Source organism: Gossypium hirsutum, chromosome D04 (assembly GCF_007990345.1).
Source record: "Gossypium hirsutum isolate 1008001.06 chromosome D04, Gossypium_hirsutum_v2.1, whole genome shotgun sequence".
In the NCBI taxonomy this organism is placed as follows: Eukaryota; Viridiplantae; Streptophyta; class Magnoliopsida; order Malvales; family Malvaceae; genus Gossypium; species Gossypium hirsutum.
The window spans coordinates 46,792,108-46,853,055 of NC_053440.1; the positions used below are offsets into that span (position 1 = coordinate 46,792,108).

Sequence of the window (60,948 nt, forward strand, 5' to 3'; positions counted from 1 at the left end):
TTTGCGTTGTTTCCATTCTATAATGACCTCTATCTTTTTTGGATCTACCTGAATACCCTCTACGGATACCATATGTCCTAAAAAATGACCTACTTAAGCTAGAATTCACATTTACTCAATTTAGCATACAGTTTGTTTTCTCAGAGGATTCGTAGAACCTTTCTAAGGTGTTTATCGTGTTTAGTTTCAATTATTGAATAGACTAAGATGTCGTCAATGAATACAACGATGAATTGATCAAGGAAGGGTTGGAACTCTCAATTCATTAAGTCTTTGAAGGTCGTCAGAGCATTGGTTAAAATGAAAGGCATTATAAGGAATTCATAGTGGCCGTATTGAGTTCTAAATGCAATTTTGGGCACATCCGCCCCATTTACCTTTAGATGGTAATATCCTGACCTTAAATCTATTTTAAAAAACATTGTGGCACCTCAGAATTGATCAATTAGGTTTTCTATCCTAGGCAAGGGATATTTATTTTTTATAGTGAGTTTTGTTTAAATGTGAATAGTCTATACAAAACCTTAGGGAACTATTTTTTTTCACAAACATGACTAGAGTTCCCCACAGAGAAACACTGGGCCTAATAAACCTATGATCCAATAGCTCCTAAAGTTGGATTTTCAATTCTTGCAACTCTTTAGATGTCATACGATTGGGAGCAATGGACACTAGAGCAGTTCCTAGCAACAGTTTGGTTCTCAATTCTACCTCACGATCTAGAGGTAACATTGGTAACTTCTTAGGAAACACATTTAAGAACTCCATAACGGTTTGAATGTTATCTAAGGCAAAACTATTTGCATTCTCATCCATTACGTAAGCTAAATAAGTCTTGTACCCTTTTCGAACTAACTTCTTGGTGACCATAACAAAAATTATATTGGATAAATAATCCCATCACTTTTGAACCAGAACAATTTCACTACCCTTCATCGTTTTTAATGTTACTCTTTTAGACACACAGTCTAGGCGAACTTGGTGCTCTACTAACCAATTAATTCCTAAAATCAAATCATACTCCCCTAAAGGTAACTCCTTAAGATCCGCTAGAAACACTACCCCTTGAACCTCTAATGGACATCTCTTACAATAATCGATTGTCATAAAGTTCTTACTACAATAACATCAGTAGTGGTTTCCTCTACCCCAACACCCAATTTATCAGACATAATGCATGCAATATATGAATGGGTGGATCTTATGTCGATTAAGTGAAAATAAGGGACAGAATGAATGGTAAAAGTACCTGCAATGACATCGGACGCATCCTTATCCTTCGGTCTCTAACGGCATAAACAAAGGCAGATTGTCTAGTCTCATTTTGGTTTGCACCAGTTCCTACAATATTTGCTACCCTATTTTGCCCACGGCCCCTCAAGGTTAATTGGCCCGCTCTTTAATTTTGGGCCTAAGTATGGGTCAAACGTTCCTTTGGTTATTGGCTAAAGGCAGACCATTGATGAACAAGGAATGTACCAGGTGAGGTATATCCTATTCCCTTTCTATGATCGGTGTGGACTAGATGTATAGTCAATTTTACATATTGTTAGGGACTGTGGTTACTCGAATTTGGTTTGGAAAACTTTTGTACTAGGTAGCTGTAACACCCCTAACCCGTATCCGTCGTCAAATTAGGGTTACGAGGCACACAACACAGTTTAACATAGTATTTATCATAATTCATGTCTACTAATCATATCTCATATACAAACCATACTTCTTTTCCGTGCAAACCAATTTCATAATACAATTCATACACTGAAATTTAACCAAGTCATAACCATTCTACTATTCAAATTTCAAACCAACATACATCGAATCATATTACATTATAACAAAACACATCCACCAACTAAATCATTACTCAAACCGAATCTTATAACCAAACATTATTATACATATATACCTCGAAAAATACTTCCCAAAAGAGCTTATAACATGACCAAATATACATAATAATTAGTATCTCTAATAAGCCATTTCACATGGCAACTTATATACAATTCAAAATTAGCCATAGTCTATACATGTCATATATCATTATATCAAGCTTTCAAAATACCAAAATGGTGATTGATAGTGTGACGATATTCCTTGACGATCCCCGAGCTCGAGCTAGCTTTATATATCTATAAAACAATGGAAGGATGCACAAAGTAAGCTTTGGAAGCTTAGTAAGCCATAAATAAATAAATCATCTCAATGATATTTATAATTCAATTTAACTAGGTCGAATTTAAATAAATCTTAAACACATATACATTTAACTATCCCAAATAAATTCATATTATCACATTAAGTACTAAACTTATCTTATTATTTCATGAACCATTTAGCTCAAATTCACATTTGGAATTGTTAAGAACACACAGAAATCATATAAACTCGTACAATGCCATATCCCGGATATGGTCTTACATGTTAAAGCATATCGATGCCACTATCCCAAACGGAGTCTTATATGAATCATATACGATGCCAATGTCCTAGACATGGTCTTATACGTTTTCTCACTTCGATGTCAATGTCTCAAACATGGTCTTACACGAAATCACACATCGGAAGTCCTAATATCATGACATCAGTATCCTATACATATCCTAAGATTCATTTAGAGCTTTCAACTTCGTAATCAAATCAATTCATGCACGAAACCAGTCATCTAATGCTCAAATCAATTCGGCAATATATATGTATACATATACAAATCAATTCAACAATATATATGTATACATATACAAATCAATTCAGTAATCTATATATATATTTAAATCAATTCGGAAATATATAAAACATATACATTTGAATTCAAAAACATTTATTTACTTATGAACTTACCTCGTACAGAAACGAACGGATCAGATCAACTACTCGCCAACTTTCAATTTCCCCTGATCTAAATTTGATTTCTTTCTTTCTTGATCTATATGAATTCAAATTTAACTCATTTAATCACCTATTCATTAAATTTCATCCAAAAATACCTATTTGGACATTTTTCACTTTAGCCCCTAAATTTTCACATTTATTCAATTTAGTCTCTATTTTACAAATACACAAAATTCACACAATTCAATATAACCAATCTTACTCGAATCACTATAGTTCCCCTAGCAGCCCAAAACTTTCATTTATTTCAAATTTCAACCACTCAATTTGCATATTTCACAATTTAATCCTTATTTGACATTTTTGTCAAAAATTACTTTACAAAACATATTAATCTATCAACAATTATTCATTTTCCATCATCAAAATTCAAAAAAATCAAGCTATCATCAATGGAAACTTACAAATTCATCAACCAATTCAAAAATTAGGGCATGAGCTAGCTAGAACACGAAGCAACGATATTAAAAACGTAAAAATTATCAAAAACCGAGCTCAGACCGTGCCTTAATCAAGCTATGTGTGTGCTGAACCCTAAGTGTTCATCAATGGTGTCTTTCTTCTTCAATATTCGGCCATGGAAGAAAAGATGGACAAAATTCTAGCTTTGGTTTTATTTATTTTATTACTAATTTACTTATTTACTATTTTACCATTAAAAAACATTAGTAATTACACCAAATGCCACTCCACTATCATCCACTAACTCATAAATGGCCTATTTACCACTTAAGGACCTTTACTTTAATGTTCTATAGCTATTAGACACCTTTAGCATATAGAACACAACTTTTACGCTTTACGCGATTTAGTCCTTTTTACCGAATTAAGCATTCAAACAGCAAAATTTCTTTACGAAGCTTTCACACATATATAATCACATTCTGTAAATACCAAAAATAATATTAATATAATTTTCTAACCTCAAATTTGTGGTTCTGAAATCACTGTTCTGATTTAACTAAAATCGGGCTGTTACAGAAGCAAATAGAATGTCCTTTTTAGACTACCGCTTGAGCGATGGATTATTTGGAATATTGGAAATGAAGATAATATTGAGTCCCAATATGGTGAATGGCCTACTTTCTTTTCTACCACTACTTGGTTTCTTTGAAAGAGTTTGAATGACTTTATTTTCAATCAAGCGAGTAATAGCAGTTACGTGCTCGTAACTTCTGCTGGAGCTTGAACAAGGTCTATATCTATTAAAGGAGTGGTTGCAAATTAGGCTTGTAGCTCCATGATGAAGGGTTGTTTGAAATTTCCTAATCATGGATGGATAAAGGTGAATGTTGATGGTTCAGTGCCAACTTTTAAACCAAGAACGACCATAGGTGGACTAGTAAGAGGACCGAGTAGAAGTTGGATGGTGGTTTTTGAAATGGTGGTGGATTATCTAATATTTTTCAAATTGAAGCTCGAGCATTATTTGAAAATTTAAAGTTTTCTTAGGAAAATGGGTACCGTAATGTAGAGATTAAGAGTGATAATTCATTATTGATAGCCATTACACAAAATGAACTAGCAACAAAAAATAATTACAACGAAGTTAGGTTCATTCAAGACTGGTGCCTTATGGATTGGGAAGTGAAATTTCGACAGATACTGAGAGAGAGTAATAGGGTGGCAGATCGAATCGCGAAAGAGGCCCGAGATGAAATAGATCAATTGATTATTCATGAGGAACCACTAGGAGCGTGAGGGGTTTATTAGATGATGATATCCATTACGCTACATATCCATTGTTTGATGGCGATTAGTATTGTTATAATCCTAGCTTAAGGTTTTATTATTTTATTTACCAAAATTTTTTTTAATGATTTGGGAATTTAGATTCTTGTTTTACTCCATGTTTGGTTGGCCATTACACCCCTATTTCGTGGGCCCCACTTAATCCTGTGTTTGGTTCGGTGTAATGCCCTAATACAGGCCTATTACGTTACGGACGTATTCCTAAAATTCCCTGCTTCAGCGCCGATTTGTATTCCCTTCCAAAAGCAAGGATTAGCTATTCAGTCTCTGTTTTACCCTCCCAAGCCGAAATCGACCTCCACCCTCTCCCTCCCAACCTCAACAGAAGCTGCCAGTGAACCAAACCTCCACCCGCTTCCGTTTCACTTTCATCTTGGCATCTTTTTCCGACTCCACCGTCTCAGATCTCCGACCCAATTGAAGCGGCAATTGAAGCTGTAATTTCTTGTAGCTTCTATTTTCTCCTGTAAGGGAAGTGTGGTTGTAGTGGCTTCCCAAATATATAGGCCTGTAAGAAATCTCTATTTTTTTCCTCTCTGCATGCATTTTTAATGGGTGTTATTGTAATTTTTTTATAAATACAATTAGTTTTTGGTGCGATTGTTTCAGTTCATTAGTTTCTTAGTAAATCAACATTTCGTTTCTTGCTGGTTATGATTTTTTTCATTACCGAAGCTAGGATAGGGAAAATTTTGGGCTAGAAATGTATTTACTATTTTTATGCTTTATTTTGTTTGTATTTATGCTTTTTGGGAGAAACGGGGGCTTTCTTGTATAAATACTTTGTCCGGGCAAATAAGGTGCTTTTTTTAAACCCTCGTTTTGTGGTGTCAGGTTTTGTATTAACTAAATACTTTATACTTCTGCTCTTGAGGAACAGAAAGTGCAGCACTCTCCTAGACCATATTTGGACCATTATCAGGTTATTTGTTTGCATTTTATGATACTGTATTACTTATCAAAGTGTTTTGAATCATGTTTGTAAACTTATGTCTCTGCATTATCATTCTATCTTGTATTCGTAATTGTATTTCTCCTCGTTGTTTGCTTCCTGCAATATTACCTTCTTTATTCTTTTCTGGTGTTATTCTTTGTTCATGATTCACATATTACTAGCTAGTGTTTTCTTTTAAATGGAGAAGCAATTATTTTTCTTTAAGGATTAAATACTTTCTGAACTTCATTAGTTTGATATTTGAACATTCTATCATTTTTTAAAGCCCCCTGGATCTTAATTTAAATGTGACCGATATCATGTCATTCAATCCTTATTTGGTCCTTTTTTAAGAATAATATGTTAACTGAAATACAGAGAGGTGCACTTTACAGACAATAGCTGGACATGATTTTGCTTATTGGTTCAGTTGTTGTTTTGTGGACTTCTAGTTATAAAAGAAAAACTTTGATTTAGGATTAATGATGATCTTAAACATAATTTTCTTTGTGCATCTGATATTATTTAGGTTGATGCAAGTAGTGGAGTGGGTAATGGTATCGTGCAGGTTGGAAAATGTTCCACATAGGAATGTTTAGGAGCTAAACATTTCCAAAAGAAAGTGCTTTTGATGTATGGGTTTAGATAATATCTTGATGACTAAGTGGAGTATTAATTTTGATTTACTTGTGTGCAGATTGAAAGAGTCTCAGGGCCATTAATTATTGATTGGGTGATTGGTCAGCATACTCACATACTGGAATGGACAAGAAGAGCATTGGAACTTGAGGTTAGTTCCATAGTAGGATTATGTTAATTTATTCTTTTTCTGTATAGTAGGATGGTATCAATTCATACTGAGACTATATAGATTTGTACCTGTACATGGTTATGAATTTTTTGAGGCAAAAGTGAGAAAATAAAACATTTGATAGACTCATATTGACAACTGAAGTTGTTGACTTATTTTTTTTTGGTCTGTAGCTCTTATTTGTTGTGTCTTTGATGTTGTTTAATTTTCCTTTTTTTTTGTGTTCATATAGAGTCACACATATTTTCTTTCTTCTTGCCTCTGTTCTTTGCTTTCTCCCTCTAAAAGTATTGGTCACAAATCCCTTTGGTTCTATTTTCTTGAGCTATTTTTGTCAATGAGTGACAGAAGATGATGATTTTGACCTACCTTTCAAGCTAAGGTAGGTTGTTTGTATCCTTAATTGGATTTGATGCTGATATATGATAACATGTTTGAATATATGAAATATAAGTATCCTGTGTTTGTCTTACTAACAGACAGTTATCATGAGTTATTTCAAATTAAAATTGTCGGAACTCTGGAACAATGGTTAAACCACATCTTACTTTTTGTAAGGTGCAGGATTGGCAGCCGTTGTCATTTCATCAAAGGCAGGTAGCATCAATAGTTGAAGTTTTTAGGATATTAGAGGAGGTAAGCCATCTCTTGATTTAGGGCATGTAATTCTCTTATGTGTTTTGTATATGTGGAATTTCCATATCCATAGATTGCTCTTTGATGCAATAGATATCCTTGCCTTAGGAATCTCACCTTCACTAAGTTTCATAAGTGCTAAGTAAAAGCTGTAAATGCACCTTCAACCAGGAAAGATAGTAATAACTTTTTTCATGTATTTGAATTCTATTATTTTATATTTAAATTGTAATAATTGAATCTCATTTGCTTAGTTGTATTTGCGGTTTATGGTTAATTGTAATGACATGTACTATTAAATCCATAGTTATCTATTAAATCGATTCCCTCTGTTCTTTATGTGTCTTGTTGTCGTTTTGTCTATATTTGGGTCATAGATCTTAACTTGCTAACAATGCCTTTTTAATGTTGTTTACAGTGATTGATTTTGCTTTTACATCTACTCCTGTTTGTGCAAAGTATTGTGTGAAGTGTATATGTTGGTGCTTTTAATAAAATAAGTTGGTTCTTTCACATGCCATATTCAATATCTTGAATGGGAGTCTTCAAATGGTATAGGAGACTGCTTTGGGGAAATATATGAAGATTTAAGACAAAAATTCAATTGTGATGTCGTAGTTGATGCACGGCTTTCCTCTACATAACGGGCTTTCAAAGTTATACTATTTTATCTAGTTTTCATTTGGAGACCATGATATCTTTTTAAAATTATTTCAAAATATTTTTATACAATGTAATTTTAAAGATAACTTATTATTGTTATTTAAATACTCGCTCTATTATTATTATTATTTGAATAAACTTAACATTTTTGTCTGTTGATATACTATTTGCAGGCTCTAGTGCATTTTAAAGGGTAATTATATAATTATAGATAATCTGCTCCAAATAATTTATAAAGATATTTTTGGAATAATTGATATCCAAAAAGAGATTTAAAAAAAGAATGACATGGAAAAAGCAACCTTGTATACATTCTGTAATTTTATCTATGCAAAAGTTACAAGGTGTCATAATAAATGTGTAACCATATTAAATATCATCTCTTGTAAGTATACTTAATATTGTATTTAGTTAATTTCCAACAATTAAGAACCACATATATGTTAAGATAATTTGCTTATAAACTTTGAATGTATTTAGTAAAGCGTAAAAATAGAAAGATTGAGCGTAAAAATAGAAAAAAAAATCTCAAAAGAGAAAATACATTCATTTTTCATCCATAATTAATGGAAACACTCTTCATCCCATGCTTAAGTTGTATTGGAAGATGAAAGGCAGTGACTTTACCTTTGATTAGGTGGGGATGAGAGCGTTAGAGATTAGTTGCTTGGATATTAACTATGAATTCCAGATTATCCAACTCAAATGCTCATTTTCTTTAGTTTACCTTCTGATGTGCGGTTGGAATGGGTCAGAAGATTTCTTGCTGACCATTAAACTTCTTATTTCTGTTGATGATATTTTCGTAACTTTTTCTGTTTATAATATTTGGGATGGTATGTCATTACAATCTTCTAACTTTTTGATGCTCTAAAACTGTATAACATATGGATTATGACATAGAATTTCATGAATTTCATTTAACCTTTTGTTAATATATGAAAATTATGTTTATGCAAAATATAATTCTCAAGTTATTTATTACTGGGAATATTTTTTATTGTAGAATAATTAAATTATTTGTTCCACTAATGATATTTTAGCACATTAAAATATTTATTGCAGTTTAAAAATAATAAAGTAGATTATAAATTATATTTAATAATAATTATTTTAAATTATATTTTATAGTATTATATATTATGATTTTAGTAAATTCATATAAGAATATTTAATACTAAGAATTTTATCAAATTATATATTTTTATTAAATTATATTTAATAATAATTATTTTAAATTATTTTTTATAGTATTATATATTATGATTTTAGTAAATTCATATATTTTATTAAATTATATATTTTTATTAAATTATATTTAATAATAATTATGTTAAAATATGATTAAATTATTTATTATTTATATTAATAATCTTATTAAAATTTAATAACAATAACAATAATCATCTACTTAAAAAAAATTATGCTAAGGATATTCTAGTCATTTTAGTTTTTTTTCCTTATGCTATTACACCTCTATTCCATTCAACAAAACACAAGAATACTATTACGCCTCTATTCCATTCCATTCAACCAAACAAAAGAATTACCTATTACGCCTCTATTCCATTACGCACCTATTCCATTACACCTCTATTCCATTACAGCGAACCAAACGTGCCCTTAGCTTTTCTATTTATGATTTGAGGATGTAGGTTTTAGTTTTAATTAATTAATTTATTAATGTTTAGTGTTTTTATTAATATTATTATCTTTATATTAATTTTTAATTTGGAGTGAGTTTATTTTTATTTAAGTTGTGTTTGATTCAAATATATATTACATTTTAATAGGTGTAAACTTGATTGATTTGATTTTAAACGATTTTAAATTTTAAAATTGAAATTGAATCAACAACATCAAATCAACCGATTATTTAACCTTGCTGTAATGCATATATATAAACCATTAATATATTAATCGATTATATTTAATAATTAATGCATATATATAAATTATTATATTATAGATGAGATGAGATAACATTCTATAAATAGTAGAAGGGTTAACTTTCAAATGTACAAAGAGTATAAAAAGAGCATATTTCAACTAGTATAATAATTAACGATAGTATATAATAATTAATATATTATGTGCTACTATTATAGTATGTGATATAGTATTACATAATATAATAATATATTCTAAAACTATTAATATATATAACTATTAATTGATACAAAATCAAATTTACCAATCGATTTGCTTGAATTGGCTGGTTAAGTCGGTTTTAATCACCAACTACAGTAGATGATATACTATTGCATAATATAATTGTTAGAGTTTTATGACCTAAATTCTTATTAAAGAAATAATACATCGGTAAAAATAGGGGATTTGTAGAGGTCTTAACTCTATAGATTCTTGCATCGGGGGTGCAACCCCCGCAGTACAGACCATGTAGCACATGTAGAATCTATATAGAATTACACTTTATCTATTTGACATTGATTAGAATAAATTTTTTCAACATTTAAATAGATATAGTCGAAACTCATCTTGTATAATTCAATTTTCAACATTAGTGAATTTTCTTCTCCTCTGCCCATAGTTTTTTCCTGAAAGGGTTTCCACATAAATTCTGTGTGTTTTATTTTATCTTTTATTTTACTTTGCAGTCGTTCTATATTGACATTATCGACGTTTAGTTTTAACAATAATAATATAGTATTTAACTATTACTTAAACTTTAATATATATAACAATTATCATATATTGATTATAATAAAAGATACAGTATTACATAATATTATAGTGTTTAATCATTACATATTATATGATATATAAACTATTAATATATTTACATATTATATGATATGATATAGCATTATATAATATAATTGTTAGGCAAATGTACAAAGAGTATTAGAGACTTAGAGCATATTTCATATAATAATAAACAATAATATATAATGATAATTAATTTTTTTTAAGTAACTATACTTAATATATTATGTATTACTATCATAGTATGTGATATAGTATTACACAATGTAATAATATATTTTAAAACTTATACATGCATGTATGCATGCATGCATACATACATACATACATACATACATACATACATACATAACTATTAATTAGTTCAAAATAAAAACTAAATTTACCAACCGATTTGCTTGAATTGGCTCAATTTGGCCAATAATATCAGTTTTAATCGATAACTATAATAGATGACATACTATTACATAATATGATAATATAGCATATAAGGAGAGATTCACTTACACTGGTATAAAACTTCAGTAGTTTTACATCTTTTCGTATTTCTTTGTACTATCAATATTTTAACAATGCAACGTTTGAATATATTGATATAGTTGTACTTTCCATGCATGTAAAATTTCGAATCGATCTAATATCTCTATCATATTTATTTAAAATACTATATATATGTATATTAATATTTATTGAACAGTTTAAAGCTTTTTACATAAATCAAATAGTTCAAAATTTTTAATTTACATCAACATTGGCATGCATGATCTATTTAAATGAAATATAAAATGTAACAGTTGAATTGTTATTAATCATACAAAAAGATACGAAAGGGTGTAAAACTACTTTACTTTTAGACTTTTACACTGATGTGAGTGGATCCTTCACCATAGTATATACTTATTACTAAAATTACCAATACATATATGACTATTATTATATTATAAATTATTATAATAAAAAGATATAGTTGTCGAAACCATTTTTATTTTCAAAAACGGGGCCGACTTTTAAAATGAAAATGGAGTCGCCACCAATCTTTTTTTCGAGGTGTGATCGGGTCACCTTGAGATTAATCATTTTAATAAAACATTTTGATTTATTAAAATAATTATTTTGGTCTACAAAATTCGAGAAAACGGGCTCGGGAGCCGATTACGCACGAGGAAGGATTAGCACCCTCGTAACGCCTAAAAATTGATACCTAATTGATTAATTAACGTCCTAATGTCGAAAATTTGAAAAGATTTTAAAATACGATCCTCTTTAAAAACCTGAATAAATCGAATTTGATGTTAAGACCTCCTTGTCCCGAAGTGATAAGATGTCACATCCAGTAAGTTAGGATACGGCATTTTAACCCTCGAAACTAAGCTTGACTCATGCATTAAAGTTTAAAAAGGATATTCGGTTATTTGGATCAAAAAAATCGAAACCCAGTAAGTTTGGGCATGATTTTCTCAAAGCTCCAAAGTACCGAATATTGCCTTATTTTTAATAGTTTTCTTTTTTAAAATTGGGAAAAATTGACGCAACATTAAAACGATGCGTAGAAACTTTGATAAAAAAAGGGCAATATGAATATGCAAATAAACAATTTATAAAACACATAATGGCAATTATTTAAATACTAGCATCAATAATCATAGACAAATGAATTTAAAACAAAGAGTATAAAATAAAAAAAGTATACAAGGCAAACTAAAATGTAAACAAATTTAAAAATAATGAATTTGAAAATGAATAATAAGGGAAAAATAAATTTGAAATCAACAATATACAAATCAATAAATAAATTATATATAAAAAAAGTATGTAATATATGTATAAGTTTGGAATAAATAATATATAAAAAATTAAAATAGGTAATATATAAAGTAATAATATATAAATGAGTTTAAAAATAAATATTGTGTAATAAGGAATTTAGAACAAGTTATACAAAAAACATCTTAAAAATAAATTGTATATAAAATAGATAGTATAAAAAAATTGCAGTTGATAATATATGGAAAAAAATTTAAAGCAAATAATCAAACAATTTAAAATGGATGATTTATAACATGATTTTTAAAAAAATAAAAAAACATGTGTGACATAATATTAAAAACAAATAAAGTATATAATTAATGGAAGAAAATAAAAGAATGATAAGAATGGTTAAATGAATGAAAAATATGTAAATAAGAAAGTTGATGGATAAATAAACGAATAACAGTAAAAGAATAATTAATGATTAATCAATTAAATGGATAAATAATTTGAGTGAATGCTCTTAAAAATTATTATTTCTCCAAACTCAAGTGTTCTACAATGAAGGGAGAGGCCTCTATTTATAGTTGAGCCTCCCCAAATCCAACGGTACAGATCAATTACATCAATGGCTAAGATTAAGGGCATCTACAAATTAAATCTCTAAGATTACAAAATCATATCTTCTAATATTGCAGATCATATCTAAGATTGCATATCCTTGAAGATTATGTTTCTATATGCGTCAAGCTTGTAGATGGACCTTCAACCTTTTCAAGTAATGGGTCATTCCGATTCGGCCAAATGATATAATTTTGGACTGGACTTGGACTTTGTTTTATTATTTTGGATTTTTTTTGTGAGCCCAGGCTAAATTGGCCTATTACAGCTACCCCTCTTTGCTCAATGTTGTGTAACGAGAATGGAGAAAAGACCATAAAATGGACAATTTTGCTCGGTCTTGTCGGGTTCTGACTTCTTTGAGCACTCGTCTTCTTCAAGTAGTCTCAGTCCATTCCACTGCATCTTCAGGGGCATAGGAATTAGTGTTTCTGTTTGCTCCAATGTGATCTCAGGGAGAAGAGATTTCTAGCTTCGATCTTCTCCACAGGAACTTTAAGGAGGTAGGAATTGGTAATTTCAACCTGCTCCACTGTAACTTCAGGGAGATAAGGTTGGTGGCTTAAATCTGCTTCCCTACTACTTCGGGAAGATAAGACTCATCGTCTTTGATCTGATCCACTGCTTCTTAGGGAGACAGGATATACAATCTTCAACCTACTCCACTACTGCTCAGGGAGGTAGGACTAGTGGCTTAAATCTGCTTCCTACTATCTCAGGAAGATAAGATTCGTCGTCTTCGATCTACTCCACTACTGTTTCGGGAGACAGGATCTACAATTTTCAACCTACTCCACTGCTACTCAGAGAGATAGGACTGGTGGCTTAAATCTGATTCCCTACGACCTTGGGAAGATAAGATTCGTCATCTTTGATCTGCTCCACTACTGCTAAGGGAGACAGGACCTACAATCTTCAACCTACTCCACTGCAAACTTAGAGAGGCAAGGTTGGTGTTTTCGATCTGCTTCACTGCCAGTACAGGAAGACAAGATCTGCTGTTTTCAGTCTGCTCTGCTGCAAACTTAGGGAGGTAAGGCTGGTGTCTTCGATTTGTTTCGCTGCCAATACAGGAAGACAAGATCTGCTATCTTCAGTCTGTTTCTCTACAAACTCAGGGAGGCAAGGCTGGTTTCTTCGATTGGCTTCGCTGCCAATACAGGAAGACAAGATCTGCTATCGTCAGTCTGCTTCACTGCAAACTCAGGGAGGCAAGGCTGGTGTCTTTGATTTGATTCACTTCCAATACGGGAAGATAATATTTGCTATCGTCAGTCTGCTCCGCTGTAAACTCAGGGAGGCAAGACTTATAACTTCAATCCGCTCCAATGCAACTTTAGGGAGATAGGATTATTGGCTTTAATCTGTTCTACTGCAACTTCAGAGAGATAAGATTCGCCATGATCTGCTCTACTGCAACTTCAGAGAGATAAGATCTGTGATTTATAGCTTTAATCTGTTCCACTGCAACTTCAGGGAAATAAGATTCGCTATCTTTAGTCTGCTCCATTGCAACTTTAAGGAGATAAGACTTGTAACTTCAATCCGTTCCACTGCAACTTCAGGGAGATAAGATTATTGGCTTTAATCTGCTCCACTGTAACTTCAGGGAGATAAGATTCGCCATGATCTGCTCTACTACAACTTCAGAGAGATAAGATCTGTGATTTATAGCTTTAATCCATTCCACTTCAACTTTAGGGAAATAAGATTCGCTATCTTCAGTCTGCTCCACTGCAACTTCAGGGAGATAAGACTTCACTTTAATCCGCTCCACTGCAACTTCAGGGAGATAGGATTATTGGCTTTAATCTGTTCCACTACAACTTCAGGGAAATAAGATTCGCCATCTTCTTCAATCTATTCAACAGCAACTTCAGTGGAATAGGATTTGTAGTTTCACCAATCCGTTCTCTGGGGAACATGACCTGTAGAATCTATTACATGGACCTATTTATGCCTAATGATTAGGATGTTATGATTGAAATGAGTCAAATGCTCCAAATTAGATATGCTATAAATGATATATGAATGCAAAATGAGAATGATCCCTTTTTTAATGTTTAGGGTGTCATCACTCGTTGTTTATCAAGAGTCTTATCACTGACGTATTGCATTACTATCTTATTCAACTAGTATTTTCCAACAGAAAACTCGATGAAATAATCATATTCTGCTCAGCAAGCTTTCCCCGTTGTAATTTCAGAGTCCCTTCCACTGTACCGTCTAGGACATAACGTTTGTACCTCCCACTGCAACTTCAAGGGAATAACATTTGGTTTCTTCCATCCATCCTGCTGCCACTCAGAGGTATAGAATTTGTATCATTTTCAATCAATTTCATCTGTTACACCATTCCCTGGGTGTAATGACCAGATGTATATGCTTGAAATTTATATGAATGCAGAGTATCATTTTTCTTTTCCCGAGAATGATCCCCTTTTACACTTGGGTTGACATTGCTTGTTATTTGTCGAGATGGTATCACTGATGAAATGTCTTGTCTTTTTGTTCAACCAAAAAAATCCGAAGAGGTAATCATCTTTTAATATTTTCAACCCTTAGGCTTGGTGAGTTCTAAATAATAGTTCTGTTTCAAATTCTCGTATTATTTAGAAGCTTCTAGAGTAATATGCAAAACTCCTTTTACGAAAGTATTATTAGTCCATTAATCATTATTTCAGTATAAAATACTTGAAAAAGATCATAACAATGGACAAGAAGGAAATTAATTAGGAGCATAACTTGAAACAATTAAATTAATTAGAGATAGCCAAGACAATAAAAAGAAATTGATTGGGGCGTATCTTGAAAAGAATAAGGTAATCAAAGATAGCAAATCCAAAAATAGGTAAGATGGAAAACTAGGTGCCCTAGATATCGCGGCTTGAGCTTCTCTGTACGAACTTCTTGAGGACCATTTTGAGTTTAATATGTGTTTAGGGGATCTAGAGTACTTTGTCAATGCCCTAAGATGTAGCATACTTCCTCACTGTTAATTCAGGCATAGCAAGACTACCACATGCCCCACTTTGGATCAAAATTTGAGCCGTCCTTTTTGGGTGTTCAACTTAAAACCCCTTTTGGTCTCAAAGCGTCATTTGTGGGTTTTCGTCTTGGCCTCTCCTATTTTTCTTTCTTTTTTTTTATTTTTTTGATTTTTTTGTCTCAATGTGCCCTTTGCGGGTTTTCACCTTGGCCTCTCTCCTTTCAGGTAAAATACTTCTTGACTGATTCTAAATTCACTGGATTGTGCAAGTCTTTGGCATCCATCTCGATCAATATTAATGTTCCTCCAGAACAGGCCTTCTTTACAACATATGGTCCTTCCCAATTTGGCATCCACTTTCCTTTAAAATCCTTTTGTAAAAGAAGGATCTTTTTCAACATCAGGTCCCCCTCGTTGAATTCTCTAGGATAAACCTCTTTATCATAAGCCCGCATCATCTGACCGTGACGAATAGCTTTTAACCCTTTTTTCTTTGATTGGGTTCCACATTCCATAAACCAATGGGCCAGGTGTTGCCCCGGCAAAGGTCTTGGCTGACGTTTGATGAGTATAGAGGGTAAATGGTAACTTATTTATGCCAATCTTTACAAGTCTCAGTCATATTTCCCACGATCCTTTTTTTTTCTTTTTTAGCTGCCTATAGCGTCTGATCTTTGAACAGACTACAAACTTTTGATTGTCTTTTTTGGTATTCTTTATCTGCGCCTGATCTTTTTTTAAAATTCAAATTTAATGACTTCGACCTTGTAACATTAACATATGAAGCTATTTCCACCCTCTTAGTGAAGTAATCGAATACCACAAAGATGAATCAGTAGTGGCTAAAAGCTTTTAACGAGATTGGCCCCATCACATTCATGCCCCACATATGGAAAATTTGTGAAAAAATAGATGAGGCACATAGGTTTTATCTTCCTCAAATTGGTATTTACGGCATAACTGATGTAATCCCCTTCCATGGTGGATCAGTAGTATTGAAATCCCGTGACTTAGTATGTGTCCTTTTGACACACTTATGGACCTTTTAGCCTTAAAAGCATCCACAGGTCTTAGTAAGCCAGACATATCTTGATATGACCGTGCAAAAACATCTTTGAATTCTTGGAATAATTTAATGACATTTCTCTTTGTTTCGATGGTAAGACAAGCTCCAATCTCTTTCTCTTCTCCTCGGCTCACTGTCCACAAACTTTTGTAAGGTAGGATCTATTTTTCATCTTATTCTACCATCCTTAACAAATCCAGAGATACGTTACAATCTCAGTCATATTCAAAGTCCTGAGATCCCCTTAGACACATATCTTACTCAAAAGGAGATTTTGAGACAGTAACAACATCGCTCATGTCATTGATATCTGAAGACATATTGTAGGTACAAAGGCAGATTCCAAAGAATAAATAAATCTAAGGACAAGTATTTGTATGAATGAAGAATAAAATAATATTTAAAAGAGAGTCCAAAGAACAAAAGAATCTATAAATGAAAAGAATAAAGAATATTTGCTCAAAAAGATGCATTTTATTGAAATAAAGATTTTGGACACAAGCCTATTTCACAAAAAGATTCTTATTGCCTTCAAGCTTTAAAGCAACAAGTGTGTTTTGAATATTACTCTAGATTATCTCTAAAAATACAGGGATCTCTTCCACAGTCCCATTGTTCAAAACACTCCCAAGTATGCAAGGGCTTGGAAACTTTATTCCCCGGTTCCATTTTCGGATATATCAGTAATGTTCAGATTCTCCGATATTCCCTGTGGGCTTTTGGCTTTTTCAAGGAGTCGCAAATTTCTTGCCTCCTTCAATTGTCGCATTTGCTGCCTCATCAAAGTGATTAGGTTCTAATGAAAATCAAACTTCGCAATTTCCATTTTAATAAACCTTTCGACTAACTTTTTAAATGTAGTGCAGTTTTCGATTGAGTGACCCATTATTCCCACGTGGTACTCACATTGGGCATTCTTATTATACCATTTTGGGAACAGAGGTTGCCCTGGTTCTGAGTAGGACGAAGACACCACATGCACATCAAAAAGATCCTGATACAGCTCGTTATATGTCATCGGGATGGGTGTGAACTGGAGCCTTTCTGTATTTGGCTTTGAGTTGGATTCTTGCCTTGAAGAGTCTTGATAACTAGTGGTTACGGTCCTCGACTGACCTACAGTGACTGATTTGGAATGCCTAGTGCTCTGGTAATTCACTTTATTTTCCTTGTTTCTCAGGGTTGATCTTTTGGCGCTTTCTCATGCGTCTATCTCTCCACTCCTTATCGCGTTTTCGATTATCTCACCAGACATTACCATATCTGAAAAGCTCATGGTAGTGCTTCCCAACATGTGGTTGATGAACGGGTCTTTCAGAGTATTGATAAAAAGCATCGTCATTTCTTTCTCCAAAAGTGGTGGCTGGACTTGTGTTGCTACCTCTCTCAATCTTTGGACATATTGCCTGAAGCTCTCACTTTGCTTCTTTTTGATATTATGTAAAGTAATTCTATCAGGTGTCATGTTTTTTACATGATTATACTACTTCATAAAAGCTTGTGCTAAGTCTTTCCATGAATTGATTTTAGCACAGCTCAATTGGTTGTACCATTTTGCTACTGACCCGATCAGACTATCTTGGAAGCAATGTATTAATAACTAGTCATTATTAACATATCTTGTCATCCTTCAACAGAACATCGTAAGGTGAGCTTCAGGACAACTAGTCCCATTGTACTTTTCAAACTATAGAGTTTTAAACTTTGACAGGAGTACTAGATCTAGGACCAGGCTCAAGTCCTTAACGTCAACCCCGCAATGGTAGTCAGCACTGTAATAACCCATTTTGCCCGGCCCAATAAATACCAAAAAAGAAAAAACAAATAAATTTAATTAAAATATCCACTATTAACAACCTAGTTTTTTTACAAATATTAAAATACAATTTAATAAATGTCCATTTATAGACTCAAAACCCAATTCAATCCTTAACCTAAATACTACACCTATCAAATCCACCGGGCCCAATACACTCCAGCCCAAGAATCCGAATTACATCAAACCCGAGCCCAAAATACTCTAACCCAGTTTACATGGCCCGATTCCAAGTGGAACCCTAGCCTTCAGCAGCTTTCTGCCCTTGCGCCGCAGCCGAACCAGATCCTTGCGCGTGCTGCACCCGTGTGCCAAGTCCGCGCGTGTACATCTCCAGCTGGCCTCCGTACACCTGCAGCAAATGCAACAAACGCAAAAAAAAAACAACCAGCAATGACAAAGAAAACAGAAAACAAAATAGCAAGGAAAGAAAAGAAATAACAGAAATAGCAGAAGAGATTTGGGGATTTTTTTTATTTATTTTCTTTTCGATTCGGTTATATAAGACCGGTTCCAACACTGTAAAGGGGGCTCTTTTTTCCTGAGATATTGAATACAAAAAAAAAGATTCAAAGAAAAAACTCGAGAGGTGATTTAACTTTCGCTTTTTTTGTTCTTGCTTCTTTTCCTTTTTTCTTTGGTATTTCGAATGCAAATTATTCAACGAAAGATAAAAAAAGGGAGATTAGAGTGTTTAGACGTACCTAGAGGCTGGATTTTCACTTTCTCTCCGCGGCCATCGGAGTTGAAACGAAGATGAAAAGCCTTAGAAAGTGACAAACGCAGAGCGGGGCACAGAGGAGGGTTGTCTAGGTTTAGCAAATCTGTCAAAATGGCTTAATGCCTTAGTTTTAGGTTATATTTGCGTTGAAAAATGACACCGTTTGATGGTTTATGGCCATAACCCGATGACCCGACTCGAGCGTGGCAAGACCCACGCGTTTTGGCCTTGGAGGGGACATTTGTGCCATCAGCCCCTCTGATTTGTTTCGTAGTTTCAATCCGATCTTTCTTTATTTTCTAAATTGGTCCCATATGTTCGACTTGATTATGCTTTGGTCAACGCAAAGACGCTACGTCTTGGGGTACGGGAAATATTTCCCATTTGGTCCCCATATTATCCGCACGTCACGCTTTGGCCCGCTGTTTTACTCTATTTTCGATATTTTCCCTTTAATTCTGTTTAAAATCTATTTTAATCCTTATTAATTCAGTTTAATACTTTTTATTTTTATTTTTTAAGAAAAACGTATATTATTTTATTTTTATACATTTAACCTTAAATTTAATTTAATGATTGAGTTTTATTATTGTTTTAAGTTTTATATGTATTATTATTTGAAATTTATTATGTATCATTATTTAAATTTAGCATTTTTTTATGTAAATCTAATATGTATATATATTTATCTTTTTATTTTTTCTCTTTAATTCATTTTTTGTAAATATTTTATATAATATTATTGATATCAAATTATGTTTAACCTTTAAATTATGGATTTAATTAATTATTAATGTTAAGTCTTCTTTTAAAAGTGTTTATATATTATTTATATTAAGTTTTCCACTCCATATCTATTACTCTTTTAAATTAATATGTGTATATTATGTTATAAATTTAATTTTCTCCTTATAACATTTACTTAAAAAATGCATCAAAGTACTATTATTTTATGTAGTGTTTATTCATTTTTTTTCTCCATTTTGAATACATTTCATACTTATATATCTATATTGTTCATTTTTACAACTTTTTGTGCGTATGATTTTTTTATTATAATTTTCTTCTTTTTAGTGTATCTCAAAAAATTAATTAGTAATTCATTTAATTTTTGAATGTTGTATGATCAAGATTATTGTTGCTATTCTTGTTTGAATTTATCCATTGTTTGTTTACATTATTTGATGATTTATCGTCCACTAGCATATATCGTAATTTACGAATTATCATTTTGAATTATGCACCACCATTCAACCGCATTACATTTGTTCAGAAAAACATTGAAATCGTTTTGCACATAAATCTTCAAAATACCGCGACACTCGGAATTTGGGATCCTCGAAAGGATTGTGTCCTAACTTACCGGATTCCAATCTTCCTCAGGATCTAAGAGACCAAATATCCTTTTTAATTAAAACATAAATAAAAAGCTCATTCTCGAGAATTCGATACGTGGTGTCCTAACGCATTGGACATGACATATTGTTTTCTCGAGACAAGGATTTTTCTAACAAATGAAAATAAAGGCAATATTCGATATTTAGGAATTTTGTGAAATAGAGCCCTAACTTATTGGGTTTTGATTTTCTCATTTGACCCAAATAATCATCCTTCTCAAAATGCGTAGGTTTTAAAAGTCAAGAGACAAACTTAATTTTGAGGATTTGAAACGTTGCACTCTAACTTACTGAGTGTGACAATTTATTTCCTTGAAGTAAGTGAGCCTTATTATCCAATTCATTTTATTCAAGATAAAAGGATCGTATTTTTAAAATCTTTTTTTAAAATTTCGACACTAGGACATTAAACAATCAATTCAGTACCAATTTTGGGCATTACGAGGGTGCTAACCCTTCCTCGTGCGTAACCGACTCCTGAACCTATTTTTCTCAAAATTTGAAGACCAAAAATCGTTTTAAGGTGTACCGATCACACCTCAATAAAGGATCGATGGCGACTCCCATTTATTTAAAAAGTCGATCCCATTTTTTTCAAACTAAAAAAATGGTTTCGACAAGCACTTTTATTGTTTTAAATTTCTCTTCCAGCCATTTGCATCGATTCTTAAGTTGTTTCAGCAGATCTACCCTTTCTTTTTCCATTTCTGCCACCTCATCGTGATCAGGGACAACGGGATTAGTTAGATTATTCCCTGGATTAGAAACTGAGCGTATCGGGTAGTTTATTGGGACAAAGGTACCGACCTGATATTATTGAGGCCTGATCGTAACAGATGGTCCTTGTAGGTACACCTCGGGTTATGTCTGAGCATTTATCAGGGTAAAACCCAGAGGTTTGTCATTATCATCTCCAGAATTGACCATAGGGCTTTTCCCTTTTTCTAGCCCCCTGGTTAACAATTGGGTCAATTGATCTATCATATTCTTTTGGGACTCTAACATCTGGTCCCTCATATCTTGCTAAATTTTGGTCAATTGCTCTTGCATTTGCATTTGCAACTGGTCTTGCATTTCTCTTTGAATATGTTCTAACATTTCCAATCTTTGGTCCATTACTTTTGTTCTTTCGTGAGTACCGTAACGATGCTTAATCGATAGACTTTTTTTTAGTTCCCAGGTTAACTGAAATAATTTTACCTAATTAGGGTCCTTTTGTGAAAATCTAAGACATATGATGCAATGTAATGCAGATGCATGGAATGAATGCAAAAAAAAAGATACATTGATTCTGAATTCAATTCTATTAGAACAACTTTTCTAGAAAACAAATTTCTTTACATAAAACGGATTACATATGCGCTTTGCCCTTATATTCCAGGCGAAGACATCGATCTTTTTCTTCATATCTGGATGCTAGGATCAAATCTTATGAATTTTCCAAAATATGTCTCTACTATCTCCGTTTTGTTTGATCCGAGCCACGACCCATTGCTCATCCCGCGATGCTCTTTATTTTCTTTGAGACGTGAAAGCTCTCGAATAATCTTTGTCGGTTTGAATCCTCAAGCACGAAGCATAGTAGTATATTCCTCCATGAACTTCTAGCCTTCTCTCATTGTATTTAATCAGACTATATTCAGGCAGTCGCATTATATTCTACCTTATCAAGAAATTCACTTTCCATGACAAGCTTTTCTATTTAGCAATCAAATTTGAATCAACGCCTCTTTTCTATTATGAAAATGCAAAGCAATCATAAACAAAACAAAATACGTCAGTACAAAAGAAATAAACAATAGAATAGAACACCTATCTGGGTGACCACTAGGGTTTGGCATGGCTTTACCTAGGGTAGATTCTTAGGGCTCTCTATATGCGGTTCGGTTCTAAGGCAAGGGTACCTAAACCAACAGATTCCTCGATCCTCACCCATTATAGGCTCATATGGACCGAGTTAAATTCAGGGGAATACATTTTCCTATGGCTGGACGGAGATGAAAATCTCATGAAGACATAAGTACGAATGTATCTCGAAAGTGATCCACTATCCTGCACGAAGGTAAAAACCTCACGAAAGAGTAGCTTCTCATTCCTACTTAAAAAGGTGTGAGCAACAGTCATGCAATGCAATGTGAGGAGATATAAAAATTTAAAATACAAAACATGATGAAAACTATAACTCAAAACATATGAAATGCAATGAGAGGATCATATATTAAAAACCAAAATTTCAACTTTTGACAAAAAAGACAAAAATTAATCAATTTACGGCTTGACTCTCTTATGGTCCCCAGCGGAGTCGCCAAGCTGTCGAAACCATTTTTATTTTGAAAAATGGGGTCGACTTTTAAAACGAAAATGGAGTCGCCACCAATCTTTTTTTCGAGGTGTGATCGGCTCACCTTGAGATTAATCATTTTAATAAAATATTTTGATTTATTAAAATAATGATTTTGGTCTACAGAATTTGAGAAAATGGGCTCGGGAGTCAGTTACGCATGAGGAAGGATTAGCACCTCGTAACGCCCAAAAATTGGTACCTAATTGATTAATTAATGTCCTATTGTCGAAAATTTGAAAAGATTTTAAAATATGATCCTCTTTAAAAACCTGAATAAATCGAATTTGATGTTAAGACCTCCTTGTCCCGAAGTAATAAGATGTCATATCCAGTAAATTAGGATACGACATTTTAACCCTCGAAACTAATCTTGTCTCATGCATTAAAGTTTAAAAAGGATATTCGGTTATTTGGATCAAAAAAATCGAAACCTAGTAAGTTAGGGCACGATTTTCTCAAAGCTCCAAAGTACCGAATATTGCCTTATTTTTTAAAGTTTTTTTTTTAAAATTGGGAAAAATTGACGCAATATTAAAACGATGCTTAAAAACTTTGATAAAAAAGGGCAATATGAATATACAAATAAACAATTTATAAAACACATAATGGCAATTATTTAAATACTAGCATCAATAATCAAAGACCAATGAATTTAAAACAAAGAGTATAAAATAAAATATATATATAAGGCAAACTAAAATGTAAAAAAAATTAAAAATAATAAATTTGAAAATAAATAATAAGGGAAAAAGAAATTTGAAATCAACAATATACAAATCAATAAATAAATTATATATAAAAAAAGTAGGTAATATATGTATAAGTTTAGAATAAATAATATATAAAAAATTAAAATAAGTAATATATAAAGTAATAATATATAAATGAGTTTAAAAATAAATATTGTGTAATAAGGAATTTAGAACAAGTTATGCCCAAAACATCTTAAAAATAAATGGTATATAAAATAGATAATACAAAAAAAATTGCAATTGATAATATATGGAAAAAAGATTAAAGCAAATAATCAAACAATTTAAAATGGATAATTTATAACACGAGTTTTTACCAAATAAACAACATGTGTGACATAATATTAAAAACAAATAAAGTATATAATTAATGGAAGAAAATAAAAGAATGATAAGAATGGTTAAATGAATGAACAATATGTAAATAAGAAAGTTGATGGATAAATAAACGAATAAAAGTAAAAGAATAATTAATGATTAAACAATTAAATGGATAAATAAAAAATGTTTAAAAAAAACGCTTAAGCCAGCCTAACTCTCACAATATGAAGATCAATGAAATTCCTCCACCAAAATCCAACTCAAATGAAAGCAACTTAAAAAGAAACGAAGATGAACGAAGAACAAAATAAGAGCAAGCCACAGAAAATAAGAACGCAAGAGAGGGAGAAATTTGAGTGAATGCTCTTAAAAATTATTATTTCTCCAAACTCAAGTGTTCTACAATGAAGGGAGAGGCCTCTATTTATAGTTGAGCCTCCCCAAATCCAACGGTACAGATCAATTACATCAATGGCTAAGATTAAGGGCATCTACAAATTAAATCTCTAAGATTACAAAATCATATCTTCTAAGATTGCATATCATATCTAAGATTGTATATCTTTAAAGATTATGTTTTCATATGTGTCAAGCTTGTAAATGGATGAGTCATTCCGATCGGGTCAAATGATATAATTTTAGACTGGACTTGGACTTTGTTTGATTATTTTGGGTTTTTTTTTTGTGAGCCCGGGCCTATTACAATAGTATTACATAACATTATAATGTTTAATCACAACTAATATAATAAACAATAATATATAATAATTAATTATTATGTATTACTATTATGGCATGTAATATAATTTATGTTTTTTTATAAAGAAAATCAAAATTACGTTATTGTAGAAAAATAAAAGGTAAAATCATGAATTACTAATTGGAAATTAATGTATACATAATTTATAGCAGTAGTTGACGTTGGTCTTGAAGATGAAAATTTGATTTGTTTCTTCTTCAGTTTTGTTTTACTATTTATCATGAATTTAGATTTCAGTGTCACTATTCTCAAATGGGACGTAATTCATAAAAGAGAAGCAAGGTGCGTTATAAAAAAGTAATGAAATATGAAGTATGAAGGGTGTTTGTTTTAACTTTCTAGATAGTTTGAAAGCTAGCAAGGGATTTTATTTTTAATACAGTTGTTAAACTTGTAATTAATTATAGTCACATGAGAAAAGCATTTTAATTCTAAGTTCACTTAAAATAATCGATTGCTTAATTGCTTGCTGATTTCACATACATCAATTTTCTATTTACGATTTTATATCATAATTCCAAACTGCTTTTGACTAATCACCTAACTCACTCATCTGTAATTTCACTAACTGTTGACTAAATTCCTCAACATGCTTCATTTTGGCATGAAGGAGTGGATTCGCTGCAATTTGAACACCAGACGTTGATCACACCATAAAACAGGGTACCAGCCAATGCCAAACTTTTGTACCCAGCCTCTGACGTGGATCTAGACACCGTCTTTTGTTTCTTTGATGACCAACCAACTAGTTTCCCTAAAATAAATGCAAAAGCCCGATCTGGATCGTCTATGGGGTATGTGAGTCGAGTTGATCAGCTGGCTGAAACACGAACCCATGACTCTTGAGTGCCTTTGAGGTATGTTAAAATTCATTTTGACAATTCATCAAAAAAAAAAATCATTTTGACAGCTTGCATGGATTGACTAACTTCATTCACACTAAAAGTGATATCTGACCTGGTCAAAACATATAGGTTAAATTCTGCTATCAGTGCCTATACTTTGCAAAAGTTGTGTATTTGATCAATTTTGGGCCTTATACTTTTTGAATTGGTCAGTTTTAGTCCTTTTACTTTTCAATTTTTAAAATTTTAGTCCTAACTCAAATAGTAGCACTTAAATCTGTTTGGTTAAATTCAATTACTAGTCTTGTACTATGCGTACAATTGTAGATTTAGTCCATTTTCTCCCATTGGATTATTCTAGGTCCATATACTTGTCGAATTTTGAAATTTCAATCTTCACACAAATGACAGTTGTCAATTCATTAACTGGATTTTTAATGAGTAATATGTGAAAATAATAAGCTGACATGGCATTACGCATATGACAATATATTTGTTGCATTGGATTTTGAAAATAGCAGAACTTAACTTAATGAATTTAACACTAATTGTTTGGTGAGGGCTGAAATTTTAATTTTTGAAAAGTACAAGAATTAAAAATGACCAAGTAAAAATAAAGGGATTAAGTCTACAACTTTTGTAAAGTACAGGGACTAATAGCGTAATTTAACCAAACATATATACTGAAGTGCGCCTACTACCAGAGGCGAATCTAGGGGGGCTGGCAGGTACCCCGGTCCCCCTAAAATAGAAAATTATTGTTTTGACCCTTTAGAAAATTTTAAAATTTTAAATTAGTAAAGGTAAAATTGCATTTTGCCCCCTAAAATTATGAAATTTTAATTTAATCATTTAAAAATTATAAGATATAGACTATTAAAAATTAAAATTTCATTTCAACCCCCTAAAAATATTTTCTAATTTCGCCCCTACGTAATTCCTTGCGATAACTTGTAGCATCATCCATCGATTCCTCATCTAACACTGAGAGAGTTGGTGATGTAACCATCAGATCTTTATCTTTAGTGCATTGTATCTCAAGACCAAGAAAGTAATTCAAGTTTCCCAAATCTTTCAATGTAAACTTCTGATTGAGCTAGCTATTCAATCACCCGCTTAAGCTCAATCAGAAGTTTCCATTGAAAGTATAATATATTGTCAGTATAATATATCATCCACGCATACAATGAAAAAGAGACATGAATGATTATCTTGCTAGATCTATTGTGGAGTTAGACATGTTTATGGGTTGGGATTATCCGCTTAAGCTCGAAGGTTTGTTTGAAATTTGAGAGAGTTTGAATAAAAATATTAGGATTGTTTAGAATATGGGTCGGACTTGAGTTTAAACATTTAATGCCTGAGCTCGACCCAATTTTTTTAAGTTGGTATTATTTTATATTATGTTATTTTATATATTATTTATGTAATTTATAACATATAAAAATTAAATTTATAGTAATATACAATACTACTATAATGTAAACATTAAAAAATGTTAAGATGATTATATAATTTTTTTGAAGACTACATATAAAATTTTAATAAATTAAAAATATATAAAATTATTAAATATTAAATTAAAAATATATAAAAATATTTTTATTTTTAAAAAAATAATATGGGCGGGCCTAAATTGGGCTTGGATTAACTATTTACAAATATGCATAGTCTTGGGCAAAATTTTAAGCCTATATTTCAGGTCAAACTGGGCTTGAATAAGCATAAATCGTGTTAATATCATGCCTAGATCCAGCTCAAACTTGACTCGACCCGACTCACGAACACCTCTATTGAAAACTAGACAATTTTTGAGTTTGTCAAACTAAGCTCTAGAACTTGATTTAAGGTCCATAATGCTTTATCTAATTTACACACACGAGCGTCTCTATTTGCATCTACTTGCTCAAGTCTAGATGGTTGTACCATGAACACTTCTACAGCAAGTTCACCATTGAGAAACGTGTTATTAACATTTATCTGTCTCAACTTCCATTTATGTGTTATAGCTAAAGTGAGTTCACTTTAACTCTTATGGTACTGGCCTTTACAATTGGACTAAATGTTGCTTGGCTTTATGAATGTCTACAAGATCTTCACTTGGGAAGGAAGTTGAAGATAAATAAAGCTTAGACCTAACTATTCTTTCTTTCCCTCTAGTGATCATGTGATGGGTTCTCATCATATAATTATATTTGTACTCCTTTCATTTAGATTTTTGTGAGTTCTTAAGTAAAATATTACATTTAATTGCATAAATAAAATAGATTTCATGCATTGCATCATATTTATGTTTTATGTTATTTTTTACTTGATTTTTGTTAATTTTTAGCAGATATTTTAGTGAGTATTTTAACTTTATTTAGGTCTAATTTGACATGAGAAGCAAATTCGAATACGAGTGGAAGCAAAATAAGTGTAAAAAATTAAAGAAAATGCTTGGGAGTGTTGAAGCATCATGCACGCCACAACATGTTATTCTACCACACATGGGTCTTGTGTTGTTTTGCTGTCTTTTCATGCCCGGTTTTGTTTCTTTTCGCCCAAGTTGAGTGAAGCCCTAATTAGGCCAACACAAGGTTATAAATAACCATCTTTATGTCTCAATTAAGTGTGCTATGTTTTTATACTTATTCAATTTTTTTTTTTAAGTTTTTCTCTTAGTTTTCTTTCAAAGTAATTGTAATCGTCGTGCTAACATAGACCCGAGCGATGCTTGGATTAATATAGGAGATGCAATTATTCAATAAGATTTTCTTTTCTCTTGATCTCTTTTAAATTATTATTCTTATTATTGTTTTATTATTCTTTTTTGTTGTTTTGATGCTCGTTATGAACCAATCGCTTAAGTAGTGGTGAAGTAGATCGAAAGTTAATGGATTATTAATCGCCATATGTTAGAGATAAGCTTAAGATTGTGGCAAGACTAATTATTCAATTCATTGAAAAATCATTTAGGGAAGAGTTAAACAACAAGAGTGTTTTCTTAACCTTAGCGATCAAGTTGAATAGTTACCTAAACCCGCTAAGATATACACCAATTAACAAGACTACCTATAAGATATACACTAACTTAGGTAGTGGAATAGATGGGAGTGATGGTTTAAGGTTTAGTTATTTCTTATTTGACATACATCAACGTAAAGTTCTTTAAACGCCTGTAAGCTATACAACAACACAGGTACCTACATCGTAAGACCATCTTAATCATGAACCTTAGACTTATAAATAACTTAATTGGATGAGTAAATCCTATTAACTGAAGATAAACTTCATTTCCATGACTTATTTTGCATCGTAGGTTTAATTATTAAATTAGTTATTTTATTTATTTGCTTTAATTATTTATTTTATTCTTATTAATTATTCTTAGTTAGTTTTTAGATTTATATTAGTTTAATTTAATTCTTGTGTTGAAGTTTTATTTTATTATTTTGGAAAGTGCAAATCTTTTTGTGGGCTCAATCATCAAAATACCTCTTTCAAAAGAATTATTTTCCTGTAATTTCGTATAATTACAAGTACTAGTGGAAAGTGTTAGAGTTGTGTGACTCGAATCCTTGTTAAAATAAAATACAATGGCTCTAATTATATGCGGTACGAACTATGTTGCACAAGTAGAATCCGTATGAAACTACACTTCTATTTGACATTTATTAGAATAAGGTTTTTCAACATTTAAATAGATGTAGTCGAAACTTCTCTTGTATTTATTCGATTTTCAACATTAGAGAATTTTTTTCTCCTCTGCCCATGGTTTTTCCTCGAAAGGGTTTTCATGTAAAATCTATGTGTTTTATTTTTCTTTCTTATTGCTTTGCGATCATTCTATATTGTCATTATCAATGTTTAGTTTCAATAGAAAGTGATGACAATTTTTGAGCTTATATTTTATATATCAAAATTATCATTATTTTTATATCCACTTTTTGCACATCACCATCTGATGTGTACTTTTCACCACTAGTTATACTACTGCCAATGTATTTTCTATTACATGGTTTACTTTTACAGTGAAAGGCAAGAAGTAGAGATAGGGGCACAAGAAATAGGCTTGAGTGTTTCAAACTTTGAATGTGTTGGTCTGGTTTCTTGCACAACTACCATAGGCTTTTAAGAAAAGAGAAACAACTAAATAGACACCTTAGGAACTTAAGTAGGAGTAAAAAACTATTGTACACTTAGCCTTTGAAAATGAAATATATTTTACTCAAACTTAATTGTCCAAGTGTTGACCTGAAAGCAAGTAGGAGTAGACTATTGAGCATATTATTCACCATATCCTTATTAGGATAAGTCTCCCTAAGAGTTTTAATACCGTTAATGGTATCAGTGAAACAATTTAACATATCTTTAATTACTTCATTCAACTTGACCTTGAAGAACTCATGATCCAAAGTATGCAAGGTTATTTTTGGATTCTTTTGACTCTTCTTGTGCCCTTAAGCTTGTCCAAAATCTCTTTGACATTTTCACATAAAGAAACTCTATCGTACTCATTTGGGTAAAGAGCACAAAATAGAGTATGCATGAATTTAGCATTGAGTTGAGTCATATTCACATCCACTTCATTCCATTCATCACCTTCTGTAGGCACAATGGTATCTTACACTATCTTCTTTGGGAATGAGAGCCAATGTTTGATCACCTTCCAAATTTCATAGTCATTAGCTTGGATGAATAGATTCATTCTTATTCTCTAATATGAGTAATTTGTGCCATTAAAGAGTGGTTGTCTCATTTTCGAATAGCCTTCTCCCAACATTGTTGAATTTTGCTCAAAATCCATGAGTCATACTTCTTCCAAGTGAGCAACCTCTTGATATTTTACTTTCATCTTGAGCTTCTTGTAGAAATTTTCTCTTGAATGTAGCATTAACTGTCATTAGAGTTCTAGTTCTAATACCAATTGTAAGCTCAATAAACATAAGAAAGGGCAAATTGGTGATTAAATGATGCAAGTGAAAGATTAAAAATCAACACAATGATTTATAGTGATTCAACCTCAATTATTGATAACATGTTAAATTTGCCTATTTTTTTGTGTTTAAAACGGTTAATTCTTGAATTGATCCCTGCTAAATTAGTGATTTTATGTTTTAATCCTGTCAGGAATGCAATTGGGATGCTATGAGTTAAAAACGACCAGAAAATGACCAATTTGCAGCATAGTCAATAAAGTGGGACCGAATCAAAAACGTGGAAATAGCCAAGGACTCATAAGATTTCTTTTGACTTTGTAAAAGCCAAAATTAGAAAAAAAAATATGATTTTATTCTTTTATTAAATTTTAATTATGTATTGGGTGCTCAAGCCAAATTTAGTAAGTGACATGTATATAAATAGGGCTTTAAGGTAGCTTGAAAGACACTTGACACTTGATTTCATTTGGATTAAATAAGAATTAATTTATTTCCTTTCCAAATTCATGCGTCAATAGCTATTGCAATTCCATTTTCATTTCTTTGTTCTTTGCAAAATTTGTTTAATTACTTTCCAAGCCCTTTCCTTTCCCAATTTCCACCATTTTCATTCAAATCTACTCTATAGCCAACCAAAGCATGAATAATTTCATGCTTTACTAAATACCAACTTAGCTTTAGGCGGTATTCTTTCCGGTTGGGAATCGTGAGATACGTATCTGTACTAAAAATCCTTTCAATCGATATTCACATTTTTCCTAAGTATCGGGATTGACAACTCATCCCTTAAAGTTAACTCGATTTCAAATCAAAAAGCGCGTTGGGTTGGAGTCATGCTTGCGGACAGTTGGGGAAACAAATCGGTCATGTTGTTTTTAGATCTCCAAGAACAAATCAAGGGAGAAGTGATCGGGTTTAAACGACCCGCGCGGTTGAGGCCGTTAATCCAAGTTGGGTTCTTAAGAGCGCAAGGCTGCTGGAATCTTGAATCGGAAACGCATGTATCTCGGTTAGATAATTAGTAAGGGTTGGTTTACAGGTCGTGTCGGGACCAGCTACGAGAGGAAGAATTGGTGGTTAGGACGTTCTTAACTGCTATAATCAACTTATTGTTTAGAGGAGAAAATTAATTTTCGAGGATTGATTCAAAATCAAGAATCCACTGAATCTAGGGCTAAGGCTTATTATCTCTGTTTACAAAATCCAAATTTATTTCCCAATTTAATTTAATTTCCAATTTATTTAATTTTTTATTTATGTTGTTTCAATTATTTAATTTCTAAACATTTCAAAACTCCCCTGATTTATTTGTTTACTTTTTAGCAGGTCTGTTTGGAGATGTGGGCATGACTATTGTCGCTACTATCGACACGACAGAAATCCTGATCACAAGTTAAACGCGAGAGTTGATTATAATACCATTCCTTGTGGACTCGACCCTCCACCACTCTTTATTACTATTTAAAGTTATTTTGTAGAAATTATTTTTTGTGGTTTTGACGCCCATCAATTATCTACCTCTTCTACCTTAACCTTCTTTTTCTAAGATTTTCTCAATTCACCAACTTAGAGTCAATTCCTTTCAAGAACAATGTATAATCTTTTACAACTCTCTATCTTTTAAATTGATAAGATAACACCACTTAGCTCTTTTCAATTTTTATAGTAAAAAACCTCAAGTAATCTCACAAATAAAGAAAATAAAGAGCAAACAATGGAAGACATCTCAAAGGTATTGGTTTGCGATGTTTAAGCACTCACAAATATAAATAAATACTTGAAAGAAAAATATGAACTCGACCCAACAAGTGTTTACAAATAGAATTTGAATAAAATGAGAATAAAAAATGTGATTAATGAATATTTAATTTTTGATTGTTTGAATTTGCTTTTTGTTTTCTCTTGAGTGCAATGAGACCCAATTTATATCCTCTTAATGTATTCTAGCAATTTAAAGTGGTTGGAGGAAGTTTTTTAACTGTTTGAAGCATTAATTGCATGCATTAAAGTCTTTCTGCAACCTACGATATCGATAATACTAAAATGGGTATTGATACTATTAAAGAAAAATAACTGCTAGAAACACTATGATATCGATACCTTAATATTAGATATTGATATTTGCGCTTTTAGAATGTGTTATGACTAATGACTTACCAATGTATGATACCTTACCAATGATATCGATATCTTAAGTCAAGTTTCAATATGTTATCCCTCTAGAAAGTATTGTGGAGATTGCTTGGAGTATCAATATATACCTAAGGCAATAACCTCAGTACTTGACTTTAAAAGTGCTTGAAAATAATTTTGAAACACTTTAAAAAGTTGTAAAATTAACTCAAAATAAATTTTAAAAATTTAGAAACTCATTTTTAATATTTGTAACACATGAAAATATTTAAAAAATATTTAAATTAATTTTAGTTTCACGGTATTTAGAGCCTGCACGATAGCAATAGCGAGACACTAGCCAAAGGCTGAGAATGAGTAATAAACCCAGAGGTTAGGTGTTGACGCATTGCATGTGCCAGCAGCTCCTCGATTTGATTTGCCTTTGAATTACCTTAATATTGCACTGCAACTAAATTCAGATTACCCCATGGTTATGAAAGGAAGCTAGTGTCATTTCTGATCCTAGTATGAAACAATATTCTAATAAGTAATTTCAAAAGGATGGGCTTCAACAACCATGATTCTTTCATTGTTTAATATATATTATTAATATTTTTGAAGTAAAAAACTTCTTTTGATGGCCGAACTTGACCACCTTGATAACGAAGGTTGGACTGACACATTGGCTTCCCAGTTCATAAAGAAAATATTTTCCCACTCGTTTTGGCTAGGTTGTTAAGCAATTGGTATGCCCAAGCTAAGACCTCCCCCTTAATATTTAATTCTCGATATCGTAGGGTTAAGTTCACATCTTTATTTCAAATAAAAAACGATTTCCGCAAGTTAATAAACTATCCCCGAAATATGAAGAAAGTTCCAAGAGGAAACCTCGTGCACTTCTAATATAAATTGAAGCCCTTTCTTCAACCTTTGCATCTCACTCCTAGCAAAGCATTTCCATGACCTCTCCCTCTGTTATTTATTCAATCGAAATGGGGCGCCTTGTGTTCTTGTTTGCTTCCTCTTTGCTTCTTATGGTGGCTGCTACAACAGTTTCAGCTGCAATAGTGGAGCACTCATTCAATGTAATGGATTCTACTCTTATTCATTTTCCTTTAGAACCCCAAGCTGGTTCAAGGTTTTGAGTTTCAACTCAAACAAATCCCATGAAACCAGAAGGGGTGGTTTTATTTTCACACTTCTCCCAGTTGCCATCATTATATATCTTACCTGTGTAACACTATGCTCGTTGACTTTATACCATCACAAAGGCCATGGCTTTTTAAACACACCCTTCACATTCCTTTACTGATATTTACCTCCACGACAAGCTTTTAACCATTACAGTTTGAGCTTATAGGCAGACTCACTTTTAACCCTTCTTTTCCCATTTTTGAAGGTTAATATCATAATTTCATATATGTTTACCATGTCCCTAAGCTTATAATTTGAATTTGATGGCAGGTGCAAAATTTGACTGTTAATAGGCTATGCAACCGTCATGTGATTACGGCAGCAAATGGCAGACTCCCTGGCCCAAGTATCCGTGCCCGAGAGGGTGACACCCTGATTATTCATGTCTTTAATAAATCACCTTACAACTTGACTATTCACTGGTAAAAACCTTCGTGGAATACAATTGAATTTACTCAATTTTCACCGTTAGTATTTGTGAAATTATTATTAACTTATTCCCCAAAATGTGGTCTTTTTGTGACGAAAACGTCGGTTGTCATACTTCATTAGGTCGGCTTCCGTTCTGGTTTTATTAATTAAAAAAATTTTCTCCTTATTAAAATACCATATGGGATGCAATTATGCAATCGTGTATCTTATACCCATGTGGTCCATTTAAAAAACAAAAAAGAAAAAATTCATGTGAACCATTTTTTCAACTACTACTGATTTAATACTAATTAACTAAACTCCAAAACTAAATTTATAACATGATTTTCTTTTGATATGCATTTATATGATTTACTTATTTTCTAATGGTTATGCTGCTTGATCAGGCATGGAATTCATCAGATGCTGAGTGCCTGGGCAGATGGACCTGACATGATCACTCAATGTCCAATTCGCCCCGGAAATAAATACACCTACAAATTCAAAATCATTAAACAAGAAGGAACCTTTTGGTGGCACTCTCATACCTCCACGCTCCGTGCCACCCTCTATGGTGCAATCATCATCCGCCCCAGAGCTGGCAGCTCTTACCCATTCCCAAAGCCCTATAGGGAAGTTCCCATCCTGTTAGGTATATATAGCCACCGGGAACCCGAGATCTTACATCCAATTCATTATTTATCATGAGAAGAGATATATAAATGTTCCATGGTTCTAAGCCTAGGTTTAAGCTAACAAATAGGAATGCCTTTGCAGGTGAGTGGTGGAATGGTAATGTCGTTGATATGGCAAACCAAGCTCTAGCCCATGGCACTGGTCCTAACATTTCTGATGCTTATACAATAAATGGATGGCCCGGTGATCTCTATCCATGCTCTCAAAACCGTAAGTGATTACAGATTCATGATCTCCTTGCTTATACGCGTGTTTGACAATTAATATATATTCAATCTAAATTTAATTATATGGTTCAGAAATGTACAAGCTTAAGGTGAAGCAAGGGAAGACCTATCTCCTACGTATTACCAACGCTGCAGTTGATAACAATCTCTTTTACAAGATAGCGAATCATAAGATGATCGTTGTGGCCGTTGACGCTCGTTACACCAACCCATATGTCACTGACGTCTTGGTTGTCGCCTCTGGCCAGACGATTGACGTTTTGCTAACCGCGGATCAGCCGATTGGGTCGTATTACATGGCCGCTAGAGCTTATGCAAGTGCGGCTGGTTTAGAATTTGATAGTACTACAACGAGGGGTGTCATCGTCTATGAGGGTGCACCGTCTTGGACTTCGAGAACGCCGCTAATACCAGTATTACCGGCGTTCAATGACACCCCCACTGCTCATAAGTTTTCTACCAGCCTTACTGCTTTGGTCGGTGGGCCTCACTGGGAGCCTGTCCCACTTAAAGTGGATCATAAAATGTTCGTCACCATTGGGATGGCGCTTGATGTCTGCCCATCAAACACAACTTGCCAGGGTCCACCTGTTGGGGCAAAGCTCTCGGCCAGCATGAACAATGTATCCTTCGTGCCACCTAGTAGCTTGTCTTTGTTGCAAGCCTTTTTCTTCAACGTCCGAGGAGTGTACACCACTGATTTCCCTGTCAAGCCTCCAGTTCAATTTGACTACACCAACCCTAGCATTAATGGCGACCGACCTCTGTTATTTGCTCCAAAAGGAACCAGGATCACCAAGCTTAAGTTCAACTCCACTGTGGAGATGGTGATGCAGAACACAGCTATTATTGGAGCGGAGAACCATCCCATGCATCTCCATGGCTTTGATTTCCATGTATTGGCGCAAGGGTTTGGAAACTTTAACCCTGCCACTGATACACTGAAGTACAATCTATTCAACCCCCAAATCCGCCACACTATTGGCGTACCTGTTGGAGGATGGGCTGTCATCAGATTCGTAGCTAATAATCCAGGTTAGTTTTCTAACATCGATCATTTACTTGCTTTAAAAGGAAAGAAATTCCCTGAAATTGTCAAAGATTCGGATTTGAAATAAAAGTCCAGATCTAAATCAATCTTTGACTTAATTCGGTTCTGGAAAATCTGGATTATCTTTAATTGTTGGCTTATGTTAAGGTCAACGATGGAAGTAAAAATGATAGTTTAACTAAGATCCAACGGATTTTGTTTATCTTCTTCTGTTACCCCCATGAAAGCTTAACATATTGTTGTTTCAATTCATCTGAAATGAACAGGTGTTTGGTTTATGCATTGCCACTTCGACGGGCACTTGCCAATAGGCCTGGCCACTGCCTTCGTGGTTGAGAACGGACCAACTCCGGAAACAACCTTGCCTCCGCCGCCAGTGGATCTTCCACAATGCTAGACATTATTTGTTTATTCATTATAGCAGTAGTTGACGTTCATTTTCAAGATGAAATATTCTTCGTTTTCTTTTATTATTCCTCCAGAAAGGATTTCACCGACACTATTCTCAAGGCAATAGTTGTCGTGTAATATTAGTCTTCTTTTTTTCTTCTAAATTTTTTCAAAGTTACCGATGGGTAATAATAGGCGATAAATGAAATTCACCTCTACGATCTTGTTCAAACTCAAAACTCTACAATGTATGAGTTGAGATTTTGTGTACCTTATTTATAATAAAATTATTTCTTCGCATATCATTTTCTACCCTTTTGGACCTTTGGTGTTGTTTGTCCCACTTTTATATTTGCTAATATTCTTTGTATACCAATTACACGCACTTCTATCACTCCCGCATACCTTCAACTTTCAATGGTTTTTTTTACCATACAAATATTCCGTGTAACCAAAAAATTATGAATTTTAATTTTAAAGATAATATTATTAAGAGGAGTTATTATAGGTTCAATTTCTAAGGAGATTTGAATAATATATTAATTATATTACAAAAAAAAAACGGAGAAAGGGAAGAATATTGATACGAGGTTTAATCTCATATCATTTAAATATTTGAAACGAGTTTAACCACTACTTCAATTAAGTCCTAACAATTTTAAATAATTTAATCATTTTTTAAATATTATAATATATTATTTATAACTATATTTTTAATTTTTTTTTAAATTACCGTAATTTTATAACTTAATAACTTAAATTAATTAATCGGATTATTGTTTGTTTTATGGAAAAAGTAAAGATTAGGAAATTAATATTTGAATTTAAGAAGTCAACAACTGACTTTTAATTTTAGATTAATATGTTTTCGCCACAAATTCGGAAGGCTTCAATTTTTAATATAATTTTTTATATCAAATAATAATGATTAATTTTAATGTTTATTAAAATTTTGATATATATATATTTATGTAAAATGCTTTGAATAGAAAAAAATAAATGATTGAATAATTGTTTTTTACTAATAAAAAATAATTAAAGATAACTTTTTAAATGATAATTTTTTTAAAAAAAAATCAAGTGACAATTTCATAAAATTGAAATTTACCTATTTGTTTGATAGGTTGAAAAATTAAAGCTTAAGGGTGTAGAAAGCCCTCAAACTTTTCCAAAAAAAAGTAATTAAGCCTTTTTTTTTACTTAATTAGGTACTTGAATTGCCAAAATACATAGAAAAATCACTCAAACTCTGTAACATCCTGAAATTGGGATTGGAAGAATTAAGGTTCGCAAGTGAGTTGGTAGTTTCGTTTAGACTCTTATGTTTTTTTCTTGATTTTAAAGTTAACAATGAGTTTAATGGTTTAGTGGTTAAGCTTTTGTATACCTTTAGTCTCAAGTTTAAGTCCACTTGTGAGCTTAGAGGAGGTTAATGTTTGATTTTAAATATTGTTATAAAAATAATAATAATTTCTAAAGAAATTTTCAAGTTTTTTCCATGTTTCCCACTTTTTCCTCGCATCTCCCTTCTTCACGATTTTGGTTTTTCCTCTTCTCAAAATTTAGATTTTGATGCTTCTGTTGGGATTGTATTCTTTGAGCATTACTTTCTTTTTCAGTCCATCAATGTTTCTTAATTTCTTTCTTTCTTTGTTCATCGTTAAATTTAAAAATTTTGTTTGTTGCCTCAATCGTTTCACGTTATTATCATTAATTGCCACTTCTTTGGAGTTCATTCATCATTTTACACTTTTGTTGTCAAGCTTTAGCGGGTAAGTGAGGTTTGTGGTTTTTAAATCGTTCCTTTGAATCTTTTGTTTGGATTGGATTGAAATTTCTTATAGGTTTAGAATGTGTGTGAAAAATTGAGTTTCTGGTTGGTAGAATTACGGCGAATCGGTTGTTCGTTAGTGCATGGGAATTGTCTTTCAAGTGTGCTTTTGAAACTAATGTAATTAGAGATCGAATTGAAGTGAATTTTACTATTTTTGGCAAAATTTGGGGTGGTTTACGAACCACACGAGCAGCCACATAGGTGTGTGCCGCACACAGGCGGTCCACACGGTCGTGTGCCACTTTAGAAACTAGGTCAACTTGCAAGTCACACGGCTTGGGGTGAGTCTCTGTAGGATTGTTTAGGACTCGAATACTGGTTGTGGTAGGTCTTCATAAGGCATATTTTTGTTAGAATAATTTTGTATATATGTGTAATTCTCATATTTGGTTTGGTTATGTTCCTAAGTTGGTTATATGACATCGTGTATAATATTCTGATATATGGAAATGTCTGGATATGTTGATCAGAAAATTTGCATTTTGTGGATTCTGTTATTTCATAATCAAATGTGAGAATATCTTATTCGATATATGTATATGCTCTGTGAGTTTGGCATACGCATTTGCATCTGTGTGTGAGAATTTGTTCCGAAGAGAAGGAAGTTTGATTCAGTAGTTTAACTGCATTATAAAGTTAGCAGTGTGACTGCATAATAATAACAAGGCAAATGACCTCTTCGTGGTGTGAATTGGTTAGATGGGTCCACCATAACCTGATAGTGGTGTGTAGAGGTTGGAAAGGGTTTAGTATACTCTTATTGATGTGTGTGGGATTTACGGAGAAGATGTGTAGAGGTTGGATAGGTTAACATTGAGCATGATTTGCATTCTGTACTCTGACTTGATTATGATAGAACAATGTGATGTTCTGTTTCGATATGATTTGAAAACGACTGTATGATTGTTCGCTATTATATGATCCTATTGATTAATACGAGTTAAATGCTTATGCTTTGTGGTGCTTCACTTTGAAGTGATTCCCAAATATGATTCAGATTAAGCTATTGCATGTATGTTCGATTATTTATTTCTACATTGTCCGTTCACATTCGTTTAGACTTACACTGAGCTTTCGTAGCTCACTTCCCTAATTTCTCGTTTTCAGGTAGGCCACATGATTAGGAGTTGGACTTGGCAAACTGGGGGACTCAGAATGCTTCGTTTTAGTTTGGTTTTAATAAGTTTTTCATAAGTTTAATAAGGTATTTTCAATCAATATGTAAAAGCGATTATATAAATTGTGGTAAGGGTTATGAACTTTGGGACTTGGGGTTTAAATTTTGAAGCCATGGATGGGATCTTATTTCATCGAAATGTTATTTTGCACTTTATAAGCAATTTTTTAGATAATAATTTATGGGATTTCCGACTAAAAGTGACCAATCGAATTTGCCATAGCAATTTCGGTTTAAAGTTTCAGTTTTTCTCACAGGACTATTTTGTTTTGATTACGAAATTAATACATAAAAAGCAACTCGGTTGCCATCTGTTTTGAAGTGATAAATGGGATTTAACATTTGTGAAATGTAAGCAAAACTGTCTTCTGGTTTCAATAAATTGCTTAATAAAATGATTTTCGAAAAGGAATTTAGGAATTTGGTCAGTAAATTGTTTTGGGTCACTTCGGTGGTCAATGTAATTTTCAGAATCTAGTTGAAATTTCTAGGTTAGGTTTTGGGGTGTTGCTAACTCTTTAAAAAAAAGCAATTAAGTCCCTATTTTTTTTTTGCACTAATTGGGTACTTGAACTGTCAAAATATAGTAAAATTACACTTTGGCCCCCCAAAAATGATAAAAACTTAATTTAATCCTTTAAAAATTATAAAGATATAGGCTATTAAAAAAATAGAAATTGCATTTTTACTATCATAAAAATATACAATTTAAATTCATCCCAAAATTGTTTTTTTCTAAATTTGCTACTGAAAAAGACCTTTTGATTATTAACTTTAACGATTGATTATTATAATTGCCAGTCAACATTAAAGTTGATTGAAGAATTCAATTGATATATATTTTATATTTGAAATTTTTATATAAAAACCTAATTAATTTTTTGAGATTTTTTTTTTAAATTCATCAACTTTGATTTTGTACGTAATCATGTGCTTTTTTTTTTCCCTTGTTTATGGATTTCACCGTTACTCCTTTTGAAGTTAGAAGAAAAAGATATAATAAAGAATTAGAGCTTTGTCTAGAATAACCCTTGGTCATAAGTTGATTGCAATAACCACAAACGAAAAATAGTCAACTCATGGTTTCAAATAAAATAATATTCATGATTATCATATTCCTAATAATTTTTTTATATACCAATTAAATACACATTTATTATCATATGCACAATAGTCAATTCTTGGTTAAGCTTTCATTGATTTAATCATTGAAGAACAATATAAACATTTATAATAATAAAAAAACCCAAAAACGTGAATTTTAAAAGGGTTGGCTGCCGTGTGGATTTTATTATTCGAACCAAATTGACGCTTTGCAACTGCCAAGTGTTAATTATAAACATTTCTAGAATCTTTTAACATTGTTGTATCCGTCTAAGCAATCAAAACGTGTGTTAAAATTTTTATCTATTTTTATTGTTAAAAATTAATCTTTTTATTTCAATACAAAATACATATGACACTTTAAGTATTACTGTTTTGTTTTTCTATCACTTACTCTAATTTTTAACAGTACAAAAAGGATGACTTTTTTAATAAAAAGGACCTATTTTTCTTTTGATTTAACATATAAAGATTAATTTACACATTTTTTAATAAAGGAAACAAAATACAATCTGACTCTTAATATAGAGGCCTCTATAGTATTTTTACCGCCAAACATCAATCATATCTAGTTCCAAAAAAATATAAAATTGCTCTTCACTCTCACACATTCACAGAAGTAGTGAACGAGGTCTTAACACATTTGGTAAAAATAAAAGTTGAGTTTTGAGTACCTAAATTTGAGACATCATACGTAATTATATGCAGAGGTTTTCAAATTTCATTGTCATTATTATGTATAAGTTTTAGTTCAATTCATTGATTTTAGCCTGTATTATACCAATTCTTAGTCCATTTGTGTTGTAATAGTTTGATTCTATTTTATGATTACCAAATATTTTGTTTGTATTTTAACAATTGATACTTGTGGTTATTCAGGCATGTATTTATATTTGTACTTTAATTGTACTATGCTTATAACACTTTAAAAAGAAAAACATATCAATTGTATAAGATATTATTTTGGTTGGTTATTTGTATTTAATTAATTCATCCAACAATAATTTATAATAATTGAACTTACCAACTTAGATTATTTTAACCAACCTAACCGAATCGACTTAACTTCGACCAGTTAACTGACCTAACCGACTTTTAATCTAAATACAAACTTGTTGTCTACTATGGAATACATTTCAATACCTATGGTGCTAGAGGTGTGCATTTGTTCGGTTCAATTTTTTAAACAAAAATTCAAATAAACTTAATCGACCTAGGGAGCAAAACCAAATAAATCGAACAAAATATTTCAGTTCAATTCGGTTTTTGGGTTTTTAGAGTTTTTTTTTTACTTTTAATTTTTCTTTTAATTTTTTTCACTTTTCTTCTTTCTTGAATTTAGTATATGATATATGATATATCATATTACTTTTAATTTGAATTTGAATTTGTTTCAAATTAATTATAAAAATATTAAAAATTAAATCAAACAATTTTTTAATAAACTCAAAAAAATATTTATTTTCAGGCCAAAATACAATTCCCATATCTTCTATTGTTCTTAATGGGTATATATCAATTCGGGATTTTTTTTATAAATTAAATGATAAAATAAAATAAAATAAAATAAATATCATAAAAATTTAAATTATTAATTTGTGTTTCAAATATTAATGTGTATGAGGTTTTAAATTTTAATGGGTTTGAGCTTTTAAGAGTATTAAATTTAAATTTAGGTTTGTGTATGTAAATGGGTTATGGACTTATGGTCTTAATGAATTGTTCAGTTTAAAATATCAAAATCGAAAATTGATTAAATAAATAAATTAAACTGAAAATAAAAATAGATTCAGCTGAATAATCGAATAAATCAAAACAATGGTTTTATTCTATTCAATTCACTATGGTTTTTTTAATTTAGAAATCCTTTTGCACACCTTAGGTGAAGGTGACGATGAACTGGTGAAGTATTGGCAGACGATGAAAGAGGAACTAAAGAAGGCACGAGGATGAGACAATTAATTAGTGAAAGTTTGTACCAAATGAAAAAAAGAACCTACTGGACTGAGTAAATTATATATATTTGTTATATAGGGTAAACTACACCCACGGTCACTTTTGTTTACCTTAGGCTACGTTTTAGTCACTTATGTTTGAAATGTTACTGTCGAAACCATTTTTTTGAAAACAAAATAAGTTATCCCTCATTCAAGAATTGTTTTTGATCCAATCCGTAGGAATCAATAGAAAAGGCAAATCCCTTATAATACACCAGATCCGGCTCGGTTATTGATAGAGTGAATAGATCTGCCATTTCTTGAAATCTCTCTTCTGATTCAAAATCGTGGTGTAACGTGTATCCCCTCCTGTTCTGGTCATGGAATATCGACTTTAAAAACAAAAATTGGAGTCACCACCGATCCTTGATTGAGGTGTGATCGGCTCACCTTAAAAACGATTTTGGTCTGCGAAATTTGAGAAACCAGGTTCGAGAGTCAGTTACACACGAGGAAGGGTTAGCACCCTCGTAACGCCCAAAAATCGGTACCAAATTTGATTATTTTATGTCTAGATGTCGAAAATTTGAAAAGAGTTAAAATAAAAAATTGTAAACTCGTGAATGAATTAAAATGATAAACATTCTTATTTCAAAGAAATAAAACATCACACCCAGTGAGTTAGGGCACAATATTTTTAAATCTTCAAAATCAAGTTCGTCTTTGGTTTTAGAAATTCTTATTTTGAGTTGATAAAATGTCACGACCAGTAAGTTAGAACCCGACATTCTTGGATTCCCGAGAATAAGCTTTTATTTGAAATCTTTGTGAATTTATTACAAAATAAATATTTGGTTTTCCAAATTCATCGAAAAATAATCACAATCCAGTAAGTTAGAACACGATCTTTCTCGAGAATCAAGAATGCCAAATATTTAAAATTTTTAAAAAAAAATTTAATGCTTTGACGAAACCAAATTTTTTTTAAAACAATGGTTTTGAAATGATGAAAAACATGAAAGGATTAAAAACGTAAATAGCCCATCAATGCTTAAAACCCATTTCAAATCCTAATTAAAATCCTTATTCCATCTGCAACATCAACAGCCACATTCATCTTCTTCTCTACTGTTTCAACTCCACTTCCAATCGGCCACAACGACGACGGCGTCTCGATGGCGCGCTGCCACCGGTAAGAGATGTTCCCCTTCTTCTTTGTTTCTTTTGGTTTTAAAGAACAAGAAAGAAAATAAAGAAAACGAAGACAGTAAAAAAGAAAAAATGGAACCCCCTGATTACCTTCAAAATTGCTTTTTATATTTTTTTTCTATCAAATATATCTGTATACAATCTTTTGCCCCCCCTTTTACAGATTCTTATTTGGTTTTAATAGCCGAAATAAGAGAGCCAAAAAAACTCCCAAAAAACTGCTGCTCCCTTTTTTATAGTTTTCCTTACATTTTTCTACTATTGTTCGTGGTTGTAGTTTGTTGTTTGCTGCAGGAAGAACGTGCTGGAGCGCGAGGCAACGTGCGACGTGCAAGGACGACGTGGGGCAAGCAGTCTCAGCTATCTGCTGCTTAGGGTTTTTGTGACTTTAGGCCACTTGAGCCCTGTAATTGGGTCAAGCTTGGCCCAAGTTTTATTGGGTTTAATTGTATTTAATTTGGGCTATGTTAATGATTTTGGGTTGGTCTTATTTTGAATGGGCCGGCAAAAATGGGCTATTACAGTTACGTTTTAGTCATTTACGTGATCATGTTGTAACATTTTAGTCACTGAGCCATTAATCATCGTTAATGGTGTAACGGTAAGCTGACGTGGCACGTTAAATCATCATTTCAAATAAAATTTTAGGTTAAATTATACAATTAATTCCCATATTTTTTTCATGTTAAGTAATTTATTTTTTTTATTTTATGTTCTTTAAACTTTCCTCTTTTTTTTCATTCTCTTTTGTTTCTCCCTCTGTTTTCATATCTTTCCCATTTCTTTTAACATATTAGGAAGTCGAATTGGCAGTGAAAAAAGAAGTAGGAAATCGATTATCATCATTTGCCTATAACAAAAACCCTATAACCAAAACCCATAAACCCATATCATGCTTCTTTCTTCACTACCAATTCGACTTCCTAGTATGTTAAAATAAATAAAGAAGGTAGGAAAACAGAGAGAGAAGCAGAAGAGAATGGAAAATAAAGAAAATAAATAATGAAAGTTAAAAGAACATAAAAGAATTAAATTGCTCAAAACGAAAAATTATGGGGACCAATTGTATAATTTAACCTAAAATTTTCGTTTGAAATGATAATTTAACGTGCCACGTCAGCTTACCATTACACCATTAACGACAATTAATGGTTCAGTGACTAAAATGTTACAACACAATAACGTAAGTGACTAAAACGTAACATTTCAAACATAAGTGACTGAAATGTAACCTAAGGTAAACAAAAGTGACCATGGGTGTAGTTTACCCTATTATATATTATATAAATATATTTAAAGTAAATAAAAATTTTATATATTAAATCTGCTGATTAGATTATGAATTTTGATAACCAATAACTGACCTTCCAAATAAAAAAAATAACTAATGTTTGACTTAACTAAAAATATATATTTTAACCGAATTGATTTAATCAAATTAATCGGTTGAATTGATTGAAGCGATTTTAATCGAATTTTACCCTCTCCTAGGCATGAAGATGAGGCAAAAGGACAAAAGTTGAAGGACGAATCGAGGAAAACTTTAATCCATAGCACTAATACCTCGTTTAGTTATTAGTGTAATAACATGAGGAAAATGTCTATTACATATGTATTATAATTATTATACAAAGATTAAAGAATAGTTAGTGCAAATTTGATTAAAAAAATAAAAAAAATTGAATTTAGAGTTAATTGAATTAAGTTATTCAATCTTTTCGAGTCAACTTGAATAATTAATTCAATTTTCAACTTCGAGTCAAATTGAATTTTACAATTCGAGTTCGAATAACTCAACGTTATGGTCGAATCTGGGAGTGTTACGATGAAGGGTTTTGAAACTGACGATACTTCGATAAAACCATATTTAGTTATTTGATATAACGTCCAGGTATTATAAAACATGTTCATTACTGAAACTGTTATAAGTTGTTCTTTAAAGTTAACCATTTATTTCGCAGCGGAAGTTTGGAAATTGTTTAAAATAAAACCGAGCTCGTGTTTAAGAAAAAATATTTGTTAAAACCATTTGTTTGCGTAATGTTTTGTCAATGTTGCGGAAAAGAAAGCAAAACGAAATCCAAAACCAAACGTTAAAACCATAGAGTCCATAGAGTCCCAAAAAATTACAAACTCTCAAGAAAACCAGATTTTAAATTAAAACCATTATTACTAAATGAAAACAAATCTCAGTCGAGTGGTCACCGCTAAGCCTCCGCTACACCGATCCGCCTAAGTCTGTGGATTTCCTGAAAAGAATAAACAAACATATGTGAGTTTTCGTATACTCATTATGTAACCCAACAGAAAGTCATGCAACATACATAGAATTTCATATACAGTCAGATACAGATTCAGACCTAAGTCTATAACAGATACAGATAGTAGAATCAAAAAAGCAGAACAGATATACAGAATCCTACATCCATCCTCTACACACCATATAGTGTCGATGCGACACATGACAGAATAATATGCAATCAAGCTGCTAGAATATAGGCGAAATGTCGTCGTACTGACCACTTCCTCCACATATGCAAATATCACCCCAAACATAGAAACAGAATACAGAATTAACATGCTTAACATGCTCGTATACAGATAACATATATATACTCAAACAAAACAGTCAGACATACACATCAGTGTCCTACTCAGATTAGACTAGCAGATTATTAGATCACAAGAATTAGGGTTTGGTTAGCCCTTACTGGCCCTACGGTAGGCCCACAGTCGATCAGAACGACCAGTGCGAACTTAGGAAAAATTTTGAAATTTTGGGCCCACGTGCCCGTGTAGGCCAACACGCCCAGACTAGCCTTGCCCGTGTGGCCCACACGGCCTAGCCCAAAACCCACAAGCTCATGTGAGCCCACATTCCCAATCTGACCTAGCCCGTGTGGCCCACACGACCACACTCATTCCGTCACACGGCCGTGTCTTGTGCACAGCCACGCCTTCGTCAGTCACACGATCGTGTCTCGCACATAGCCAACCACACGCCCATGTGGCATCGATAAACTCCATTTTTGGCTTTTGCCGAAGCTGAATTTTTTGTCTTAAGAGTACACACCTGGTACAGTTTCGAAGCAATCACGCCCCTAGAATGAACAGAACCCTCAACAATAACAGCCTCAAAACTTCACTACGCAACTAAAGGGTCTCGAATTCCCTAATAAACACCTATCAAAATGGTATAACAAATCAGCCCAAAACACCCACGGAAACTAAAGCATACACAACAACTCCCTCAACCCATATCGAAATCTTACTTACGAAGCACACAAATGGATCGAAAATCGAAGGAAGAAATAAGACCGAAATCAAAAAAGAAAAGAAAAGAAATTGATAGTGGAACAGAGAAGAAAACGTCAGAGAGAGAAAGGAAAAAAATTGAGAAATTAAAATAAAAATTCAAACTAATTCCCATAATATCTCAACCCCTATATTATCCCACTACTAACCAACCCACTAACTCTCAACTACCTCGAAATTCTACTTCCACCGAACCTTTATCATGCAACCATCGTAAAAATTAACATCCATGCTCGTACAAGGATTCGAACACGAAACGTTAGGACAAGCTAACTCCTTACCATTCGAACCAACAAGCTCATTCTAATATGAGTTTACAAATAATGTAATATAAGCCCACCCAACAAGGATAAGGCTTGGATCAAGAAAATAATAAAATTTTCCAAAAATAGGACTTGAACCTAAGACCTCATACACACACCTAGAACACTTAACCACTGAAGCAGATACACTTTTGCCTCGAAATTTACCTGATCCGAATAGATGAATATACTGCTGACGCATCGATAGGGTTATTAATGGGCAGTAACAGAACTCACTAAGTTCGTTTGAACTTACCAGATTCTGATGTTTGTAGGATTTGCAAGGATGATTGAAGACTTAGATGAGGGACCTAGCTAGACAATGACAAAATCGGGGATCGCAAGCAAAAAAATCATGCACATGGGAAGGGGGTACTATCAAAGGCTTCACCTCAGGATTTTTGTCATGACCAGATAACACCCCTAGGGTTTGGGAAAAAGGGTAGTTATCCTCTGGGAAGAGTTGTAAGAATTTCATTGTAAATAAACAGTCGGATTAGAGAAAAAAATTTAAGAGACTAAGCATTTAATGGCTTAAGGCCTTAGTTGTAAGAATTATTATTTTTAATTTCAAATATTTTATTTTTAGACTATTTTCTAGCAGTTATGTTACAAAATTTAGAATAGGTGAACTAGGTCCATTTGTGACGCTCCATACCCGGATCCGATTGACGAGTCGAGTATGGGGTGTTACACTCTTCCTCCTAAATGAGCTTACTAGTCAATTCATTAACGCTCCACTTATCTTTAATAGTGTTATAGTTAATTTGAAATGACTCATAATTTGAAGGTAATGAGTTCAATATGAACTGCACTTAAAAAGAGTTATCCCCTAGGTCTTTAGCCTTACTGTAATATTAGCCATCTCGATGATATGTTCTTTTATTCCCCTAGACCCATCATACTTCATGGTCATGAGTTGTGCCATTAAGGAACCGACTAGTGACTTATCTACAAAGCAAAAACATTCTTCCACAAGCATAAAATTCTTTTGTGCTTTCAATTTGTGGAATTGTGGTCTTAATGTTGTTGGCAATAGTTATTGGCAAAAACATAAAGTTTAATCTATTTTATCATTACCATTGTTTATGGTACAACATCTCTTCATCACTATTTAAGTCAACAATAGCAACAAGTTTATCTTATAATAATGCTAAGCCAAGATCAAAAACACCTAAATAGAAATTGACTTATTCACTCCATTAAAAGAAGTTCAACTTTATTAAACAAAGTAACAATGAAGCTTGTGAATAAAGAGAAAAGACTAAAAAAGAATACATAAAGTAAAACAATACATAAATTCTCAAAATATATTTACTTTATGAATTCAGATATATAAACAATCCAAGTATATCCTAGTTCTCATTCGGGTAGATACTACAATGTATTATCATAAATAAATTCTAACAACATTAACGGAAAAATAAATAATTCTCATCAAATATACACATTATCTTTGGCAATTCAAATATATATCTAAAAAAATATTAATTTGCCACCACAATTTTCACTATTCATAGAATAAATAATTCACCTTTGGGAAAATTCTGAAATTCTAATGAGTAGTGAAAGCCAATTCATCCATTTTTCCTTTATAAGCATTTCATTAATTACATGGATATTAACAATTTTATATACATGATTTAATTGACATCTACGAATCCTTCCAATTTGGTCACTTTGGTGACTAACAAATTATACACATCACATAGACATCAATTTAAAAAATATTCAACTTTAAGAGATAATTTTTTTAAATAATCTCATTATAGGTTCTGATCATATCTACTTTTTTTGACACAATGCTTAAAACTACCCATAGCCCCTCCTCAACCCATAAATAGGAGGATAATGCACTTTAACACACTAGAACGCACGTCCTCCTACATTGGCAACAATGCCCGTACCAATCAAGCTAAGACTCAATCAGCTAGGAGATAAAAAATTTAAATACTCATTCATGTAAAATACATAAAATACTCATGATTTGACATATCCATAAATATATATACCAAAATATAACTTATTAATTATATATTTTTGAATTAAAATTAGAAAAATAGTAAAACCCTCGATCAAAACCAAAATATGTTGGCATGGTGAATATGCTAACTTCACTCGCAACTTGATGTGCTAACCTCATTATCTTTCATAAAATCATTCATCGCATATTTGATCAAATCGATTATGAATAAAAGATAAAATTAAATCTACAAAGATCCTTCACCGTCAAACTCATCAACATTTATCAACTTTACATGTTAATCATACATAAAACATAAAACCTATTGTGAAATAGAGGTGCTCATGGGCCGGGCGACCCGGCCCGGCCCGACGGCCCACCCGAAATATGGGAGGGTTTGGGTAAAAATATAAGCCCAAAATATGGGCTTGGGCAAAAAAACGAGGCCCATTTAGAAAACGGGACGGGCCTCGGGCACCACTTTTTTGGCTAGGGCCCGGCCCGGCCCGATATAATAAATATTTTTATATTTTTAATTTTTAATTTTAAAATATTTTTAAAATACTTTTTTTATTATTTTTTAATTTTTAAAATATTTTTAAAATACTTTTTAATTTTTTTTAATTTTAAAATACTTTTTTTAATTTTAAAAATAAATTTTTAGTATTTATTAAAAAATGGGCCGAGCTCGGGCTTATGATTTTTTCTCGGGCCGGGCCTGGGCAAAATTTCAGGCCCATATTTCGGGCCGGGCTGAAATTTTTTTATGGGCCCGGCCCATGAGCACCTCTATTGTGAAATTCATAAAATCTATTTTTTATAGGTTACTTGGAACCACGTAAATATTATCATAGAGAAAATTTGTAATGGAAAATCATATATTCTTTAAATAAGCTCATGATAGCATATTTCAAATTCAATTATCAGGATGCTATGCAAATCAAAACCCTAATATTACATTACATAAACAATGATTTTAGGTTTTTTAGAATAATATGATTTTCACAAGTAAGATTTACTTGATGAGGAATTGGAGTTAGCCATTGGATTTGACAAACAAGAACACTACGATAAATTGATGGCATAATTGCAAAAAAAAAAACCCTCGACATTTGGGGGCTTTTGGTTTTGTGCCCTTGACCTTTTTATTTTTTGATTGACACCCTCAACATTATGATTTTTTAAGAAATCAGCCCAGTTTCAAACTGTAGGTCAACATAATAGCCCATCTGTCATGCCACATAAGCGCACAATGTCATAGATGATGTAACACCCCTAACCCGTATCCGTCGCTAGAACAGGGTTACAAAGCATTACCGGAGTTTACATTTCAAAACTATCAAAAATTTTAAAAAATTTAATTCATATCATCAATAACAGCAAAACCAATCAATAGCATACATATTGTCCATTATACGAGCCCTCGAGGCCCTAAAAAAAACATTAGAAACAAATCGAGACTAAATCAAAAACATATAGAAATTTCTTGGAAAGATGGAAATTTACAAACTAAAGGGGTCACACAGCCATGTGGCTAGGCCACATGACTCACATGGCCAAGAGACACGCCTGTGTCTTAGGCCATGTAGGCATTCAAAATAGGGACACACGGTCGTGTCCCAGCTCATGTCTGTGCTCGTGTAACTCACTGACTTGGGTCACATGGCCAACCACACGACTGTGTGCTAAGCTCTGTACCCTTCGAAATAACCTCACATGCCCGTGTTCCAGGCCGTGTAAGACTTCACCAGCAACCCTTTGAAAACTATAGGGGACACATGGCTAGGTAACCTGACACACGGCTAAGACACACGCCAGTGTCTCTGCTTGTGTGGAAGAAAATAGGTTATTTTACAAGCCATTTTTCTCACCTTTTTCAACATGTACCTATAATCCCTTTTGCACATATACTTAAGCCCTCAAAAGGCACCAAAACCATGCATAATCAAGCCAAACACATGGTACAATAACATCCAACCAATATGCCCAAAGGCACCTCAAATGACAACATTAAAACATGTATAACCTTGTATTCAACTTGGCCAAAATAATTGATTAACTTCTAACTAAGTTTTCATCATTACACAACATGTAAATCACTTATCAAAACATACCATTTGGTACCAACTGTACCACATAATTATTAGTATCAAAATACATATATGCTTATTATGGTAAAACACCAATTCACAACAAGTTATATGTCATATCTAATATGCGCACATTCATCTACTTTTCTATCTACCATCATTGAATCATAACAAGTCATATATCAAACATTACAAGGCTACTTATATACACCTTATAATATATATATCATTTTACTAACACAATGCCAAAATGCAAACTAACCAAATAATCATTTCTACAACCAAAACACATAGGCTAACATTAGCCAAAATACCTATACATGTCATTATAACATTAACCAAGATATCAAAATCTACCAATATAATTGTTGGATAGTGTGATAAATCTCCAACGAGCTTCCAACCTAATCAAGCTTCTGATAGTCTGAAAAGTAAAGAAAAATAACTACGTAAGCAATGACTGCTTCGTAAGATCATATAAACTTTAATCATATCTATCCATTTCAAATATGAAATTTATACATTTCAAGAATAATCATATATCGATACCACACGATTCATGAAACCAAATTCAACAACTCATAAATTGAATAATTCCACAGTATCACTTATACCTATCATCCTTAACAAAGTAGGATTTTATAAAAACTTTAAACCTCTTTCAATTTTCTTCCTTTCATTTGCATGTTATTACTTTCCATTACATTTACTTTCTTTATCTTAAATAACATCATCAGTTTAACTCATCGTTCCATTTCATATTTATAATAAACAAGACACAAGCATATCATCAACCATAGCCATAAGCTAGTGCATTTAAACATAGCTCTTTTAGAGTTAATCACATGATAAACCATTTCATAAGAATTTGCATAATTTAAACCTTACCACTTATTCAAGAGTATAAGTATAATTTCATTTAAGCACTTACCATTTCAATACGACTTATAAGTAAACATAATACCATTTAACCAACAGCTTGGCACTTGCCTAAGCATCAAACAGCAACACTTGTTAGCATACTTGAACATATTTCATATAAATTCAACATTGATAACGTTATTTTCTCAGCATGTCACACTTGAGTTCATTACTCGTCTCAACTTACATATTTACCATTTATCAAGATATCAAATATGTTCATATATGTACATGTCATGATACATATCACTATCTTACCGTTTCATCATATACATATATCATCCATTACAATATATCAATATATCATGTACCATCATTTCCATGTATTTCACATATATACCTGTATTAGTTCGTATCGAACTCATATCATCTCGTAATAGAATTGTGCCTGTTGAACCACTAGAATGATATCGAATACGCGTGAATCTCGCAAACTATGTACCAACACGTGGTCAAAACCACTACCATCTCATATCTCATATCAATGTTCTCCCTCGAGCCATAATTGGGTCTGTTCACACAAATTGTCAGTCAAGACGTAGCTACACGGTGTTGCTCACACAAGCTGTAAAGTAACCGCAACACATGCTGAAAACTCAGCCACCAGTAGGACGTATAAGACCAGCACCCCAAATGACATTTCATTTGTATCCTAAATATCCCTAAGGTTCAAACGGGACCTGACAATCATCGTGCGTCGTTGAATTTTCCTCATTTCATTATAAGCTAAATCGTAAAATAACATATATACATCGATTCATTTCCAATAAAATTTCATATAATAACATTCAATTTAATCAAAAATATACATAGTATAATTCATACGAACTTACCTAGCTAAATTGCAGAAATACCAAAATTCAGGGGTATTTTGGTAATTTTTTATTTTCCTCGATTTTTTCATCCGATCTTGATCTAAATTAATAATTTAATTCAATATATTAATTTAGACAGTAAAATAATTCATTTCATAAAATTTGGTCATTTTTGACATTTTATAAAATTACCCCTAAAGTTTTACTTTTATTCTATTTAGTCCTTGAGCCCAAAACATGCAAATTAACCATTTTTACCCAAAATTGAGCTTATCCCAATGTTCATGGTATCCAAAACAGCCCATTAATACAAAAATTTCACATTAAATCCTTGTTCTTTTATTAATTTAACAAATTAGTCCCTAATCAAAAAATTCATCAAAATCACTTAACAAAATACTTATAAATATAAATCAACCTTCCAAATTCATCATCTAACATCAAAAATCACAATATTCATCAATGGAAACATTCAAAATCTTTAACAGTTTCAAAATTGAAGGTACGAGCTAGTTGGACCTAGTTGCTACGATCTCAAAACATAAAAATTACAAGAAACTGATAGTTTAGGGGCTTACATGCAAGGAATTTGACTAGCTAAAATTTTCCAGCATCCATGGCTTATTTCTTGCTGAAATTTTCAGTTGAGGAAGAAAAATAAAGATGAAAGCTTTATGTTTTCTTTATTTATTCATTTAATACCTAAATACCATTTTACCCTTACCTAACTTTAAAAATTACACTAATGCCAGCCATGCACATCCACTATCACCTTTAATGGTATATTTATCATATAAGGACTTCCACTTTAAATTTATATAGCTATTTAATACCTTTAGCTTATAGAACACAGCTTTTACACTTTACGCGATTTAGTCCTTTTTGCTTAATTAACTATCGAAACGATAAAATTTTCCAACAAAACTTTAATATCACCTTAATTACACTCCGTAAATATTTTTATAAATATTTACAGCTCAGTTTATAAAAAATGAAATCGCGATACCTTAATTTCTAAAACCACTTGACCTTAGAGTGATACCACTTGAACTTAATAAATCACTTATAAAACAAAAATCACAATATCAAAAACCTTTTTAAAATCAAAATTAACTCGTAAATATTAAATATAATATTTACAAACTTACTTGTCAGAATTGTTGGCCTCGAAACCACTGTTTCCAACACCACTAAAAAATGGGCTGTTACAAATGATGTCATCTATTTAACAAAATTTTTTCTCTCATTTTCTCTCTTGCCAAACACCACTTTTTTTCTTCAAAACACATGGTTGCTGTCATTTTTTCTCTCATTTTCTCTCTTGCCAAACACCATTTTTCTTCTTCAAAACATATGAAATTTAAATTAACCTAAACATGGTCAGTAGAAACTTTAGGATTACAGACGAAGCCTCGAATAACAATTTCTATTAGGCTTCCAAAATGACAGAAATTGTATTTATAAGCATATATACAGTATTAAAAGGGACATTGTCCCTTTTCCACTTGAAACAAAATTTAGCTTTGACTACGATGTTGACAACCTAGACACCACAGCTGGCTATGCTAACCAGCGGAAAATTATTAAGGGAATTATTAATGTTGATATTGGTTGGCTGTGAATCCAAGTAAAAAATAGTATATGGGGGGAAGTGGAAGTCTCGTGGATGGTGTTCGTCGCTGGTTTCAACGTTGCCATTTGATTCCTTCTTCTTCGAATCAACAAAATAATAACATTATCATCGATCATCATGATACTTCTTCGTCATCTTCTACTACTCTAACCCTCACTCAAAAACAATCACAAGAATCAACGGCTGATATTGTCGTTCAGGATTTTTATTTTTCTTCCTTAAGGCTTGTTAAAGTTCCTAAGAGTCATTACTTTTCTATTTCTTCCATGGATTCTCACAAAAAGGTAATTTTACTTGTTTTTTTCAGATCTCATCTGCTTTCTTTGCAATTGCTATTTTTAAACGATTCAAAATTTTGAACTGTGATCGTTGTTTTTTTAATGTAAAACTGAAAAATTAAGGAGACATTTTTCATTTAAGGAGCTAAACCGTGGATTTGCGTGGTTTATACCTATTGTTCAACAGCTTCGAAAGAGTGACCTGGATCCGGATCCACAAACTCAGCATCGTCGGTGAAGCAAATGGAATTTGGGTTCGGGTTTTTTGTTGAAACCGGGTTGCATTCATCTCCAGTTACTCCAACCATATGTTTTGAAGAAGAAAAATGGTGTTTTGAAGAAGAAAAATGGTGTTTGGCAAGAGAGAAAATGAGAGAAAAAAATGGCAGCAACCATGTGTCTTGAAGAAAAAAGTGGTGTTTGACAAAAGAGAAAATGAGAGAAAAAATTTTGTTAAATAGATGGCGTTGGAAACAGCCCATTTTTTAGTGGTGTTGGAAACACCACATGGGCTATTATGTTAACCTACAATTTGATTAATGGTCAATGTGAGTTAACCATTAAAATTGGGTTGATTTCTTAAAAAATCATAATGTTAAGGGTGTCAGTCCAAAAATAAAAAGGTCAAGAGCACAAAATCAAAAACTCTCAAACGTTGAGGGATTTTTTTGCAATTATGCCTAAATTGATTTTTCTCTCTAACATTTTTCCTTAACGTTACACAAGCCCTAAGTGATAGAAATTATAATTTTTCTATTAATTTTTAATTGTGTTTGTTGTGTAATCCTAATAGGTAGAAGAAGGATCAATTTCTAATGATCAATCTTTAATCCGATATCCTATCAAAAATTGAATGTACGAGTAAAATTTAACTTTTATTAAAGTAAAACACTTAATCCCTTTAAATTAAAAAATATTATTTTAGACTTAATTAATTCACAAAATTTGAATGAAAATCTTACATAACAAGACAAAAAAAAATTGATGATCAATTATGACATTGAGGCAAACGTCGCACCTAAGGTTGGAATTTTCGATATATTAGTTTATTCTTTTTTTTTTATTTACATATATTTCATTATTTTCAAAATCTTGAAAAATGTTTTTATTTTTCTCATAGATTATTTAGTCATACTCGTGACTAAGCTCTGGCCACAGTAGAATTTTTAATTATTTTATTTATTCTATTTGTGCTTAGTTATTTATTTACGAATTGATTTAATTTCTAAATATTATAAATTAAATTTATGATATCAACTTAATTAAATATTTATATAGATGTTATGACATTAATATTCATTTATAAATATCATTATAGTCACATATTTAAATTGATTTATTTATATAAACAAATTGCTCACTCATAATTTCAAAAGTAAATTGTGGGAAAAGAAATTAATACTCTTTCTATATATTGTTACCATAGAGTTTTCTTTTATAGGAGCATATTAAATTATATTCAGGGTATTCGAAGCATATTAGGGAACACAGATAGATGGAAAGGAAACAGAATCTAAATTACCCATACTTTCTTTATCTGTTTATTTCACCCAACAAGGCTTTATCTGTTATTTTTAATTTGCAGTGCCAACAAATTTTACCTTAGGATGTCGCCTCTTCATTTCATGAATCAAGCAAGAGTTTTATATGTCAAAACTGAATACGTCACAGAGAAAATTGAAACAAAGGGTTTTATATATATATATATATAAAAAACATATCTTTAAAATATATTTTTTATATATCTAAGAGGCTCCAGGTCACTTTGCCTTATATCTTCTAATAATTGTCTCCGATCCTCTCAAAATGAGGAACCCTGTTTTGTTGCTTGTCGGCGTTTTAACTCTTGTGGTGGCTACAACAGCTTCAGCAGCAGTAGTGGAACACACATTCAATGTAATAATCTCAAACACCCTTTGGAACCTGTTTCAGGTGGATGTATATAGAAAATGTTACTGATCAGTCAGATGTTTATTTGATGCTGCAGGTTCAAAACTTGACAGTTACTCGACTATGCAATCGCCAGCTGATTGTTGCAGTAAACGGTAGCTTCCCTGGTCCGAGAATCCGAGTTCGAGAGGGTGACACACTTATTGTTCATGTCTATAACAAGTCACCCTACAACTTGACTGTTCACTGGTTAGTCCTTAGTCCTTACTTTCATTTGAACTGGTTTTCCTTTAACAAAGCTTCCGGTCCCAGCCTGTTTCTGTTATATAATCATTTTTTGATGGTGATCAAGACTTGACTTTCGTAATACTCCAAATCGGTTCTTGATTTGTTAGTTCAAAAGAAGTTTTCATTTTTTTTTATAACAATAGGAGACGTATAATATCCATAATAAATTTAATTGAATTTTAATTCGATTGACATGGACATTATTGTCAATACAAGAGAATGTGAGTTCGTGTGTGCTGAAATGCATTATTTTTTTATTTATAAGTTTTGAGAGGTTTTGAGTAATTTTCGACATTATCTAAAAAACAATATTTAAAATTTCACTCCACTACTTTTTCTCATGTGTATTTTTTTCAATAATTATGTATAGTTTTTATTACTTTTCAATTATTAATTTTTATATTTCTTTTCAGTATGTCGTACGACTAGTTTATACAATTAATATATATTATAGTATTCTTTTTTTTTCCTTAATTTAAAGGAATAATTGTCGTATTCTTAAACTATATTTTTTAAAAATCAATTGCTTTTAGTTATTATTTATACTAGTTAAACATTTTATTAATTTATAGTTACCTTTAATCAGGTCATCAACTCAATTATAAAATTATAGAATATTTTCTTAATTATAATTAATATTATTATGATGATTTTTTTTTCCTTTTCATATTTTTATATAATTTTTTAATTAAAATAATTACATATTCAAGGATCGAACACATGGTAAATAGTATTAAAATACAAATTCATTACCACTCCACCTATATTCAATATAAAATATTTTCTTTCCCCCACATCGTGGGTGTGATAAAATCTAGTATTTATAATGTTGTTGATTGAGTTTGTATCACCAGTTAACTCGACATAAACTCAAAATAGATGTACTTATGTGTTTAAATTTAATATTTTTAATATGACTTATTTACGTGTATAAATTTCGTGTATTCACAATTTAATATATTCTTTTCATTTGACATATTGTATGTGTTATTAATTAGTTTCAAACCATTTGTTTCATTATTTATCATATGTTATTTTTAAACACACTCTCGTATTCTAAATACGTAGTTTCCACACACACGTGGTAAAATTTGAATTTTCTTTAAATAGTTCATATTTGATATAATGACTTTATAAGTGAAATTAAAAAACTTTGTGGAGTGCGCTAAATAATTTGTTCAACTTTAATATGATATGTGTAAAGATTCTGATCTAACAACTGGTGATTGTTTGAATAGGCATGGAGTGTTTCAAAAACTGAGCTGCTGGGCGGATGGACCCAACATGATAACTCAGTGTCCCATGCTCCCTGGGAATAAATATACATACAAGTTCAAAATCAGCGGTCAAGAAGGAACCCTGTGGTGGCATGCTCATGTCTCGTGGCTACGAGCCACCGTCCATGGCGCACTCATTATTCGTCCGAAATCAGGCCACAAGTATCCCTTCCCTAAGCCCCACAGAGAAGTCACTATCATATTAGGTACAGCATTAGTTAACGACCTATCTTAAACACTCATTATTAATTTAATGATTGAAAAATTTATTGACCATCCACAAAGATGACAATGAAAGCTTTTATGTTTTTCAGGCGAGTGGTGGAATGCTAACGTCATGGATGTTGAGGACGAGGCCGTGACCAGTGGAGGTTTACCAAATATTTCTGATGCTTTCACTATAAATGGATGGCCCGGAGATCTCTATCCATGCTCTCAAAACCGTAATTAATTATCCATAATCATTAATATATTCCATTAAAGAATAATATTTGAAACACCGCAGGTTTACATGTTGTGAATTGATTTTTAATCAGACATGTACAAGCTTAAGGTTGAGCCAGGAAAGACTTATCTCTTACGCATAGTCAACACTGCACTCAACGGACAGCTTTTCTACAAGATAGCGAATCACAACCTGACGGTTGTCGCCGTCGACGCTGCCTATACGAAACCTTATGTCACCAACATCATCATGATAGCCCCAGGTCAGACCGTCGACGCATTGCTAGTCGCCGATCAAGACATTGGGTCGTATTACATGGCCGCTAGTCCGTATTCTACCTCAGTTGGTATACCGTATGATAATACTACCACAAGGGGCGTCGTGGTGTATGATGGTGCCCCACCCATAGCAACGCCGTTAATGCCAACCCTCCCCGCTTTCAATGACACTGCTACGGCTTACAAGTTCTCTAGTAGTTTAAACGGTTTGAAGGATGGACCTCATTGGGCACAGGTTCCAAAAAACGTGGACTACAAAATGTTTGTGACTGTTGGATTAGGGTTCACTCCTTGCGAAGCAAACAGGACATGCCTGGGTCCAAAGGGAACCAAACTCTCAGCGAGCATGAACAACCAATCCTTCGTGCCACCCAAGAGAATGTCATTGCTGCAAGCCTTCTATTCGAACGTGGATGGCATCTACACCACGGATTTCCCTGCCAAGCCCCCCATTGAATTTGACTATACCAATGCTACTATCAACAACTACAACCCAGCGTTTCTCTTTGCTCCAAAAGTTACTAAGGTGACGAAGCTAAAGTTCAACTCAACAGTGGAGATGATGCTTCAGAACACTGCTATTATTGGAGTGGAGAACCATCCCATGCACCTCCATGGCTCAAACTTCCACGTATTGGCTCAAGGGTTTGGGAACTATAACCCTTCCAAGCATAGGGAGATGTTCAACCTTGTCGACCCACAAATTCGTAACACAATTGGCGTTCCAGCTGGAGGATGGGCAGTCATTAGATTCACAGCCGATAATCCAGGTTAGCTTTCCATTATCATTGCTATTCATTCGTAAGTTTGATTCACTACGTATACTGAAAATACTTTCAATATAAATGTAGGTGTATGGATAATGCATTGCCACTTGGACTCGCACTTGACCTATGGCCTTGGCACTGTTTTCATGGTTGAGAATGGACCAACTCCCGAAACAACTTTGCCTTTGCCTCCGGTAGATCTACCAAATTGCTAGAAGTTCAAATTTTGCACAAAACCATGGCTGAAGTTTCTTAATATTTATTTGGATTTGATTTCATATATGGTCCCTTTAATTTATGAAAACAGATCTAAAATCCAATAATGATATCCAATTATACAAAGCGTTGTTTACTCGTATTCTATTTATCAGGATATTATTTTTAATTATAAAAATATTCCCTTTGTTTTTCTTCCGTTTGGTCTTTCTTGACGCCCTTTTTGTCTTGTTTTTTCGTCCTTATATTAATTCTGATTGGATGGATGTGGTAATAAGGTAAGGGCTTCCCAAGATTGACCATTCTAAAATTCAAATTCAATGTTTGGTAGAAAAGTCTATTTCCACTCCGTCCAACCTCCAGTCCATAAAATTTTATTTCCTTTTAACATTAATTTTTGTTTCTAA

The 60,948-nt window shown here is 32.2% G+C and overlaps 3 protein-coding genes and 1 long non-coding RNA gene across 4 annotated transcripts; 3 read left to right on the forward strand and 1 right to left on the reverse strand.

The window, feature by feature from the left end:
- Positions 1-33,767: 33,767 nt before the first annotated feature.
- LOC107899016 (laccase-7) lies at positions 33,768-37,102 on the forward strand. Its single transcript, XM_016824611.2, has 6 exons — positions 33,768-33,918; positions 34,298-34,449; positions 34,846-35,090; positions 35,216-35,344; positions 35,434-36,396; positions 36,679-37,102. The coding sequence occupies exons 1-6, from the start codon at positions 33,793-33,795 to the stop codon at positions 36,807-36,809; spliced, it is 1,746 nt and encodes a 581-aa protein (XP_016680100.1). The 5' UTR covers positions 33,768-33,792; the 3' UTR covers positions 36,810-37,102.
- Positions 37,103-51,873: 14,771 nt separating this feature from the next.
- LOC107899020 (uncharacterized) lies at positions 51,874-54,111 on the reverse strand. Its single transcript, XR_001684555.2, has 3 exons — positions 54,048-54,111; positions 52,995-53,165; positions 51,874-52,157 (listed from the first exon to the last, which is right to left on the reverse strand). It is a non-coding gene; the product is annotated as an uncharacterized lncRNA (long non-coding RNA).
- Positions 54,112-54,795: 684 nt separating this feature from the next.
- LOC107899018 (mitogen-activated protein kinase 8) lies at positions 54,796-56,056 on the forward strand. The gene is made up of 2 exons (XM_016824613.2): positions 54,796-55,386; positions 55,568-56,056. Exons 1-2 carry the CDS (start codon positions 55,111-55,113, stop codon positions 55,616-55,618), a joined length of 327 nt encoding a protein of 108 aa, XP_016680102.1. The 5' UTR covers positions 54,796-55,110; the 3' UTR covers positions 55,619-56,056.
- A 1,089-nt stretch (positions 56,057-57,145) lies between these two features.
- On the forward strand, positions 57,146-60,746 carry LOC107899017 (laccase-7). Its single transcript, XM_016824612.2, has 6 exons — positions 57,146-57,276; positions 57,368-57,519; positions 58,797-59,041; positions 59,150-59,278; positions 59,372-60,328; positions 60,410-60,746. Exons 1-6 carry the CDS (start codon positions 57,187-57,189, stop codon positions 60,538-60,540), a joined length of 1,704 nt encoding a protein of 567 aa, XP_016680101.1. The 5' UTR covers positions 57,146-57,186; the 3' UTR covers positions 60,541-60,746.
- The last annotated feature ends 202 nt before the right edge of the window (positions 60,747-60,948 follow it).

What these genes read in the sequence shown, in the direction of transcription:
- LOC107899017 (XM_016824612.2), top strand. Translation starts at nt 57,187, where the DNA reads ATGAGGAACCCTGTTTTGTTGCTTGTCGGCGTTTTAACTCTTGTGGTG. An exon ending in TACAACTTGACTGTTCACTG is followed by an intron (nt 57,520 to 58,796) that starts GTTAGTCCTTAG and finishes TTGTTTGAATAG; the next exon opens with GCATGGAGTGTTTCAAAAAC. An exon ending in CTATCCATGCTCTCAAAACC is followed by an intron (nt 59,279 to 59,371) that starts GTAATTAATTAT and finishes ATTTTTAATCAG; the next exon opens with ACATGTACAAGCTTAAGGTT.
- LOC107899016 (XM_016824611.2), top strand. Translation starts at nt 33,793, where the DNA reads ATGACCTCTCCCTCTGTTATTTATTCAATCGAAATGGGGCGCCTTGTG. An exon ending in TAGTGGAGCACTCATTCAAT is followed by an intron (nt 33,919 to 34,297) that starts GTAATGGATTCT and finishes ATTTGATGGCAG; the next exon opens with GTGCAAAATTTGACTGTTAA. An exon ending in ATTCGTAGCTAATAATCCAG is followed by an intron (nt 36,397 to 36,678) that starts GTTAGTTTTCTA and finishes TGAAATGAACAG; the next exon opens with GTGTTTGGTTTATGCATTGC.
- LOC107899018 (XM_016824613.2), top strand. Translation starts at nt 55,111, where the DNA reads ATGGGGGGAAGTGGAAGTCTCGTGGATGGTGTTCGTCGCTGGTTTCAA. An exon ending in CCATGGATTCTCACAAAAAG is followed by an intron (nt 55,387 to 55,567) that starts GTAATTTTACTT and finishes ATTGTTCAACAG; the next exon opens with CTTCGAAAGAGTGACCTGGA.